We start from the raw sequence: 64,256 nt of genomic DNA, 5'->3' as shown, positions 1-64,256 counted from the left end.
TCCTCTGTGGTCCACTCGGAGGGTAACTCCGTGACACCTGACTCCCGAAGGGTGTCCAACAACCACCTAGGTACTCGAAGAGATCGTGGAGCCTCTTGCGGTTGCGGGGGCTCTACTCCAGCTGCGGGCTCAACCTCCTGTGTTGACTGAGGGTGATCAACTGGAGCAATGGTCTGGGAATCATCATCAGACTCTTCTGGATCTCCAAGAAGTGGCGGCTCCTTGACAGTGGATACGGGAACATGCTCATCAAAGACCACATCCCGGCTGACAACAATCTCATTCCTATCTGTATCATACAATCTGTATCCCTTGGAAAGAGAATTATACCCCACAAATATAAGCTTGCGGGACTTGGAGTCAAGCTTCCCCCTCTGCTTCTTCGGAATACGTACATACGCATCACTCCCAAAAACACGAAAGTGCGAGACATCAAGTTTCTTGCCAAAGTATGCCTCAAACGGAGTCATGTTAGGTACTGAAGTCGTCGGAGATCGGTTGAGGGTATGGACAGCCGTTGCCACAGCCTCTCCCCAAAGTGGACGAGGAAGATCACGATGCTCCAGCATGGTCCTCGCCATCTCCACCACAGTCCTGTTTTTGCGTTCTACAACTCCATTCTCTGAGGGCGATCCGGTATTGGCCAGTTCCCTCTTGATGCCATGGTCTGCACAAAATCTGAGAAATACAGTCGAGGAGAATTCACCTCCTTTGTCAGCCCTGAGAGTCTTTACCTGCAATCCAGACTCTTTCTCCACCATCACGTGCCAATCCTTGAACCGCACAAAAGCTTGGTCCTTCTGTGAAAGAAAGTAGACCCACGTGAATCTGGTATAGTCATCAACAAGCAGCATAAAATAGAGAAATCCTCCCAATGATGGTGTCTGCTGAGGTCCACACAAGTCGGTGTGAATCAACTCCAACGGTTTCGAAGCCCGCCTGGTAGCCTGCTTCGGAACGGATTCCCTGTGCTGCTTCCCATGTATGCAAGAACTGCAACGTCCTTGCCTACTGCCAACATCTGGCAAGCCAACCACCATCTGGTCTCGGAAAGCTCGCCGCAGTGCGTCCACATTTAAGTGGCCAAAACGAAAGTGCCACAGATCTCCGACCTGAGAACCTGTCAACGAGGAGAGTGCAGAGAGCTTGTAGATACCATTCTCCACACCGCCTTCCCAAACAACCTGGCCAGTCTCATGGTCTCGTAGAGCAAATGAATGCTCCTCAAATTCCACACGAAAGCCAGTCTTGCATACTTCATGCACCGACAGAAGATGAAAACCCAGAGCAGGGACATAAAGAACACGGGAAGCATGCTTGCCCCCCTTGCTGTCAGGAATAATCTCCATCCAGCCTTCACTGTGTATCGGAACAGTGGGGTTGTCGCCAATAAAGATGCGACCTGACTACCGTTTCAGATCCAAAAAGAAGTCATAGGACGGAGTCATGTGCCTGGAAGCACCACTGTCAAGAATCCATTCCTGGGTATCCTTCGCACAGTGAAGCCAACTGCCTCCTCGCTCGAAGATGAGGAAGCATCGGAGTCCATCATCTCTAAGTGCACAAATGCAGGAGTCTTTGCCAGCTGAGGCTGAAGAATCAGCACTCTTCCTAGTCCGCTTAGGACACTTCCTCCAATAGTGGCCTTTCTCACCATAATCATTGCAGGATCGTTCGGCCTTCCGCTTCTCTCGTTCTGAGTCGGGCTTCTTCTCAGAAGACTTCTCCGGTGAAGCTTTCCCTTTGCCCTTGTTGTTATTTCGGCCTTTTGAAAGTTGGCCAGTTAAGGCCTCCGAACCACCGCTATGAGGAGGGTTCGTGAAACGTTCCTCCTGGTCCAAGACCATGGGCACAAGCTCCTCCCAAGTAATGGTGCTGAGCCTGCCACTCGTAATCAAAGAGGAGTAGAAAGCGGAATACTGAGCAGGCAAGTGGGACAGCAAAGTAATGGCCATGTCTTCAGATGATATCTCCTTCCTAGCCTGGAGGACTTCCTGTTGAAGAGCCTGCAGCTTGTTAATGTGCTCCCACATCGTCGATGACTTTGCAGGGTTCATAACCCGCATCTGAACTTCCAAGGAGATCCTCTTCATGGGTGATACCTTGTTATAAAGAGAAGCCAAGTGCTGCCATATGCCTCTGGCCAGCGTCATGTGCTTTACGTGATTGATCACTTGTGGTGTGCAATTGAGGAAAATAAATGACCGGACCCTGGCGTTGACACGATCCCACATCTGTGCCTGTGCCTCTCGGTCCTTCTTCATCGCGACAAGAACTCCCCTTCCTCTACTTCCGGTCGTGGATTCCCGATAACGATGAAATCAGCAAGGTCATATGACTCCAGCACAGACTCCATCATCACCTTCGAGATGCCGTAATTGTTCCCGTCCAACTGACGGTCCACTGGGAACGTGGGGAGAGTCCGGATCTTCACATGCTTCTCAGCCATCTCTAACAAATTAGCCATCGCGGGGATGTAACTGAAAAAGGGTGGGTGGGTGGGAAAAAAAACTCTAAACTTGCAAGTGGTTGTCCAGCACTTTAGCCCGCCTTCCTCTTGCAACTTCTCTTCCCGAACAGTAGTCCAAACAGTCCACCAATCAGCAACGTAACTATCCCCCTCTTGCTCAGAAACCTCCCAAGATCTATCAAGAGCCTAGGGCTCTGATACCATGTCAAAATACGCAGCAGAAATGATAACCAAACTTGAGACCACAAGAGCAAGTAGAGTGCAGAAAATAGACAGCACAAGAGAAGGAGAGAGATAGGTGTATAAATCTTCTCTATACACAAGATCCCGAGAAATAACTGAATGAGTACAATGTGGGGCAATGGGGCCTATTTATATGGCCCCATCATGCAGTTGGCTAACACTAGTGGCCCTCACGACTGGGCACATCCAGTTGGCTAGCAGAGAAAATTACGACGACCCCTCCTGATGAAGTCGGCTAGCTCCTGGTACACATGAGTGCAGTCGGCCAGCATCAGAGGCTCCTGCCAGCCTGTGGCAGCCACCCACATCATGGAAAAAATGGAAAAAATGGGAAAAAAATACGGGGAGTGAGGAAAAATGATAAAAACACCTATACAGGGCGGGCACACCCACAATAGAGGCCCTGGTGTCTGATAAAGACAGGAGATGACTTCTAACAGGGGGGTGGTGGGGGGGTTTTAAAAGAAGTGATAGAAACCCAGTTTAATGGTTCATGTATGAAGATTTGTCCACTAAGGTGACAAATCTTTATACATGAACCTTGTTACGTGCATCCCGCATTGGATGGATGCCACGTGTAATCAATACACATGCACTAAGAACCATCCTTCTTTTGCACTAAGAGTACAGGTGAGCAAAAGGGTGATGAGCTAGGCTGTATCAACCCTTTATTCAAAAGCTCCTGTACTACCTGACTCATAATTTCTTCTTGTTGGGCTGCACTAACATGGTACGGCGGTCTATTTGGTGGAGTACTACCAGGAATTAGATCAATGGCATGATCTTCTGGCCTTTCCGGAGGAAGTTCCCCTGGCAACGACTCGGAAAAACAATCTTGGAACCCACATAAGAAATCAGTCCTGTCCTTATCTAACATAGACAAATTAGACTTAGACTCATCATCTTTTGCATCCTTTACATAAATCAAGTACGCGGAAAGATGCTTTACATAAATCAAGTACGCGGAAAGATGCTTTTTCATTACTGATGAAATTGCCGAAGCTAATACAATAGGAACAAATTCCCCTTTTAACTTTACATCCAAAACATGTTCTTTCCCTCTATGAGTCAAAGTGATTTTCCTATTGTATGTATCCACCCTGTGGCACCATGGCATTCCCAACAAAACATCACATCCATCAAGTGGCATGATAAAAAACTCTTCGCTGTCCACATAACCCTGCAAATGAAGCGTGAGCTTCCCAATAATAGGAATGACGGGTTCTGCATACCCTGGACAAGCCATGTTAGCCTCATATAAAGGCCCCATCTCCTCTGCACGGATCCCCAATCTGCCAGCCAAATCCGGTGAAATAAAGTTGGCTCTAGCACTTGTGTCAAAGAAAATCAAGGCATTTTGATCTCTCACTTTGCCCTATGCCCTGCACAACTCAGTCTCTTCACCACCTGGCTGTTCCCCAACAAGATCAGGAACTAACCCTGCAGAAGGTTTTGGTTTCTTTGACTTGGGCTCTCCTTTGGTGTCAGAGTCCTTTTGGGACTTTCTCTTAGGACAATTAAAAGACATATGTCCCTCCTCTGTATAGTAAAAACATTTTCGAGCATCCATCAAAGCCTGTCTCTCCTCAGGAGTTCTCTTGGGCATTGGTAACTTCTTATACCGCTTCTCGGTAGACCCTTTTGCATCACGCGAAGCATGCCCTGACTTTTCAGATTTCTTGCTTGAGTTCTTACTGCCTTTAAATCCAGATGAGACTCTAGTGAGTAACGCATTAGCTGTCATAGCATTCTCTATCATCTGTGACATATTTGTTACTCGAGTCTTTATGCAATAGTCACGCACTTCCTTGGGCAGCCCACAACAATACTTCTCTACCTGCTCAGACAAAGGCACTGCACGGTAAGAAGTAACTGGGAGTAAAGCTTCCCAAAACTTCTTGTTATAATCCTCAAGATTTTCACACTTTGATGCATCCAACTTGTGCCATGCTGTCATTACATCCACCTCAAAAGTAGATGTGAGCCATACGAAAGAGAACACCTGTTTAAATTGTACCCAAGTAGATGGTGCTATGCCCTGCAGAAGAAGAGTAGACCACCACTGCAATACATTGCCTTTGAGAAAAGTTGCAGCTTTTCTCACCTTAGAGGAATCCGTGTAATTACCACCAGAAAAAGCAGCATCAAGCTACTGTAAAAAGGTAAGTGCTTTTAACTTATCTTTGGCTTCACTGAATGTATCAAATTTCACAGCAGCTCCTCCTTCTCCATTTTCTCAGGGTCATGACAACATTTCTTGCATATCTTGTAAAAAATTACGTGCTGCATCATGCTGAAGTCCTGAGAATCCCACTGTAACAGGTGATCTAGGTTGAAACCCATACATAAGCATGAAAGGACTAAAACCTGTACTCGTATGCTTAGTACTGTTATATGCAAATTCTAACATAGGAAGATAATCCTCCCATGAACTCTGTCTTTTGGATACATATGCTCGAAGCATATCCTCCAAAATCTGATTCACTCTTTCAGTCTGGCCATCAAATTGAGGATGATCTGAGGAACTCAAATTCAAAGTTGTTTCCAACTTCTCAAAAACAAGTTTCCAAAAATCACTCGTAAACTTAGAGTCCCTATCACTGACTATGTCCTGCGGTAACCCGTACAGTCTAAACAATTGCTCAATAAATTGCCTTGCTAATTGCGTAGCTGTAATGGTCTTCTAGGTCGGTAAAAATCTAGCCATTTTTGTTAAGCGATCTACCACAACCCAAATAGAATCGTGGCCTTGATGTGTTCTTGGCTATCCGGTAATAAAATCCATGGAAATACTTTCCCATTTATTACCTGGGATTTGCAAAGGATGCAACAACCCAGTCTGTCTAAAGCATTCAGCTTTATTGCTTGACAAACTTGACACTTGAGAACATAATCTTCTACATACCCTTTCATCTTTGGCCAATAAAAAGTGTGTTTCACTAACGATAATGTCCTGTGTACCCCAGGGTGTCCAAGCAGAAGGGGCGTCGTGACACTCTTCAAGAATCTTGGACCTAATGTCCGGGATCTGTGGTACACAAATTTTGTCATTACGGAATAGTAAACCATTCCGAATCATCTACTGGCCTCCTGCTACCTGAATGGTAGGCTGCTCAGTCATCGAGTCTTGGTCAATCAATGAGCTTCCGTCCTGGATCTTTTGCCAAAATGGACCAAATTAACGATCAGTCCTGCAAAGCCCTCTCAATGACTGAAATAAGTCAGTAGAAATCTTGGTGAACGACAAAGTATTCACCTCTCTAATTCGACTAAGCGCATCTGCAACACTATTCATGGACCCTTTTCGATAACGAATCTCAAAATCAAAATCTTGCATTAACTTAGCCCAACGAGCTTTCCTTCCTCTCAAATCATCCGCATCACACACATACTTGATTGACTGATGTTCAGTCATCAATACCACAAACTTGGAGCCATATAAATAATGTCTCCAAACCTTGAGAACATGAATCACAGCATAAAGCTCCTTCTCAAGGGTTGGCCAACAAGATTGAGTGTCGTCTAGCTTTTTACTTTCAAAAGCAACAAGTCTACCATCTTGAAATAGAGCAGCCTCGATGGCATAGTCATTGGCATCAGTTTCAAGAACATAAGGCCGACTAGGATCGGGTAATGCTAAGATAGGTGCTTCCTTGACTTTATCTTTCAAAAGTCTGAAGGCCATATCCAGATCGTTATTCCAAGTGATAGGCTAATTTGACTTACGTCCACAACCTTTCAACAAGTCGGTCATCGGTGGTGTGAGCTGAGAGTACTCCCGTACAGATTTCCGAAGAAAAACAACAAAACCGAGAAAAGAACGAAGTTGTTTCACTGTTTGTGGTATAGGCCAGTCCAGAACCTTTTGAACTCGGTCATAGTCAATGCTCAATCCATCTCTAGTGATCTTGTGTCCCAAGTAAATGCTGTCTGTCATAAAAAACTCACATTTACTTAACTTAGCATATAGTCGATTCTGTCTTAAAATAGATAAGACAATCGTGAGGTGTCTAACATGATCCTCAAGAGTACGACTATATATCAAAATATCATCCAGGAACACAACCACAAATTTTCCCAAATGTTCACGAAAAAGATCGTTCATCATTTGTTGGAAAGTGGCTGGAGCATTGGTTAACGCAAAAGGTAATACGAGAAACTCATAATGGCCATACCTAGTCTGAAAGGCGGTTCGTTCGACATGCCTTTCATGAATACATATCTGGTGATAGCCATTACGTAAATCTATCTTCGTGAAATATTTCGCTCCTGCTAATCGGTCAATCAGGTCATCTGATCTAGGGAGAGGATAACGGTTCTTAATTGTCAACTTGTTCAGTCTCTTGTAATCTATACACATTCTCCAAGTATTGTCCTTCTTTCTCCTAAGCAACACAGGTGCACCCCAAGGTGATTTACTTGGATGGATCTGGCCCATCCTAATCTTCAAGTTGTTTAGCCAACTCATCTTTCTCAGCTTGGCTCATCCTGTAAGGCGGAATACTAACAGGATGAGCACCAGGGATCAGGTCAATACGATGATCTATTGCCCTTTCAGGTGGTAAGCCCGATGGCAGTTCCTTAGGAAATACATCTTGAAATGAATCAAGTATCTTCTGTAATTCTTTGCTTTCAAATACACTTAATTCATTGACATCCATAGAAGGTATGAGAAACGAAGAAAGTGGAATCAATACACAATGGAAATCGTACAAAGAAGAATCCATTATATTTTCAAAATCAACTATATTTACAAGAGGTCCTTGAGAGGGATGAATACAATCACCTAAGATACTATACTGGGTGTTCCTATGTTGAAAAGAAAAAATATGACTAGATCAATCTATCTGGACTTGAAGAGTCTTAAACCACTCAATCCCTAATAACAAGTCTACATGTTCTAGGTGCATGATATAGCATTCCAGAGTATCTTTGTAGACCTGAATCCGGATTGGTAGCATCTCCACCTTTCGATCCCATACTTGCTGACCCGCAGGTAGGCGTACCTCATAGGTATGATCGCTGGGTGTCGTATCAAGACCCAATTTCTGCACAAGTTTATAGTTAACAAAGTTGTGTGAGCTGCCAGGGTCTAGAAGAATGTGGATTCTATGGCCATTCACTTCTCCATAAACTCGGAGAAGATCATTCAAGTCAAAAACTTTAGAGTTGAACAAACAATTAGAAATTGTACTAGGGCGAGAAAGTAAAGTAACTGACGTACCTGTCAAAGACAACTAGTTAGCTGCCTTTGGCTTGTGTCATGCGTTGGTCTTTGTCCTTTTTCTTCGCAAATGAAACAACGTCCCTCCTTCTTGAGCTTCAAAGCTTTAAGGAGACGTTTCTTCGTCTGGTGTCGAACTTGAATTCTTCGAAGGTTGGTCTGAAGACTTTCCTTCAGTCGAGTTAGCCATTGGTGCAGAGAACTTTCTTTTGTGCTTGTTTCCATGCTCGGTAACGGGTTTAGACTTGGAAGAGACCATTGTATCATCATAGATACGAGCGGAATGAATGGCCTCGTCCAAAGTTTTGCATTTGTTATTTTTAACGTGTAAACGGTATGAGTCGGGTAAACCGGCTACGAAGAACCCCAAAAGAGTTGTGGGATCCATCTTCGTAGCTTTCATCTGTAAATTTCTGGAGGTAGACCTCATAAGTGAGGTTCTGCGAGGTCATGGTCAAAGTAGTAAACCAGGCAACAACATCATAGTCATCCTCTTTCTTGAGGAATTCTTTCTTGAAGACGTCTTCGAACTGTGCCCAAGTCGTTGGCTTAGGGTTGATTTCCTTCCACCAAAGCAAAGCTTTGCCTGAGAGGAAACCAACTGCTAACTGGATCTTTTTCCTATCGTCATATGGATGGAACTGAAAATGGACTTGCCACTTATGTAGCCAAGTGTCCACTATCTCCTTGGTACGCTGCTTTTGCTCGCCTCTGAACTGTTCCGGAGTAATGTTGGGGCCTAAAGCAGATGCCAAGGTATCCATACCCGAAAGAGTAGATAGGGTAGTGGTCAAAAGAGAGATGGAGTTCTGCAAAGCCTGCATCTGCGTGGCGATTTGTGCTTGATGTTCTGAAGAAGAAGCTTCGAGAGTAACCTTAAACTCTTGGAAATCTGATTTTGACACATAATCGTTGAAAAGTTCGGCATCGGTATCTTCCGTAGCCGGCAGGCCTTCACATTCGATAAGGGGCTCCAACTCCGATTCTTGGGTCGACATCGTGAAGAGGGCAAGGGGAGAGAAAATTCGATCTTGCACAAGAAAAGTGCTAGAGAACTTGAGAGCTTGAGAGCTTGAAAACTTGAGAGATGTGTGGCAAGAAGCCCGCTTAAGGGGAATATATAGGCTTCCCCAAAAGCAATCTTGAGCTTTTGCTTTTGTGTTATATATATATATATATATATATTCTGTTTTCTAAAAAAAACACCTTTAAGCATAAGTAGTAGGTTTTTTAAACCTTTTACTAAGGTTTAGGAAAAAAAACGAAAGCATGAGGAAAAAAAAAACTCCACGCTATGTTGCTTTTCGCTAATCCATCGCCTCCTTCCTGCCACCCGTCGGACTGCGAGTATGGGCCTGGAAACTACCGTCGCCTGCGCACGTGTTTTGCCGCCTGCGCATAGGCTTGGCTGCCCGCCTCTCCGCGTACCCCACATGGACTGCACATGTGCGCCGCTTTCAGCGTGCCTGCGCACGAAGGGAACTTGTCGAATGCCCGAGTACTCCTGCATCTGCTTGGCTGGCGCTGTCGCCTGCGCACTGGTCTTGCACACGATTGTGTGCCTATGCGTATACTTGGCCGACTGCACCTCATAGGTACGCCGCCTTTGCCAGCCTGTTATACAGTACCCGCCCGGCTGTGCATATAAGCGTTACACAACACGGCCGACGACCTTCTCTCTCTCTCTCTCTCTCTCTCTCTCTCTCTCTCTCTCTCACAAACAAAAACAGACATGCTTTTTGTTTTCTCTTTCTCTCTCTCAACTGTTCATACGGCTGCAAAAAGCGCATCTAGCCTTCTTCTTGCTAAACAAATCAACCCTACTAGACCACCATCTCCATCATCGCGGGTTTCTTCGATGAAAAAGCAACATACTAATATGAAAAAACAGCAGTATGCATAGAAAAAATAGCAAGCTTCTTGAACTCATACCTTTTCTTCGACCTCATCTTCTCTACCTACCGACTTGCTCGTTCACGAGGCATGCTCTGATACCACTGTCAATCCCCAAAGAATCTCCTCGTAGAACGCTCCTGGTACGCGATTCGAAACCTGCAAACAAAACAAACAAACAAGACGGGGGTGCAGGCCTGACTCACCTCCCAACCTCGACAGCCGTGGGCAAGCCCACAAGACTTGGCTGTCCCCACCGAGCCATGAGCTGATCTAACTAGATTGACGTACCGACCAATCTCTACCTCGTGACGTCCCATACCGCCACGAAGCTACCCTCGCGGGCCTCGAGACTGCTGTCGGCCTCGGCTGCATGAAGCAGGTGCACGTCTGCACTAGATCCAGGCTCCTGACCATAGAGCTCTCACAAATCACGGGAGACTCTATATGACTAATGACTAACCTTGGCCACCCTTTTATAGGCTCTTGGCCGGTCATCAGGCATCCACACTTGGGCGCTCGCCGATCCATACTTAGGTGCCCGCCCGTTAGTCTATCCTTAACTCAGCTCGCCCACCATCAGCCTGCCTAGCTCTAAGCTTCCCCAAACCTCGAAGCTAGTCTTGTGTGCGTGTAGCACACGGTAGATACACACTGTGCACATGACACTTTGTGAGTACACTCATGATGTTTGAGATTGCACTTTGGTTTGTGTTAAGCACCTGAACTTTCTATTAGTTTATTATTATGTGGTGTTAGTGGACATGCAGGTTTATATTGACGTCTTCACTCAAAAGTTGCACTAGTTGGTTTGTATTATTTCTTATCCAAGTGCTGCAATTCGCCCAACTAGTTGCTGCGTGTACGTGTGTCTGCATGGTCTCTTTAGTGTTAGCCTTCACCATGGCTGAGTTTGTTCTTCACCTTCAAAGAAGTGATAGAAATTGGGTTCGATGGATTATGCATGAAGATTTGTCTAGGTGACATATTGTACATAGACTTGTACATACTCTTGGTGGGTGCTAAGGTGACATATCTTTATAGTTTCATAGCATAGAATGTAGTCTATGCTATGCATGATGAAGTTGATGATTTGAAGCTTTGTAGATTCTCATAGAGTTAAGATCGCACTTCGGTTTTGTTAAGTTTGGGAAACAACTTGAACGTTCCATTGGTATTTCTGTTTAGGACTTGGTCACCCCTCCGTTTGGGCATGAGTGCTTCTCCATGGCTTTTCTAAGTGTACAAATGATCATCATCTCAAACCACCGGCTTTTTATGCTTGTCAACTCTTGATTTTTTAGTGGTCTAAATCCATGATGCTATCTATGCATCTTGCATTTTAGCAACTCGTGGTTGGCTGAGATTTAGCATGCAATTACCCATTCTATTCTCACAAGTAGCCACATATGTCAACATTGAAACAAGTCCAACACTATGTGAACTGACTATCCACGGAGTTTAAACTCGTTTTGAAAGGCATTGTTTCTTGGACTTAATAAAAATATTGTAATTGAGCACCAAAAAAAAAGGCAGCTTGAAATGGATCAAGAGCTTTACCAAAAAAATGAGGTAAATGTAAAGAGATGGGATTGCTGATAACCAATAATTACCTAGCAAATTAAATTTTTTTTGGAATAGTAGAAGTGACTTAAAATAACAATAATAGTGGCAAAAAACATATGGCAAAGGATTTCTGTATTGAATTTAGCTATCATTTGAGGTGCTTTTGATTAAAAAACATTTTAAAAATAGTTACTTTATAAAAATTGCTTAAATACATCGACTTAAATTAAACTTTTCTATTAGGTTTATATTTGCAACTACCATCTTGTGTAGAGTATTTTCCTAGAAGAAAATTTCACAAAACCTTTTAGTGAAAGAAACAAATTTTCAACAAAAGTCTCTTTTTTATTAGGACTTTTTTCAACAAGAGGCCAATTTATTACATAGCACGTTGTCTGGTGCAATGAAAAGAGATTGAACCCACAACCTTTATGCCTTGGCACTTTTTTTTTTGGGGTGATTTTTATTTGTACCAAGCAGTGTCCTTAATCAGTAGTGTGGACTTAACCAACAGTGTGGTAGAGCAATTGGTGAAGCGTGTGTGTGTTTGGGGTAAGGTCTCGTGATCGAGTCTTACTTCCAGCCTTGGCACTTCCACCCCTTACCAAATCCACTTCGACAACAATCTTTATAATTTTAACACTAGTTTTGTACAACACTGGTGTTAAACTTATATTACTCACAATTGGTGAGTGTTCTTGTAGGGCTATTGAAGCCTAATGTAAGCCTATGCTTGGGATAAATTGTGAGCAACATTACTCATATACAATTCATATAGGAGCTGAATTCAGTCACCAAAAACCTCCCAAAGATGAGGTCGAATAGCACTCAAAACTTGAGCATATAGGAGCTTTCTTATGTACAGTATCAAGCACGAAATTATGTAACTTGCAGCTCACGTTTATAAGGGGAAAATGCACCTCTTTGAAGCTCACTTGGAGCTCTATTTTACAATCCAACTCCCACATTTTTGCTCAAAGCTATGACATGTTTGGAAACCATGATGTACCACATGTGAAGGCATTTTTGGCATGAATCAAACCATTTCCTTGTGAAAGAGTGGTGAATGTATAATGTGCACATTCTCTTGTGGAAATTGGTTTCTTTGGATTGGTGAAAAAAAAAACAAGTGCAAACGTGTTGATTGATTTGACCTAGAGTAAAATTTGAGATGCCCACTACTTGGATTGGTGAAATATAAAAAAAAGAAGGTGCAAACGTGTTGACTGTTTTGACCTAGAGTCAAATGTGGCATTGGTGTGTTGATTGATTTGAGACATTTTATGTGTTGCCCACTACTTGGATCTACATTTGGGGTCTGGTTTGTGCAGGTATTTGAAGCTTGCAAGTGTTTTGAATTGAGCACAAGCATTGTGCTTGCATTGCCTTAACTCTTTGGCTGCTTTTGCAATTGTGGTTGGATATGGCAGACTCTAGTCTCTAGTTGGATAGAAACAACTTCTAAGATGGACGTTCCGGCTTCTTCATGGATAAAGGCGTGTGAGAGTTGGTCATAGGTGATGAGAAAGAGCACGGTAAGAAGCTATTGTAGCCTACAATCAAGCTTGGCATGAGAGAGCGAGAAATGTCCTTCATTGGATCTCGGTAGGCATAAGTGACAACATGATGCGAAAGATCTCTATATATTGCAAAGTCCCGAAAAAGATAGGTTCTAATTAGCTTAGAACTAACCTTTTCAAAATTATGGAAGATGAAAAAAACTTCTTCAACAATTTCAAGATTGTTATATTTTGGAGAAAATATAAAAAAAAAGTGTGTTCAAAATGATAATTTCTTTCTCAACCATGGGTAAAAAGGATTCGTGTAACTTTAAAAAAAAAGAGTTTCCTGAACATTGGGCTATGGTTGGCTACAAAGCTTGGCACAAGAAAGCAAGAAAGGTCCTTCATTGAATCTCGATAAGCATAAGTGACAACATGATTTATTACATACATGATGTTAAGAATCCCACAAGAAAGTCTCTCATGGGTTTGTCTGATGAGATAAACACTAAGGCACGGAAGATGTAGCTCGATTAAGAAGAGATCTATGTCTATCAATGAGTATGTTCAAAAGGGGAAAAATTTGGTGGATGCATTGGGTACTATTAGTTCTCACGTTGATGATGATCTTATTGCCACTACTATTGGTTTTCACATTGATGATGTTGATCTACATTGATGATGTTGATCTACATTGAGCAAACTTGGTAGAGATTACAAGCCTTTAAAACCTCCATTGAAGTGAGGGAGAATTATCCAGACTTTTTGGAGCTTTTTTCTTCTCAAAAGTGAAGAGATTAGATTGGATGGCTAAGCAAGTGAACATGCTTTTTGCCATCATAGAGGTAGAGGAAGTAGGGGGGGATCCTCGTCTAGAGGACGAGGTGCCGGAAGAGGTGGTGGCCATTATCAAGGCCAACAACAGCAGGCAACAATCAAAACAGCACCAACAACCTAATTATGGCGAGGTGTAGGTGGATATGGTTATAGTGGCATTGGTAGGTCTAGAGAAAGAGGTTCTTGGAAAAACCTACCAAGAGACTCTAAATCAGAATGTTTTTATTGTGAAAAGCATGCTACATGCACACTCATGGCAAAGATGAGCACCATAAGCATTTATTCGCTGCGCAATGACGCATAACATGTGATCGGCCATAGTGGATGCAACTTTGGATGATGTGTAGTATGTTGACCTTTCGGGCTTCTAACCACATGACATGATAGTTTCATGAGATAAAGTGCATAACTAGTGTAGGTTATGTATAGCCACAAGTGATGACGTTTCCAATTCTATTACATATGTTAGGAATGTGTTCTTGTTGAAGTTGTAGGATGGTAAAGTAAAGTACTTGAGTAATGTGTTGCATGTGCCAACAACCATCACAAAGAATCTTGTTTCTAATGCTAGAAAAATTCAAGGCATGCAAGTTAGATTCAAGGAGTATGGTTGCTTTGGAGAACAGTTGTGAGAAACAAAAATGCTTGTAATGAGAAACGAAACTACTATTGTCCCTGAAATCCTCCATCACATCTTGTTCCTTTAGTATCCTCCTTAGTTATATGGATAATAGATACGAAGATTAAGGCTTCTTGGTTAAGCTTCCAACCCTACTAAGATGCATTTGAATTTAGGTTTTTGGCAGAGGACATCAAAGAAATTTTAGAAAGGGAAATGGAGAAACTATAGAAATCCATTTCTTGAAAAATTTTAGCAAGGGAAAAGAATAAGAGCACAGGCTTTGATACCAATGCAAGAGAGAGAAGATGCACTCATTACATGGAGTACCACATGTACAATCTCATATGGGAGAAGGACACCATGGAAGCTTGCATAAAGCAAGAATATGGTTAATCTTGATTAGTAAAGTGATTGATACATCATTAGGCTCATAGTTATCTTTTATACTCGAGCCCCATTACACACTACATTATTGATGTTGACCCTTGTGGCCTTGGCTCTTAGCCTTATGTCCCTACCCATTATTCACGTCCCCTATGTGCACACCCTCCCATGGCCTTTGGTCCATATAAGTATATACAAATCAAGAGTAACCATGCTACATATCTAAACTCATAAATCGTTATAAGGTAAAACATGGTTATTATTATCAGTCCTGGAAGTTTAGCAAGTGCATCACATAAAGGAAAAGAGAAGGTGGATAAGTCTCTTGGTATGCTTGACATTTCACATAAAGGCAACGAGAAGGTGGATGAATCTCTTGGTATGATTGGCATTTCGATAGGGCATTCATATGCTGATGGAGAGTCTAGCCGCTCAGAGCAGAGCCTTGATGAGGAGTTTGAGATTTGAGCTTATTAGGACACATGGTGCAAGGAAGGCTAAGGTAGCCAATTAGTAGGAACTTGTTGAAAGTCTCTAATGGATGGATTAAACATCAGTAAAGGTAATTAGGATTGAGATTGACGCAAACAATAAGAGTAGGTGTAGTTAGATGTGTAGCATTGCCACTATGCTAGTTAATCTACATCGGCGTGGTTTTTTTGTGATGATAGGCAAATGCAACTAGGTAGACACACCTACATTTTTTCCCATAGCTATTTGCTCAAAAAACATATGGCCAAGGGAGGCTGCGCCTTGGAAAAAATGTCGACGTGTCTACCTGGCTGATCCCGCTTGTGTGTTGATTATCCCATATATGTAGAGTTGGCATCGAAAATATTATATATATATATATATATATATATATAATCATCTAAGGTAAAAATATCCCATATATGCGGAGTTGATAACTAAAAATATAGTATTATATATATATATATATATATATATATATATATATTTCTAAAATCATCTAAGGCTTTCCTATATATGTATATATATATATATATATATATATATATATATATATATATGTATATGTACATATATATATATGTACATATACATATATATATATGTACATATACATATATATATATGTACATATACATATATATATATATATATATATATATATATATATATATATGTACATATATATATATGTACATATATGTATATGTACATATATATATATGTACATATATATATATATATATATATATATAATCATCTAAGGCTTACCCTATGCCTCTACCACCTTTTTTGGGTGAAGTAGATGCCGGGATTGGAGGTGAGTGTTGAGAAACATGGGTACTATGTGCATGTGCATGAGTACTAATCCTACATTAATCTAGTGATTAAGCTAATCTAAGGTGGGTGATGCCTAAGCATAAACATGATGATTAACTGCTAAACTAATTAAGCTTAAACTTAAGAAAAATCAGGTTACAAGATTGAGACTTGTACTCATAAAGAGGCTTGAGAGCTTGCTTCATTCCATTGCTTGAAAATGACCCCTTTTATATGGTTGGGTACACATTTAGCTTTGCCTTCTCATGTGGGATAGATCCAACTTGCTCATGTGGCAACTTCCTAGTCTTTTTCTTGTTTGGCTTACTCATACTCACTCCCTACCATATCGCTCCATGGCATCACATTTCTAAACACCCCCCCTTGGTGCCATATTCTTAGGCTACTGCTGCAAGGTGGTTGGATGTGAGGTTTACAATACTTCAGCCCCCCTTAATGTAGGTGGTAGTAGGTGGATAAATATCATCCCCCCTAGGTGCTTGACTAGCTACTCTCAGGTGCTTAGGATTGATTACATTGCATCACTTCCCTTAGGTGTTCTATGGCTACTCAGGTGGTCAAGTGTGCTTTAAAAAAAGCATATAGATTTAGTACCTACTCATTTGGTGGCTTACAACATATGAATTACTTAAGTTAGGGTAGTGGTTGGTAGCTCCTTTGTTGCTCAGTGCTGCTGCTTGCTTGAGATCTTCTTGCTTTCACTTGATGAAGATCCCTTGTTGTTGCTGATGCTTAGCACACCAACGGATGTGGGCCAATAGTGTGGGATGCTCTAAGATGCACTCTATAAAGGAGGCCTCTGCCATGTCGATGTCATGTCCTTCTTTGCATTGTTGGATGATTCTTAGCTCTTGGTCTTTGCTCTTTAGCTTGAGTCTTGGCTCTTTGACAACTCCTTTGGTGTGGACTTTATGCTTCTTGTTGCATAATGCTTTGTACGTGATCTCCTTATCTGCCTTTGGTTGATGCATTATCTGGATGCCATGCTTTTGAATGCAGTCATCTCATGCACTTCTTCTTTAAACATGCTTAGGATAATTTTTTGTGCAACCATGCTATGCTTTGTGAGGTGCTTTGCCCAGGTGTGTGTCCCTTCAACAATGAACTTCCCCTTAATGCTCAATGCCATGAGGGAGGGTTTTACCATGAGCTTGTGAGACAAGTCTCTATGGTAGTGTCTGTTTTCTCTTATAGATCTTAGTGATATGATGCAAAAGAAGAATAAGGATGCAATGTGGATGATGAATAATGTAAAGAGTTTTTTATTTTGATGCGGAAAATGCCAAAATATTAAAAAATATAGTGCGAAATAATTGAAAGTAATGAGAATTGTGAAATACAAGAGGGTGAGTATGATTTTCAATGTAAATGATGATTCCCCAAAGGTTTTACAACCCTAATTTTATGATTTTAACTCTAATTGGGCTGAATTTTAACTAATCATATCTTAATTATAGTGATTAAATGAGAAAACTAGTGATTAGTAGGGCTAAAATTTAGAGGCTTCAATTGAGCTTGTGGAGTGACAGATTCTCATATTCCTGAGTTTTCTCGATCTACACATTTTGAGGAGTTTCAGCACAAAGATAAAGCAAAGTGCACAAGTGAATGGGAAGAAAATTGAAGCTACAAAGAAAACCAAGAATGGAGATTGAAAATCTTGTATGATTACATATTACCGATGCGACAAAGAAGGGCATTATTCATATGAGTGTCTAGAAAAGAAAAAGAATCAAGTTATGGTCTCATGAGCATGATTGAAAACGAAGAAAAAGACAACCAACCTAAGCAAGAGGGTACTCCCAATCATGATTTCTACCACTAGAGAGGTAAAGCCTAAAACAGACAGTGTTTCTAGGCACATTTCCAAGAACCCTGCACTAAGCGCTAGCTCTTTGATACTCTAGTATGACCTGGCAAGTTTTTTTGAGAGCAAGGGAGCATCGCCATCAACTATTTTAGCATCTCAAATAATTCCAAAGCTAGGCCATAAAGGTACATCATGTAAAAATATTCAAGTTTAAGCATTTTCTTGTCTATTCTTGCAAATTAATGGTTTAAATAATTTTCTTTTGAGTTAAATATATAAATGATTAGTTCTATGTTAAATTACTGCATAGTATCCTAGACAAAGGCTAATATCACCTTAGGTTGGTTTGGATGTAGCATGCACTATAGAATCTGAGGCAAAAGAGGCCATCAAAGCAGTAGATGCACAAAGTAACAACTCACACAAGCCACTGTTGAAACTTAAAGGCTTTGAACAAGAGCAATGCAATTGGAAACTATTACATAATGTTCACCCTTTAGTTGTACGGGGACACCCGGACACTAGTGTGCCATCCTAGTCAATTGGTATCATGGGTGACCCCACATTAAATGCTGATCACCTAGTCAATTGGCATAGCTCGAGACCATGCTTGACGGGTGTACATTGTTGAGGTGTAACAAGTAGTGTCATGCTTGACAACTGTATTATGGTCAAGTGAAACATTTGGACTATGCTAGACAATTGCACACGGTCAAAAAGCATAGCTTGAGACCATGCTTGACGGGTGTACGTTGTTGAGGTGTAACAAGTAGTGCCATGCTTGACAACTGTATTATGGTCAAGTGAAACATTTGGACTATGCTAGACAATTGCACACAGTCAAAAAGCATAACAAGTGGTTTATGCAATTGATGTGCCATGCTAATTGAAAGTATAACAAGTGGCAATACACACCATTCTAGATTATGTGTATAATGATACTCTCATCATAGTGAAACAAGTGGTAAGTGTATGTTGTATTTGTGCCTATCAACGTTTCATATTCGGATTAATTGTAGAGAAGGGTAATTAATTGAAACAACTAATGTGTTTACATTTGTGAGATAGGTGATGAGTAGTGTGCGTGTCGCAAATGGAGGATCTTGCCTATATCATCTCGAAATATTATTATTTCATTAGCCACGTGCCAAAAGATTGTACATATTATTTATGCATGCTCATGACATTGCTATATTATTAACACATATTTTAGAAGAGTTTTGATTATCTACACTTAGTGTGTGAACAAGCTCTAGTGTTTAAGCTATTTTTTTAAAAGTGAAAAAGCAAGCCCAATTTTGTACGCACAACTATTAATAGCTCCTTGGGCTATTTATTGAATAGAAATCTCAAAATACTCATGTTGTGGAAGTGGAGCTACATGCATGAGGGGCGAGATTGCACCCATCTTGTCTTCTTTGATTTTATGCTCTAGAGTTATGCTATGGTATCTATGGTTTACTTCTATTATTTATTAATTTATGGATTAATCAATTCTCCATGTACCTTGGTCCTATAAAAGTGCTATTAGAGCAAAGCAAATTCAAGTATTGAATTTGGGTCATGGAGGTTTGAAGAAGAAAAATCAAGAAATTGATTTTTACCCAAAGGTTATTGGCTTGGAGCAAATTTTTGAAGGCTTTTCAACAAATTTAAAATACTTGCACAGGAAGAGGAAATTTGCAAAGCAAGGATACAAAGACTTTGAAAAAAGATAGAGTTCACTCAAAAATCTAGGAGATAAAGGAAGAGAAGGTGTGGAAGAGCTTTGGGCAAAAGAAGGCATGGTTATGTGAATTTTATGCACCATTGATGTGATTGAAGATTAAGGGCTAGGAAGAAAGCCACCTTTTGAAGAAAACCGTCCATCGATTCCCAAAAACCACCCTTCTTCTCCCAAAACCACCTTCCTCTCCCAAAACCACCTTCCTCAATTCTAATCCTCTCCGTAATCCACCCATATGGATGAAATCGGTTCTTTGGGAAGGTTATGGGAATTGCTAAGCTTGCCTTGTGGTCAATTTGCATAATGGAGGGCTCTCAAATTTCCTTCTTCCTTCTCTAATAATCTACGCTACATTGGTGATTTCTTTTTTGAAGAAAAAGAAAATTATTTTTTCCCATTATATATATATTTTCAATTAAATTTTTCCTCCCCACCTTTCCCTCCATGATTCAGCTGATGTGACGACAGCACCTCCTTTTTTCAATTAAATTTTTCCTCCCCACCTTTCCCTCCATGATTCAACTGATGACGACAACACCTCCTTCTCCACGGTGGCAACAATTCTTCTCTCTTCTTCAATTATATTTTTCCTCCCCACCTTTCCCTCCATGATTCAGCTGATGACGACAGCACCTCCTTCTCCACGGTGGCAACAATTCTTCTCTCTTCTTCTACATGGCGGGTTGCGCGGCGTTGTGGAGCTTCCCTTGTGCGCCATTTACAACTGTGGGTAGTGAAGCTTTTAAAAAAGCTTATAGCTTTGGTTCAAAGCTTAGTAAAGCTTTAATTGAAGCTTCTATTCAAAAGTTTTAAAAATTTAAAGCTAAAAGGCTTAATATTAAAAAAGCTTCACTTCAAAGGGTTTCAAGCATTGCAAACTAGGGACACAACTCAAGGGAAATTCAAGAATTTCAGGATTGCAAAAAATTACACATACTTCTTCATATTATTTGTTGGAAGCTTCTTGCAACAAATATTTTTGGTGTTATTTCTCACCAAGTGGGTAAAAACTTTGATGGAGGTTCTTCTACAAAATATAACATCCCTTTTCAACATTTATTCAACCCATTATTGTTGGCATTATTTCGACATCAAGAAATTATTATCTTGGTTATCTTCTTCGACATTTTTCCACTCTTTTGAAGACTTCTTCAATGAGTTATTATTTGGATTTATTGTCAACAGCAAGGCGTTATTGGATTATTATTCTTATTGTTCATTGGACGCCATCGACTTCGAGTGCTTCAACAAGGCTTCTGTCAAATATGCGGGAGTCAAATAAGCTTGTTACTTTTCCATTTTATTTTTGCACTTTCATATTATTTTGCTTCATTTTTTATAAGGACAACCTATCCTTTACCCCCGAACAACTTCAGCCACTTCAAAATTAGATTCTTGTTGAGAAGAAGTTGAGGATGGATTTAGAAGACAGGTTATCCCATAAAAAGAGGCATAGACATGTTAGTGCTACATCTTCAGATTCCGATGGTGATCAAATTCAAAGAACCATACAAGCTACTCTCAAAGCTCAAGAGTCTACAAAAGAAAAGAAGATTAGCCGCAAAGCTTTTACTTTTCCGAATTTTAATAGAAAAAAGGATGCTCACACCATACTTGCTTGGCTCAGTCAACTGGATGATTATTTTTTAGGGAAGAAATTCTTTTAGAAGAACAAAATCAAAGGTGCTACGGTGGAATGTCATTAGAACCAGTAAGCACAAACCAAAATCTTGGAAGAGATTCTAGAAACTCATCAAGAAAGACTTCCTACCTTCATAATATAAAGCTATGGCTCGACAACGATGGTCTATATTCAGACAGCTTGATAAAGAGAATATATTGGCTTATTTGGATAGGTTTTGGAAAACTTTGTTACAAATACAGGTAATCGAGAAGGTTCGCACCAAGAATCAAAGAAGAAAGTTCATGTCAGGTTTAAAACCTATAATTCGATCAGAGGTGAATATGTTTCGGCCGCATTCCCTTAGCTCAGCTATTTCTTTAACCTTGAAGTGTGAAAAGAAAAATGGTTTTCCTAAGAAACCAATGACACCCCAAACCTCAACATCAACATTTTTGAAGCCTAAAATCTCTCCAAAATCATTTGATACATCCCTTAATGACCATAACACATATATTGACACCAAGGTAGATGATTCACAAAGAACTAATAAACATGATTAAAAGAAGTGTTACAGGTATAACGAGATTGGACATATCGCATCAAATTGTCCATGTAAGTCAAAGTTTATTTCACTTGGACTCAATATGATCGATGATGATGAAGAAGAAGAATACCATGACGACCACTCCGACTCTTGAGGTAACAAGTTTATTTCGAGACTTTTTTTATAAATTTCAAGGAGAGTTTTTATGCATCAAAAGTAGAACTTCTTGAAGGAACTGGTGCTTCCATCTTGAACTATACTTTATGAATTTTTCACTATGCATTAGTCTTATGGTATGGGACATGAGATTAATCCTGTGTGAAGGATTCCGATGCATACTTATCTCTAGATCTGTGTGGGATCATTTCTGGTGGTATGAGACACTAGAATTTATTACACATAGAAGTCCTTGATACAATGTCTTTTGTTATAATTAGAAAAGATATTTGAATTTATATATTATATGACAATTGATCTCCTTTGCTTGCAATAAGCAAACACGTAACTGAGGTCAGTTGCTTATCTAAGCAGGAGGGATATTACATAATGTGCACCCTTTAGTTGTACAGGGACACTCGGACATTAGTGTACTATCCTAGTCAATTGGTATCGTGGGTGACCCCACATTAAATACTGATCACCTAGTCAATTGGCATAGCTTGAGGCCATGCTTGACATGTATATGTTGTTGAAGTGTAACAAGTAGTGCCATGCTTGACAACTGTATTGTGGTCAAGTGAAACAAGTGGACTATACTAGACAACTGCACATGGTCAAAAAGCGTAACAAGTGGTTTATGCAATTGATGTGCCATGCTAATTGAAAGTGTAACAAGTGGAAATACACACCATGCTAGATGATGTGTATAATGATACTCTCATCGTAGTGAAACAAGTGGTAAGTGTATGTTGTGTTTGTGCCTATCAACATTTCATATTGGGATTCATTGTAGAGAACGGTAATTAATTGAAACAACTAATGTGTTTACGTTTGTGAGATAGGTGATGAGCAGTGCACGTGTTGAATATGGAGGATCTTGTCTATATCATCTCAAAATATTATTACTTCATATTATTTTATTGGCCACATGCCAAAAGATTGTACATATTATTTATGCACGCTTTTGCATGGCATTGCTATATTGTTAGCACATATTTTAGAAGAGTTTTGATTATTTACACTTAGTGTGTGAACAATCTCTAATGTTTGAGCTATTTTTGTAAAAGTGGAAAAGAAAGCCCAATTTTGTACACACAACTATTAATAGCTCCTTGGACTATTTATTTAATAGAAATCTTAAAATAGTCATGTCGTGGAAGTGGAGCTGCATGCATGAGGGGGGAGATTACACCCTATCTTGTCTTCTTTGATTTTATGCTCGAGTTATGCCATGGTATCTATGGTCTATTTTTGTTATTTATTAATTTGTGGATTAATCAATTCTCCATGTACCTTGGTCCTATAACAGAAACCAATTGGAGGATGAAAATGTATGCAGATCTTCTTGAGGCCCAATGAAAAAGTAAAGAAGCTGGCATCCGTATTAGAAGTTGAAAAGAAATCCATGTTTGTGTAATTTATGTCGATGAATGCATAAGTAAAAGGACTTCAATAAAAAATTCTACGATGTAAGTAGAAATATAGAATGAAAAGGTAAATATAAGCTCAAGGCTAATGTTACACATAAACAATTTAGAGTATGCAGCTTAGTGTCTACTGATAAGGCTAGTAGAAGATTATGACAAAGATAATTTTCCAATGTTGGTCAATACAGATAAGTTATAGAAGTTTCTTTTAATGTATAAACCTTCCAATCCTACACAATAAAGTACATCATCACCAAAAACTCATATGAACAAAGGTAAGTATTTACTCTTGTGAATAGCGTCGAACACTACTTTGGGTGCTAGAGTAGCACTGCTTTGATAACAAAAATAAGGGGATAGTTATATCTCTTGATGGTATGGGACATCAAGGTAAAGGTATGATGTATTTCATTATTATTCATGTGTGCATCCCTTAGGCTCGGGGGTGGTTGGGCGGATGAGTTTATGCCTAATTTATGCATGTTTATGCAGCATAACAATTATCTAGAGAGATCTTAGGGTTTTAACAGCCAATGGGCATGCTAGAGTTGTTAAGCTGTTGATTTGTGGGATACACCCTTAATAGACATGCCATCAAACCTCATGAAGATGGTCGGACCTTTGTTCACTCCTTAATAGATTTTAGCACTCTCGTCTTGCCACATGGCTGATCATAACACCACTATTGGTAGCTATCCATAAACCCACCACCACTTGTACAATACTTTGTAATCATTACTCAGTTAGGATCTTGAATGTAACGAACATGCACAAAGTTATAAGTGACGCGTGTAAGCTTAGCTACATTGAGTTGAGAGAGTAAACAATTAGCAAGTAGAGAATAATAAAATGGTGAGTATTCAGCTAATAGAGAGAAGTCGACACTCACTCACTCACTCCATAGTGTATTCTGATACAGTAATGTGTAACAATCCTCTTATAATCTTATCTTATAGCTCGTGATACATTCATGTGCATCTACCTAATTGTATAATCTTTTATATCTATTTAGTTTCTTCTAGCAATTTGTCAAAGTACTTCTCTATGTGAGTGTGTGGATTGGACTTCACCATCATCCAGCTATGGCGATCCTACACATTAGGCATTTAACCATTATCGGATCAATCCTAATCAATGGGAACATCTATCTTACTATGCTAATTTCCCCCGAGACTTGAATTCAAATAGCATGAAAAAAAAGGGAAAAGCTCATTGAGTTGAGAGAGTATATAATTAGCGTAGATAATAGTAAATAGTGAGAATTTAGCTAATAGAGAAAATCAACACTCACTCACTCACTCCATAGTGTATTGTGATAGTAATGTGACCTAGTCTCCTTATAATCTTGTCTTATAGCTAGTGATACGTTCATATGCATCTGCCTAATTGTGTAATCTTTTGAATCTTCTTAGTTTCTTCTAGTAGTCTGTTAGAGTACTTCTATTGTGTGTGTGCATTGTTAACCTATTTTATGTTAACTAGGTTGCCACACCTAATTGTATGCCAAAGCATGAGTAATCTACATCAAATGCTAAGGATGCCAAACTCATTTACAAACAAGCCATGAAGCAATGGTGTCCGAATCTCAAACTTGGACGAGTTCCTATAAAGGTCTGATGGATAATTAATGGCATTTTCCGCTCCAAGAGCATGTGGTAGTGAGCTAGGATGTGCTTCTTAGTGTTATAATGCATCAATGTATTATGAGATGAAACAATGTACAAGTAATAGGCCAAATAGAAGCTTTGGGCACTCGCTCGGCCATAATTTAAGTATGTGACCACTTATGGCCATGTATATAAGGTAATTTCTATTGTAATGCAAAAACACTCCCACATTGTGTAATTAAGCTTTTCCTCTTGTTTGCTAAACCTCTCACTAGTCTTCTCTCTAATGCATTCCAGTGAGTGTGTGTGAGTGATTTGAAGTGAGAGAAGGGAGTAGTGTCCATAGTGCAACGCGATAGTGTGACAACGCTCGAGAGAAGGCGAACTGTAAGCTACCCATGACAGTGTTGAGCTTGGAGACCTCAACAATTATAAGCTTGGCCATCGAAAAGATCCCCACACGACATGTTAAGGTGAGTAGAGGTGAGTGGTTCCCTTGAAATTATCTCTTAGCCTTAACATTTTTAGCGTCATTGCCTGCAGGGGAGCAATCCCTTGAACATTCATGCTAGGTAGCTTAATTATTTTAAAAAAAATCATTAAAAAAATAAAACTCTTATTTTTTTGCTAATTTTCACTAATACACAGGTTATTTTATTGGTGAAGTCAAGAGACAAAAAAATTAGAGTTTGGAGGGTAGATTGGGCTCCATTGAACACATATTCATTATCTTCATGCTTTCGAGACCCATATTGGAAAATTTGGTCAAGCAAAAACATTAAAAACTTTCTAAAAATCATGTTTTTGGGTAAAAACATATAAAATCACGATCATACACCCGTGATTATCTTCTCAAGATTCCTATCAATAATTTTTGAGATTACGAGGCCAAAAATAGGAACACCTTATCTTATGACGTGATTCTGCAATCACGACAGAAATTGGCATGATTCTACAGTCATGGCAATAATCATAGTGTATGAACGAATCACAATGTACAAGCAACGTGATTCTACAGTCACACGAAATTGGCATGATTTTGTAGTCACGGCGGTAAAAAGTGCCATGATCAAGAATCACGGCATACAGACAAATCACAGTGTACAACTAGAATCACGATGTATGAGCAAACATGCAGAATTATGGTCGTGAAAACTTAAACGTGCAAAATCGCAATGCAAGAACAAGGTCAAAAGAAGGTAGATGGAGTCTAACCCGCTTCTTATTGACTAGAACCATTTATCTATGTGGCTTACCTATGTTACTAAACACATTGGTTTCACTTATGCAAGTTACAACATGATTCATTTATTTATTCTTGTGCACAGATTCCTTTATCCCTTAATGAATACATTCTTTTCTAATCTAATCATTCCATAGAAATTCATTATAAGAATAACTATAATTTCAAACCCTCGACGTCCCAAGTTTCATCCATCTCCAATCCCTTGGTTCACTGAGTCACAAAATAGTCTAGTGCTTACAACCATCGTGGCGAGAAATCACCAGATCACATTGGAAGGGTTGCCCCAAACTGATCTCATCGGAATGGTTACCCTAGGGGAAGCTCCCTAGTTCACAAATTCTTCATCATCATCATTCGCACTTTGAGACCATGTTGGCCATATAAGACAATCTCCTTTCTATAATAAGAATAGTCACTTATCTATAATATACAGTAACAATCCTAATCTTAATCGATGAGACTAACAATTAAGATCTTATCCTAGTACTCAAAATAACAATGGTATCCCCAGCCAATTCATAGGCCTTGGGAAATCATATAGGCCTCAGTACAAATTAACCACATCACTGAATGGAATCAAGTTCTATCTTGTGATGGCCAAGCCAACTAGGGATAATGTAGTCACAACCCAAGATGATTAATGAAGTTGAAAACCTCATTTTATGTCATTTCATCAATCAACTTAAGTCCTTACTTTTCAAAAAAAAATAAGTTTACTATGATCTCAAGCAGTGAACTAAAAAGGTTTTGAGTTAAGATTGACTTACTTACCGTTCCAAATAGAAATGAAGACGGCTAACCTAGAAGCAAGTAGCAGTAGCTGACAATCTACATTTTCCTTTATACATTGCCTTGGTGTGGTCTATCTTTTCCCTCATCTTTTCACATTATCCCACCTCGTACTTGTAATATAAATTCATTTGAAGCTCCTTAGATTTTCATAACATACCTTTGGCTTGGTCATACACTTGGGTCTCGTTGGTCTTGGATAAGAGAAAGTTGTACATGGTGTTGTTGTCAATGAGGTCATCATGGTGGTGTGTGAAGGTTCTAGATGCATAGCAATTATGGTAGAGGTCAAAGGTGTCACCCCAGCATTGTGGGAGGATGTGTGCTCATCCCAACAAGTCTTACAAGTGTAGCCCAACATCATGATGGGGGCATTTCAAGAGTCACACACATAGAGGTCGACATCAAGCAAGTAGTGGAGGGTGATGCACTCATCAACCTCTAAGAAGCCACTAGAGTCCACATCCAAGAATCTAAAAATCTTGGGGACAAGGCCCACTTGACTAGCATCATATTTATCATTTGCTTGTATAAACTCTCGAAGAGAGATCCAACCATCTTGGATCTCATCCAACCCGAATCAAGCAAGTAGTGGAGGGTGATGCACTCATCAACCTCTAAGAAGCCACTAGAGTCCACATCCAAGAATCTAAAAAGCTTGGGGACAAGGCCCACTTGACTAGCATCGTATTTATCATTTGCTTGTATAAACTCTCGAAGAGAGATCCAACCATCTTGGATCTCATCCAACCTGAATCAACCCACCCGTATGGTTGTCTTAGTACTCAAGGCTAGTCTGCTGTAGTGGACGTGGGCGGTAAATGGCTACATTAACTACAATAGTGGAAGCCATTATTATTCAGTGTTACCTATTGCCAAGCTAGTAGAAGGACTAAAGAAGAACAACACCCAAAATATACAGAAACTAAGGTGACCTCTCTCTCTCTCTCTCTCTCTCTCTCTCTCTCTCTAGAAAGGCCGAATGAGAATAAGCAAAGAGTACCCAAACAACACCTAAGGTGGCATGTGTGTGTGTGTAACCTACTGAGAGAAGAGGGGGTGATGAGAAGGTGCATGAGGGAGAGGGAGTCGCAGAGGGCAAGGCTAGCGAGGGGTTCACTAGAGGGGGAGTGTAAGATTCCTCCTCAGCTTGAATAATGAAAAAGCTTTTACCTCAATCCCCTGTAATCATTCCCTATTTCAGAATGCAAGAAAATATTGTTTTTCCTTGTTTTTTCCTAGAGAAGAAAAATTCTAGAGAGAGGTAGTTCAATATTGATATATTTTTAGATATAAAAATTCTCCTAATATCTAAAATATATTTCCTTGAAACAGAAGTTCAAAATAAATTCTCCAATGTGCATTATTAGGAATCAATTAAAAATGATATAAGGGACCTTAGCCTAAGGGTCTAGATTTTCAGAAATTTTTGGGATTATGGTCGAATTAAGGTTCCTATGGGCCAATAGGCCTCCAATGTGTAGGAACAATCCCTAGTGCATAGAAAATGATGTAGATGAAGTACCTTATGGGTACCTTATGAACTAGGACTTGTACAAAACCTAGTTTGCGCACTAATTTTGATGCAAAATGTACACTCTCCAACCCTAAAGAAAAACTTGTTAGGAAAATGAAGGGGAGAGGCCTTTTTATAGCTCCATAATAACTAACAATACACCTTATTGTGCATACAACCCTTAAAATCTAATGCAACTAGACCTTATTGTGTATGCAACCAACCAATTTTCATGCAACTAACCCTTACTCTTAGTGAACTAGCCCTTCTCATGCGCATGATTCACTCCAACTAATAGTTGCCACACTTATCTTCTCATTTAAATTATATTCTTTGGCTCCATGATCTACCTAAAAAAAGTCATGGGAATAGTTACATCAAATGACTAGAAGCAAAGTACTAACACTCAAAACCAACAAACCTGGTCAAGAAGGGGAAGGGGCTAGCCAGTCACAATTGGACATAGCTAAGGTACCAAGAAAAGGATCTTAAACAAAGAAGGAGTTACTTCCTTGAGTGAGTAACTCGTTGGCAAAAAGTTTAAAGTTGCTATCAACAAAATTAAATACATTCCTTACTTTTTGGGGAAAAGAAGGTGAACCCAAGGATCTAATTTAAGAGATAGGTAAGTCTAAAGAAAATGTATGAAGTTGAATTGGCTAACTCTTTTCCTCTGTCGTTGAAGGCTAAAGTTCATAAGTGGTACTATGAGTACTCTTCCCAATCACAAACTTAAAAATAGAGCCTTTGCAAAGTTCAAAGGCGAGTAATATATACCTATGCACTTATTTCCTAAAGTTCAAAGCGAGTAATATATACCTAATTTACTTGCTACCTAAAATCAAGCAAGGGAAGAGCATGGTCATGGAGTTTATGAAGAACATTAAAGAATTATGTGGCAAATTGTAAGCTCCACCAATGGTTAAATACTAGAAATCTTGTTACCTAATTGGTATAAAGAATCAAAGGGTGAAAAAAGTATTTTTTGTCAAAATCAAGACATTACTTGTTGAGAGAGAATTATAGATGGAAAATTCCTACAACAGAAGTGTAAAAGCCAAGAGAAGTGATGAAGTAGATAGTGAAGGGAGCTGAAAAAAGCACGCCAAAAAAAGAGGAAAGGATAAAAGAAGGAAAAATAAAGAAGAGAAAGAAAATATGAAACTCAAACTTATGAAGAAGCAAAAGACTTTGAAGGGAAAGAGAAACAACATAAACGACAGAGAAGAAAGGATTTGAGAAGAACAGTGCAAAACTTGTAAGAAAATAGGGAAATTAAGCCAAAGAAAAGAAGTTTCAAGAAAAGAGGATTGATGTGCCCAATGTGAAATGGCAGTAGTAGGGGGCTTGGGAGGTCCCCAAAAGGGCCATGCAACGAAAATGCTAGAAAGTTTTTTGTGATTTTTGTTCTACACTAAGACCTGTTCATTTCATTTTGCACTAAGGTTTATATTTCTTGAGATATGTATAAATGCAGTTGAAGGCCTATATTTCTTTAGATATATATAAATAGATTTGAAGAAAGTGTGTGTATAAATATGAATTTTCATTTAACAATTAGTTAGTAGCTAATGTTGGTTGAGTGGAAAATTCTATATCTTTTTTCTTGAGAAATGGTTTTGTTTATTATGTCCAACTATTTGTTTAATTTATGACTTTGTTGTTGGTGCATGAATGAGGGAGCAAGTAACATATACTTTATTGAAGAGATGGAAGCTAGATATGGCTCTCTATCTCTTGTTCAAACCAATGTAGAACTCAGTACATAATTGTGTAAAATTAAATTTGAAACATCATATTGTTGTAATTACGAGAAGTACCATATATTAATAAAATGTATTATAATAACATATTTGTAAGAGTCTCAATATACGCTTTGTTTACTTTCATTTTATGTGTTGAAATGTTCTTATTGAATTATCTTCTTTTTTCAAACAGCGTAGCATTCAATACATAATTTTGTAAATTTAATTTGAAACATATTGTTGTAATTTCTAGAAGTACAATATATAAATCAAAGATATATTGTTGTAATTTCTAGAAGTATAATATACCGATCAAAGATATATTGTTGTAATTTCTAGAAGAACCATATATTGATCAAAGATATTATAATAATATATTTGTAAGATTGAGATAGATTGAATTATCTCATTCTTTATTACATCTTGAATAGAAAATTGTTTGTTATCTAGAGCATGTCAAAACAACATCACTTGTGTAACATCCTATAAATGTATTGGTGGTGTAACAAGAATCAAAGAGCATTTGTGCAGGATAGGCACAAATGTGTATCATTGTGAAATGTCTCCTCCAAACCTGCCAATCACTAAAAAAAAAAAAAAACTTAGATCAATAGGGTATGAAAGTAAAGTCAAGTAAAAGGTTGTTAATTTCCTCCATGTAAATGATATATCAAGGGGTGAAGACAGATAAAAAATTGCAAAATGAAGAGACATTATAGTGAGTAAGGGTCACTAAATGTGGCTTTTGAGAAGAAAAACATGCATGTGACATTCCTTTCAATACAATTCATTTTCCTATATTTCAAGATTCATTGATGAGCACTATGAAAGTTCACTCACTACAATTAGATATGCACATAGTACGTGAATAAAATTAAATATTATATATAAAATAGTTTAAATCTCATTGTGTTTGACTTTGTGCCCACTTTTGGATGATGTTGTACAGCTACTATGGATGGATAAAATAGTTTAAAGTGCATTGTGCATGAATTTGTGTCCACATTTGGATGATGTATTGTTACTATAGATGGATGGATGGACAAAATGTATTGTTACTATGTACTTTTGTATAAAAGAGTTAAAAGCACATTGTGTTTGCCTTTGTGTCCACTTTTGGATGATGTATTGTTACTATGGATGGACAAGTTGTTAGTGTAAGAGCCTTTAATTAATTATTCTACGTGCATGATTTTTTTTTTTTGGAGGCAATCAATACATCTTTGAAAGAGAAGACATCATGGTATTGAGAAGATATGCGAAAGAGAAATTGCACTGTAGTGGGCCTAAAATTGTAATAGTTATTGTATCATAAACTACTTCAAGTTATTAATGTTGCAAGGCTAACCTTCAACTAAAGCATTATAAGATTATAGGGGCTCTTAAATATACAATACACACACACATTGAACATATTGCTTACGGATATTGGAAATATAGATTTCATTCAGCTAACATTGATGGATGAAGACAACGTTGTCAAGCTTATTAGAGAGCATCTTTACAAAAGCACTACCTTTTATATATTTAGATCGATACCTAAAAAAATTTCTGTACATTTTATTATGAATCAAAGTGGCAAATAATGATAAACATGGTGTTGGTGCTGCAAAGAGCATAAACTTGATTCACTTAGCAATATTTTGGTAGAATGTTAAGCCGTTTGTGATGTTGTTGCAATTGAGGATATAAATAAGTTCATTTTGGTGTGGTATATTGGAAAATGTTAAAAGCTATTTGTCAAGTAAGAGAGTTTGATAAATTATATAGGAAAGGGGAAAGTGTGTGTACACACAAAAGATATGTTGGGATCAAGTACATACTCTTTTGTATGCAGTTAGAAAGGTTTGCTAATAGAAAAGGTTAGCTCAATACCTCCAAAGATTTATTTTAAAAATGAAAAAAAGGAGGTGGAAGAAAAGAAAGTGACAAAAGAAGTAAAAAAATCTTCTCAAAGCAAATGAGTATTAGCGAGGCATGTTCATTTTGTTTTGCACTAAGGCAAGGCCTACACCTTTGTAGATTAACTTGTGAGGAGTTTCTCAGTTGAGCTCTACTAACCCCTTGTCATACTAACTTCTTTTCTTCATTTTACTAACATCCCAACCCCATCTCGTCTAGAGGGACATAGACCAATTGTGTGCCACATTGCAACATTTGCATCAACTCCCCTTTGTCAAACTGTCAAGCTGATTCTAAGATTGTGTCTAGTAAGGGGCTATGTTAACACACGAAGCGCTTATAGCTTCATTTGAACAATGTCTAGCTTGAATCCACCAAAAGATATATTCTCCACATCATTAGTGTGTTGTAAAAAAGTGTCTTTGTTGTATTATAAACTTCTAGAGGATGTATATACATATTGGGCATCAAGCTTGTAACATGAGAAAACCAAATATTAAGGCCAAATATATGTAATTGAGCTAGAACTAGAAAACATGCGCCCTCATGTCACTTATTCCTTGGATGGCCTAGTGAGAAAAGGCTTACAAAGTATAAAAGCCAATTTTTGATCTTTGTAAAAGACTCTACGATTTGCAATAGATTGAGCTTCCCATGTGCTTTTAAGACAATTATCTTCTTGGCTTCTTACATCCTTGTGTGATGGGTGTGGACCATTTGCATTACTAGTATGGTAGAGTGCATATATGGGAAGGAGAGACTACTCGTTGCATTAATAAGTTGCTGTGGAACAAAGTCCCCATAATAATTTAAGGTAAGAGCTCAACTATGAAGTGAAGGCACCATGTGTTAGAGTTTTTGAGCAAATATTATACATTGGTTATTACCCTTGCTATTCTAGATTTTTTTTCTCAATTGGTGCCAATGTGCTCCCAGACATTGTAACGATCAAACAAGAGTGGATCAATGCCATATCAAATGGATAATTTTGGTCCACTCTCGAGCATCTTTCTCTGGCCACTCTGGGGATATCACATCCAAGGGTGTAAAGACCCACAAGATGAGTGGCTGTTGTGTAAGGGGGGGTGAGGGATCTCGTCACCAAAAAAAAAAGGGGGAAGAAAATTGACTCACTTTAGACCTACGTTAAGCATAAGGGTTGCTTGAACATTAAAACTTGGAAACCTATAAAGGTGTCCCAACTCATGTGGTTTTTGGTCGCACAGCGCAACGTGGTCTTTGGCCTCACCACGCCTTACCCAAGAGCTTGAGCTGTACATGGGTGTGGAGTAGTTGAAATCACCGACAAAACAAGCTAAACAGGAATCATCAGAAAGACAAATGAGGTTTGAAGGGATCCAGATCGGCTCAGTTCTTGCTACCGAATGGGAAACTTCCTGCGCATCATAAGAGAAGAAGAAGGTGGTTTCCATCATCATCATCATCATCAGCGCAGGTGTGTCGCCTTTCTTTTCTGTTTGTTTGGATTAACTGTAGGAGAAGAAACAGTTGCTTGCAGGCCTTGTTGGGGTTTTCCTATCATATGGTGATTATTTTGACCTAGCAATGGCATGCATGGTAAGCATGCCATGGCTGAGTTTTCCTTTTTACTAAACCAAGGTTACCGCACATGCATTCATGCTTGAGTGGCTCATTAAGGAAAAGGAAGTTGAACTTCAGGAGGTTTAAAGAAGATAAGGTATAGTTGGGTTTTGAAAATCACATTTCTGTTGTTCCATCAACCTGGTAAGTGCAATTTAAGGGCATGTACCACCTGCCATTGCCAATTTTCACATGGATATAACATGGACCAGATGGTTTTTTGTGAGGAAAGAGGGATCGTGTGCTGAAGAAGTGTAGAATCTCACACGTCTTATTGCAATTCGCCTTTGAGTGGAGTGGAGATGCCAACCAAGCAGGCAAGATGGATCGAGAGCCTATGTGGTCGATGACGCTCAAAGTGTGGGTATGGTTTTCCATTCAAACACGGTGCATAGAAGGTCGAGAGGTAGACTTAGAGCAAACTCTGATGCTTGCGGTTAATGGCATCCAAAGATAGGGTATGGTGACCACCTGTTCCACCTGCAAGCCCATCCCCTCCCCCCCTCTCACCCCCCCATTGTAAGGGGAAGCTGTCTAAACAGGATCTGAATTAGCAACCTTCTAGATTCAGGGTGGGTTCTAACCATTTTTGCCAAGGCCTTGGTGGCAGGTTACATATGTTTGTGCAAGAGTACTTGTTAAACGGTGCATTCATTTGTTTGTCCTCGGCATCTCAAGAGCCGTATGACACAGTTGTTTTGTGGTTTTATGCCTGCTATTAGACCTGAGTGTATATCATACACAGATATTATCTGAGGCAAAGTTAGGAGAATTGGAAGATTTGAAGGTTGGGTGTACAGGTGTTGCAGAACAGACGACGACGACTACTACACATGCTACACAAGTCACTTGCAAGCCTGGTTTCCTTGTAGATGGCTATCCAACAACAGGGAATTGCACCTTTTATTAGTTGCACTTAGATGTCCTGAATGCACATCCATAGTGTCACGTGCACACACGTGGACATGGCCAGTCCTAGCTAATTCCTGATTAAGCAGCAGACTGGTGCTGGCAGGTAAAGAAGAAGCCCCCAAAGTCAGCCATCAGTTGGCCAGTTCTGCACAGACAGCAGTTGGCCTGTAGTAGGGATATTTACCAAAGCCTATAAATAGAAAGTCACAGTTTCAGTTATAACCATCTGATCCCCAGTTAGGGGCAGGTTATAGTTCATCATTAGGCAGTCAAGAATTCAGTCCTCTTTTGGAAGGCCAAAGGCCAGCATACCATTGGCTCTGAGATCACTTCCAAGGGTGGAGCATCAGGCATGACCATTCTCAGCAGGAGACCATAGCTATGTTAAGGGAAAGGGATTGCAAGCATGGGGATAAAGTTGAATAGATGTAGAGTTCCCAAACCAGACTTGGAGTGGAATGAGAGGAGTGACAGGTTTTCAATTAAGGTTTCAAGAGTCAAAGTACAGAGTCCCTAGTCTAGGGAGGAAGGATGACAGGTTTCCAACCCATCAAGTTTAGCAAGAGGGAATGTCACGTGCACACATGTGGACTGTACAGATAAAGACTTCTTTTTGTATCATAGTAATATATTGAAAATACAGTTTATCTTTCTCTTCTCTCTATTGTCTATTCATCGCTATTGCATTAGTGCTCCTAATCAGTAGGCTTAGGGCTGGATCAAGTACAGCAAGGCTTTCGCACGTGGAACACATAGCCAGGTCAACTCTTGCAAAATGTGTTTGCATTATATGTTTAAGTACTTGTCTACACATGAGTCATATGTACTTCACGATGAAGAATTGTCAACCAACAATTGCTACGGAGGGGTATGGACATGACTACAAGTGACAGGTGAGACCAGTGAGATCATAAAGGCCATTTGTTTCCCCGAATAGCCTTAGGTCCAAGATCCTCTTGTAGTTATCGTTTTTCACTGCCTGTAGGCGGCTTTTATTCGCTCGTAGGCGATGCCGAGCAAAGAGGCTATGAGAGTGTGAGTTGGGAACGCACAAGGATAGCTCCAGGTTACACTGTTAAGGACGGAGATATACCACATTCAGGCAACAGCACTAGCCTGCAAGAGTATGGGACCAGGGAAAGCTGAAGCAAGCAGGCCAGAAGTGATTTAATCAGGCTGAGTGGGCAAATGGTCCAAGCAGTTGGCCCCAATGTGGGGCTGGTTATGGGGCTCAAAAAATTACATTTTGTTAATGACATTTTGTCATGCTGTGGGTTAACATTTCCTTGTTCTGCTTATGCGAGTCTAATTCTACTTGTTTTTTTTAATCAATGCTGTGCATTTGTAGGCAAGGAGTCTGCATCGTCTGAAGTTTTGTCCGAGCCCTCAGTTCTACGTCCTCTATGTGGGGAGCTAAATATTCAGCAAAATAAAGTGTTCAACCAGATCAAAGGAGTTGGGAGTTATTCTGCAAGTATTCATGCAAGTCAAATGCTCTTTTCTGGCCATGTCATCAAATGGCCCAATACAGGTTGCGGCCCGTCCTGAACGAGGGTCTTTCTGGATTAATGAGCAGAAAAGGAGTAGAGTGTATTTAGATACAAAAGAAACCGACTCCGAAAAGGTCTTTGTTTGGGCTTTGATTTTTATATGTTGTTCCTTGTCTGCCCTTAGAAGTGTTGTTAACAGGAAGCGTATCTCGTGATTTCAGACCGAGTCAGGAGTGGCTGTGTGTGGAGAGCGTTCTAAATATGCTCCAGTAGTTGTGCCCATCAAGAAGCGCAGAATACAATTGAATGAAGTATTATGCCCTCCATCACCACCACCATGTCAGGAAACAGGTTCCCCATCACCAAGATCTGATTCTCCCTTGTCTCCATCACTACCCCTGAGATCCTTTTCTCCTGTGTCCCCATCTCCAACTCCACCATTTAGATTCCCTTCCTCTGCATCACCAACGGTTGCATTGCAATCTCCCACTCTTGGATCTGCATCACCATCTTCAAAATCAAGTGAATCACCATCTAAATTAGGCAGTGCTACTGATGGTCATGTGACCATTGTTGGCTCTCCTTGTAACGATGAAACAGTGAAGAAAAACGAGAATGGGCCTGGTTTGGCTCAACCGCCAAACCCATCTCTCTGCATTAAAGATGACGATCACAGAGCAGAAGATGAAGAACAGGGGGATAAGAGCGAGAAAGATTATCTTGATTCTAATATGGTCGGTGCATGCTTTGAACAATGTGCAAGAGAGATCAGTATGATGAGCAGCACACTGGATGACATGCACACAGATGCTGCTTTAGAAACACTTCAAGCAGTGTCACCCACATCCAGCTCTGACCATTTTCAAAATCGTTTACATTGGGACCTAAACATGGAAATGGAGGCTTGGGAGAGGCCAACTGGCCAGGCCGCAGGCAGTAAAGATGAAGCCATTGTGGAATCGTCTTGCATATCAACGAGTGCTCATATGCATGGGAGGAAAGGTCATTTAGAAACTAGGGACTCTGTGGGGGGTGTGAAAATGCAATTGGATGAACCTGAAACTGCTGAACATGCTGGTTCTGTGGTATCAGAGTCTAGAGATCTGGATTATAACAGGGTAGAATCAAAGGACGGGATGTCAAGTGTGTTGCAAGATGAACACATTGAAGAGGCCAAGGTCACTGCAGTAAGTGACAACCATCCCGCCACAGGTTGGCATCAGTTGCCTGACAAATTGGAAGCAGAGGAGCATTTCAACCATGAGGAATCAAATTCTGAAGATTTAGAAGGTGGAAGAGCAACGCCCACATTTGAAGTTGATAGTGATCTGAATTCTGAGAAGGCCATTGAAGCTGTTGGTGGAGCAGCAGAAGTGGATGGAATGCAGAAGAGAGATGTCAAAGGATCTCGTTGCAGTACTCAGATGCTGGAATCAATTTCAGAGAAGCATGTCAATGCTAGAACAGCCAGGTTGGCTAGTCGGGATCAGACGCAAAAAGGTTCTGACTACGTTGAAGAGGCATGCAAAGCTGCAAAGGAGAACTTTTTTTATTACAGAAATGGTGAGCCCTGCATCAACCCAACCGAACAAGGCTCTTTATCTATTTCTCCAAGCGTGCCAGGTGGGAGCCTTTCGGGGTCTGGTAGAGGACCATATGAAGACAGTGTTGACTTGGTGACAGAAAATAGTTTTGTTAGAAGGAGACGGTGAGTATTGTTACTTATGGTAAGCAGTGATGTCGTGTATTTTGCATATTGCATTCATATCTAATGCTTTGTTTCCACTGCAGAATGAAGGATGGTGTTGACACAAGGTCAGCTTATGATTTTTCACATGACAAAGCTCGCTCTGGACATTTTCAAAGAGGGTCAGCTATGAATTTTTCAGGTAGAGGTAGTGCTCATTTGTGGACTGGCATTCAGGCAGATGCTCTGGATCGTCAGGTTCATTGGTGGCACCGAGCTACTAGAGGCTTTAGCTTGCATGATCCTGTTGCCATTACTGCAGGGATGGGAGCTGGAAAGGTGGAGAGCAGTGCTATTATTGTAGCTCCTGATGGCACTGATACAAAATATGGAAGCGAAGTAATTGCGAAGCATGACACCATTCGGTCTATGCTTGGATTTTATCACAGTGCTAATGGACATCTTGAAAGGGGTTCATTGTTTGATGTTGAGGCTGGGGTGAACATGCCATTAAGGGCAGGTGTGGGAACTGGCAGAAAGATGAGTGCTACCTTCAATACTCGTATGAATGTTGGAGGAGATGCACGACAAAGGGTTGCTGGAGGCAGTCTGCAAGGGCCTTATTATGGCAGTGAAGGGTTGAGATTGAAGAGAGGAGAGTTTCATTCAAATGGGAACAGTCGTCCATCGCGTAGTTTCAGACCTGACTTCAGAGTTGAGAGGCCAAACATGGCGCCGGCTGACTCCATCCAAGTGTGGCGTGAGCCGGCTCCCTCCAAATGGTCCCGTGATGAAAGGGAAGCGCACAGTGGAAGTAGGTGCTTTCAGCAGCAGCCACTATCTTGTTCTCGCTACCCCCGGACATCACCTAATGTTGTTCATGGCTCCTCATTGATGGATGAACGGGACAAACAAATTTTGGCAGGCGCCCGGCATTCGTCCTCTGCAATGGCCACCAAGAGCAGGGAAAGAAGCTCCGAGTTTGGGCGGTCAAAAAAAGACGCAGAGGACATCAGGACATCTGCCTCACAGCCAAAACAAAAGGATCACTGCAAAACCGATCCTAGAGACGCTGATAATCATAGAGACAGAGGAAGTGACCTTGGTTAAACGGGAGTGGGGTTGATGATAGAAGGCAAGGCATTGATTGCATGCCAGGTCTCTTATATATGTGTTTTTTTTTGTTGGGGGGAGAGGGGGGGGGAGGGGATTTGCACACAGCTTGTTGCACCCCAAACAGGCAATGCCTACCTTTGTTGGTAGAGCAAAGCCAAAAGCATTAGGTGTGGAAAAGCTAGCAACTCTGTTGTAGTACTTCTTGTAGGATTTATTATAGTTTCCTAGTGCTGACAGTTTTTGCTGCTCGTTCCTGATTTCTTGCACTCTTCAAATGGTCTTTTATGTCTTAACTTGCAAGCGCAGTGCTACGCACACGCACGCGCACGCGCATACATATACATATATGTGTACACATGCACACGTGTTGTGTGTGTATGTATGTATGTATATATATGTATACATACATACATACATAACACGTATGTATATGTATGTATGTATGTATGTATGTCATACATACACGTATGTGTATGTATGTATGTATGTATGTACACACACACACACACACACACACACACACGTACAATACATACATACAATTGTATGTATGTGTGTGTATGCACACACACACACACACACACACAAAATACATACATACAAATCTATGTATGTAAGTATGCATATATATATATATATATATGTGTTTGTATGTATATAAGTGCACACACGCAGATGTTGAAAAGCCAAAAGATGCATACATACATTCAACCACTTATATACATAGAAACATACAAACGTACGTAATATATATATATATATATATATACATATATGTCCGTGTATATGTATGTGTACATATACATATATACAAGTAGTATATGTCCGTGTACATGTGTGCATATGAAGTCATATATGTATATGTATATTGTAGAACTCTTGATCCTATATGCTAGGGTTTACAGAAATAGAAAGAAGAGAGCATCAAAATTCAAACATAGCGCACACAATAGATTGAACTACGATAGTGTATTTTGTACAAGAAAAATGTTACAATTGAATTTACCAAGAACAAATGATATGAAATATGTTAACCACAATACTTAGGCCAACGCTCTGTTGTGATTTCTCCTTAACTACTCTGTGCACTACAGAATTGCTGTAGCTCTCGAGGAATGCAAATAGAAAATGATAAATTCCCAAGCATGTACTTTTCCTATTGCTCACTAGTGTCCAGGCTAGTTGTCCCGTGGTAGTGCCATGTGGCACATGCGCTTATGCCTAGCTGTTCCAAATGGTTGCGTCATATTGTTCGACTCCTATAGGCCAACCATGGGTGCCATGTGTGTCCTAAAGGCACGCATATATGGAGAGGTGTCACATTCTTCCTCACTCACATTATATAGTTGTATTGTATTTATATAAAGTGCTTGTCCATAGAAGGATCTAAGGCAGGCTCATCCAAGGGACCCGAGATCCTAAACACCACGAGACCACTTTGCATTTGATATGTAGGCTTACATTCAGTCCTTGACACATCAGCACAGAAAACATGTAGAGACACTTATAGATGACCAACTATTGCACTTTAGCACTTTCCATGTATCCAGCTATCCATGAAAAAACATGGCAGTCCAGCGAGTATCCTCTTGTAATGCATGAACTTTGCAATTTGAACCCCATCCACCAATGCATTGGCTCAAATAAATCATGTTACTTGCTTGCACCAACTCTAATGCACTCCTACAGAGAAGAATGCATAGGGGCTCGAGGTGTTTGATCGATCCTATTAAGGCTCATGGACATCTCTCCTTCAACCGAGTCACCATTCTCTCTATGCAAGCTTGCCCAAACTCGATCTTGTGTACACTAGAATCTAGGGGCTCTACCCTAACCAAGCAATCAACACACCCATGGAATAAAGAGAAGGAAACATTTGCAAGTTTTCTAGGCTGGCTCTAAGCTTTTAACCTAACTTGCAGTGGTGCCCAACTGTATATAGCGTCCACGTATCACATAGATTGATCTATCAGGTTGAGATTGGTGCAAGCTCATATAATGTCCACGTATTCCCCGCTGGTTAAGCTCAATGGTGGTGGTGAGCTAACCGCCTATAGTATATATACCTTGTACCACTTCCATCATTGGGCTATTGAGGACCTGTCTAGACAACAACTAGTGGCCATACAGGTTTGACTGTCAAGTGGTAATGCCATGTTGCACATGTGCTTCTGTGCGACTATCCCAGACACTGTTGCTCAGACTCCTATAAGCTAGCTACAGTGCCATGTGTGCCTTAGAGGCACACAGATATAGAGGTGTGTCACATATATGTATAAGTAAATGTATTTTGTACATATACATCTACATAATACACCTACAGCTACAGATACATATATATGTACATATACATATACATATTCATATATATGTATGTATATGTATATATACATACATAATAAATATATGCATAGATACATATACATACATACATATATGTACATGTACATAGATACATATACATATATATGTATATATGTATATATATATATGTATATGAACATATACATATACATATACATATTCATATATATATATATATATATATATATGTGTGTGTGTGTGTGTGTGTGTGTGTGTGTGTGTGAGATAAATCTGTGCATACATGCATACATACATACATACATACATACATTACATTACATTCCTCTTGAGGAAGAGCTCGGCAAACCGGTAGTGCCCCAACATCGAGATGACAAAGGAAAATGGGAACTATCCGAAGAAATTGGCGGAGATGGACTCCAAGAAGGATATTATTGACAACATGATTGATGTTTGTGTTGTTGTACGACCGCTCGTAGGCTCAGAATGATGATTGGAAGCAAGCTCATCGTGTTCACCTATACTTACATCTAGGGATGTAAGAATCCTCCTTCGGGGTGTTGCACCACTTTGTCCTTGGAATCATCCAGCTCCCCTTGCTCAGAAGCCTCAATGATAAATGCTAAGTTTGGATAATTCATTTTTGAGGTTTTTGGTATGTCCTATATTGAGATGCATGGTCATGTCCTTCAAATGATCCACCTATGTCTCCATGCGAGCTCGTTGTGCCTCCATGGTTGCCTTCATGCTAAGGAGCAAATTTGTGAATCCATGACGAGTAGCTAGGAACTAGTAGGAAGAAAACCCAACTAGAGAATTTTCCCCAAACCCAACCTTGTGCACTCTGAAAAATAGTGAGAACTAGAGATGTTTCCCCAAAAAAATTTGCAAGTTTTCTAGGCTAGCTTTAGGCTTTCAAACTAACTTGTAGTGGTGCCCATTTTGTATAGTGTCCACGTATCTTGCAAGTCGATTTCGGTGGTAGCTTGTATAGTGTCCATGTATCCCCATAGGTTGAGCTCGGCAGTGAAGCTATTATATAACCCGTCTTTAAGCCATCCAAGATTGACTAGTGGTTGCTGAAGGAATTAAGGTGGTTCATAATGATCAAGAAACATCATAGGGAAACATAATGAATCACTTAGGATTAAGATATTGATTAACATAAGCATAGGTGTGATTAGTATAATCATGCACACTTTGTATTAGATGAGTGGCCTCTTAAATAAGCATAGGTACAATGATTCTAAGAGAAAACTCATGGGCATGAATCAAGAGGGCAATTCCTACATCATCTCCTAAACCTCCTCCATAAAGCCAAGATTCTCTCCACCTCTCCATAACTCATGGGCTCTAACTTTTAACTCAACTACTGATGCTTTTACATGGATAAAATCATAATGAACCTTAGTCTCTTGTTCTCTATTGTTATAAAGGATATTTTGGAGTATTAATCCAACACCCCCCCCCCCCCCCCGCCGCGACAAAATATCCATGACTAAAGTTGATGACAATGCTAGTCATAGTTGCTCTTTACAATGATGGATATGATGACCATGTTGGTGCTCGTAGGTCTTACTCTAGTTCGGTTTACAATGCTGTTTATGATGCCAGATGCTAGATCCTAGTTATGTTTACAACTAGTTTAGAATATGGGGATGAGTGTGGAAAGGGTAAGTTCTCTTTTAGAAAGCCCAACTATCTCGAAGAAAATTGGCCTCATGTGAGGCTCCTGCTTCTTCCTTTGCTTCAACTCCACTTGAATTTGCTTCCTCAGCAAGTAAGGCTTTTTGAGCCTTTTTTTCTGAAAAAAACAATCTTTCTCTTCATTGGTTAGCTTTCCCATAGAAGTTACAAGACTTCTTAGGAAACTCCTTTCTTTGAAAAGATCCTTTGAAAGATGTCTTTGATCCATGTTTCTTGTAGCCTCCTTGGTTAAAGTAAGCATCCTCATTGTAAATGTGCCCTTGCCTTTGCTTGATCTTCTTCCCTTCTTCAAGTAGAGAAGTCTCTACATCCCATAGTGAAGGAGAAGGGAGGTTGGTAAGTCTGGTAACAATGTTACCATACTCATCTTGTGGTAGACTCTTTTTAGAAGCACTGCAGCAACTTCATCATCTTTAATGTGTTTGTTGATTCTTGCAAGTTGGGATCTTCATATAGTTTAGATGAGTGGGAAGAGAATCCGCCACATTCATTTTTAATTCAAAGAACTTTATTAGAAGAGAGATTTTAGAGTTCTTGGCTTGTGCTCCAAAAAGTATATCAAGTGTCTCCCAAGCTTCATTTAAGGTTTCTTTCCCATCAATATGGTGGATGAGATTATGAATTAATCCTAAGGCTATAATGGCAAGTGATTTTTCATCTTTGGTTAGCCATGTAGCCTCTGCATCCCTTGTGCTTGGTTTCTTATCTTTACCATTTGCAACACTCCACAAACCTTTTCTTTATCAAAGTAAATTTAAGTTTAGTTTGCCATCTATGGAAATTCTTCCCTTCAAACTTATATGTCTTCAGTGAATAAGCCATTGTAGGGAAGGTCTTACCTTTGGGATGAATACCCAACAAGCAATGTCTAATCCCTTTACAAATTTGAATGGCAAGACAATTCGATAGCAGGACAATCTAGAATTCACCCTTACCATACACATGCATGTTGTTTCTAAAAAAAACAATTAGACCCATAACCCTTGCATAAGAATAGTAGTGTGGCTTTTTTTTGATCTTTGTAATCTTCTTTTTAATGTGGTTTCTATTAGATGATTCACTTGATCTTGGCATAATGAGAGTTCAAAAGAAGCGTGAGCTTGAGCTTCCACTACTAATGAGTAATGAACTTCTAATGATCAATGAACTTCCAAAACTAATGGGCAACCACAATGTGAGTTAATAGAACTTTGAAACACCTTCCATCCAATAACATGAATGAACCCAATTGCAAATAAATTCAGAGATTAAGCCCAATTAACCTCTAATTAGTAGAGCTCTCTTACTGGTTTCTGTGTAGAAAACAGTGCACTAGTAGAGGATGATTATGACCAAGTTATGCTTTCTTGTTGTCAAAATGCTTCAAGACAACTATATAGTAGTGAGTCTAGATGAGGTTGAAAGCATTAATCATAAGATTAGCCAAAGAGTGAAGTGTGTTGAAATATGCAAGTGAATGGGTGTGTGCGGGAACAAGCCCTTGGCTAGAGACTGTAAAAGGGGGTAGCGATGAAAAGGTGAGAAGAATCTACTGAATGAGAGAATCAAGGGTAGCATGAGTGAATATAGGGGTGTGGAAAGATTCTAGAAAAAGGTGCCCCCACAGATGTAGGGGAGGTGGCACAAATCAAGGAGAAATTAGTGGGATTAGATGCTTGGCACCTTGTGGATGTAAAAGCTATAAATTGGGGCATTGGCCTAATGAGAAATTGCTAGTTTTTGAGTATCCATGCCTACATTATACTATTAGATTAGTTGTGCACTAATCTTATCTTAATTATCATGTAATTACTTTCTAATCATGTTGATTCTTGCATTTGATCCACCATAGCTCATCACATTGTTGCAAATTCAATTAATTTTGATTTTACCTGAATGCCTTTCTGAGAAGTGCCCATGCTTTGTCTGAATGTCAAGGTAGATGGCCTCCATTGCAAAAATTGGCATCACAAGCATGTCAGGCGTTCCAAAAACCTTTGTAACTCTGAGGAATTAGATGAATTTTCTGCGGCGAAGAAGAGGCCTTCATTTCCCTTAGAAAAAAAGGCACCGGTTGTTGTAGACGACAATTCCGACGATTTTGCAAGCTCGATGGAGAGGGGTTTTTTGATGAAACCCGAGCGTGGTAACATGTGTTTTCACCTCAAGTGTTCACATTAGTAGACACACTAATAGACTCCGAAAATATCCAACAAACCCATGTTTGGAGTGATGCTTGGATAGCCTTCAATAGTCCATGTACTCCAACACTAGCAAAGAAACAAGACATGTTCCTCCTCACTGTGAACTCAAAGGCTAGTAATCATGGCTCATAGGCCATTGAGAATGGTTCAAAAAGACTCACAGGCTTAACAAGCATGGCTTAGAGGCTTAACAAGCATGGTGTTTGTGAAATACTCAGAGAGGTCTTGCCTCTTGGAGATAAAAGACAGCCTACATCGGCCAACCAAAAACAAACCACCCCCCTTGCCACACTAAGCAGGGGTAAAACAAGACCGAGCCAAGCCTTTTATAGAAATATTTACTCAGATTTTGGTGTGGACATAGAGAACCCTTGACACAAAAAAAGGAGCCCATTCATAATCTTATTCATTAAGAGAAAGTTAATGTAGATTCCTCATTAAGAGAAAGCGAGGTCTTTTCTTTGGTTAATGTAGATGCTTCAGCTTCATCTTTGTCATCTTCTAGTTCTTGCACAGCATGGTGAGGGGTTTTTCTTTGTTTAATGAAAATGCTTTAGCTTCATATTTTTCATCTTCTAGTTCCTTCACCATATTAGCATGGCCCTTTGATTTCTCTTTGGCCATCTTTGATTGATGTAGATGCTTCAGCTTTATCTTCGTCATCTTCTAGTTCCTGCACCACCAGGTTAGCATGGTCCTTTTGAGTTCTCTTTGGTCACATGTCTTTTGTATGTCTAAGCCTTTTTCAATAGGTGGACTTGATGATCCTTTTTTCATGTTTTCCTTTCATTTACATGCACGGAAAGCTTGATGTAGTTGATCAAATTCCTAAGCCTACTGATTAGGCACATTACTACACACACAATGAATAGCTAGCAAAGTTAAGAGAGAGATGAGATGTGTTTTTAGTATATTGATATGGTACAAAAAGATGTATATATTGTTGTACAACTTTCATGTCCTTTTGCATTCTAAAAGAGGACTAATTCTAGACCTGGGACTATATAAGGACATGACCTGACCCATGGTAGGGGATCTGATGATGTAATGATTGCTTGAATTTTCCATTTATAGGCTTCTTGGTTGCCCCTGCCCCTACTTAAAATTGCTATTTATAGGTTTTTAGGTTGCCCCTGCCCCTACTCGACTGCTCGCTACCACAACAGACACTAGAGGACAAGCTTAAATAATCTTTAATGGTCATTAAATGATGTCGGCTCAGTTTGTATGATGCCATATGTCAAACCTATAGCTAAACTAGATTTGTTACCTAATGACAACTCGTTTCCACGTGTGTGCACATGACAAGAAGGCTTTCTTGGACTCAAGTAGTACTTTAGCCAACTCTTTAAGACGATGATCTTCATCAAGAAGAATTGCTACCAACTCATCATATTCAATCTCAAGAGAGATGTTCTTAGTATTGGTATGACCTCATTGCACTTTGAAATCCCTTCTTTGCTAGTGAATAAGATAACTTTTATATCATCTTCATCAACTTGTGCTTTGATAGGGAAGCAAGTTGTTGAACGATGCATCCTAGGTTGCTCGGATGTTCACCCAAGGTTTAACAGTTGTTCATTTTGAAGAATTTTTTTTAAACTTAAGGAATACCTTTGAGTTGTTGATTTTGTTGCCAACAGGTAGGTTCTCCATGTTTTCCCATACTCTTTAATTGTTTTGTCGAAGTCCACAATAGTAGGTTGTGGGCAAGTCCCAAGCCAATCATCAGTGCCATTACTTTGTCATTCTTGTCACCCCATACAAGGATTTTCTAGACACCTATTGCAGGCCTCTTCTCAGTTCCTTTGTTGATGTTCCACAACCTTCTCACATCAAAAGGAGTCTGATCGTAGTCTACCATGTAGGAAAGTTTACCCTAGTAAATTTCTCAATGGCCATGTTATTTTGCTCCTATGTGTCTCCATGATTAATAGGATTAATGCAGCTTCATGTGAAGAGTTGAGGGAGAAAAAAAATGTAGCTCATATAGCAAAAAAAATGCAGCCATATGTGATCTTATGGTGGCTACGCATGGAGGTAGTAGAACGCTTGATAATAAATAGCATGTTGTAGCATGTTTGGTGCTACATGCTGGGTAGAAGAGGTGACTGTTTATGTGGGGGACAACATAGCTAGCATGTCAACAACAGTGGGTAGAAGAGATGATTGTTTATGTGGGACAATGTAGGCAATATGTTAGCCACACTAGGGTATAGAAAGGCATAATAAGTGCACATAAGCAATGTGGATAGAAAAATGTAGGCATGTGAGAGGCTCTTGACAGTATACAACTACATTAAAGCGAGTAGAGGCGGCTGCCATTAGGTAAGTAAAGGGAAAACACATTCATGTGGGCGATGAGAAGAAGAAAAAATGTAGGGAGAAGATCACCCAAGATCTAATACCATGGGTTTTTTTGAGCAAGCGCTTTTTGGTGTGAGGCGAGCAGTTTCTCTCTCTACACTTATTGTATCTGTCTAATCCTCTCCCTCTAATGTCACACCTACGAAATGTTGAGCACTACACACCATGGCCACTAGACACCATATTATGATCTAAAACTTCCATTATATTCCAAAGAAAATTTACAAGACCACAACATACATGACAAACACCTACGAGATGTTGAACACAGGAAACAATACATGAAAGCATGTGTGTATACAATGTTCTTTACTTCCCCATGGGCCACTATCATTGTTGCAACTCATTTAAAAAGACACCATATTATAATCTAAAACTTGCATTGTATTCCAAAGCAAATTTACAAATCACAACATTACATGGCAAACTCTGGCCAAGATATTGAACACACGCAACAATACATGAAATCAAGTGCGTACACATTGTTCTTTACTTCCATGGGCCACTATCATTGCTACTTCTTCACAAAGACACCATAGTGAGATGAAACTTCCGTTATATTTCAAAGAAAAATAGCAATACTGTAGCATATTATGACAAACACATATGAATATGTTGAACACATGTAACATATATGAAAGAATTTCGGGCCTCAACTATCATCTTGGCCTTTTTCGTCTACCCTAAATTTGCAATGAGGTGGCAACTTCAGCTCAAAGAGGAGCCTCCTTTGCCTCTTCAATGATGCCAAAAGCTCTCCATATCCCAATGGGCTTCTGCTTTCACCTTTAGCATGTAAGATTGTCTGCAAGGTCTACTAGAGCTCCTACACTTCAGACGTTGTTGTCCATGCTTCTATAAGAGCATCCAATCTAGGTTCCTTTTCTTTGAGGTGCATGATAGATTGAAGAGATTTAAGATATTTACTTAAGATGCAAACGTAATAGTATTAGAGGGATTGCTAGATGAAGCCATGATAAAAGAATTTACAAAGAGCCTATTGCAATATGAAGATATAAGGGAGGGTGGGTGGGATGTGTGCCTAGAAGGAACATAACAATAAGGGAGGGTGGGTGGGATGTGTGCCTATAAGGGAGGGTGGGTGGGATGTGTGCCTAGAAGGAACATAACAATATATCTATTGTATTTATAGCTTCTCAAAAATAAAAATTACTATTTTAAGCATAAAAATAACTATTATAAGCATAAAAATAATTATTTTAAGCTCTCACTCAAACTCTCTTTCTCTCTTTCACTCACACACTCTCTCGTGTCCTTGAGATCTCTAGCCATCTTGCTCCATCTCTCTCAATTGTCAATTTAATTACTACCTAAATGGTCACAGAAGAAGCTAAAAACAATGCCATTGACATAATTTGACTGTACAACAATAACGTCTAAAATAATATATTTCTTTCATTACAAGCAAGTGAAATACATCTGTATAAGGATGCCGCATGTGTTGGTGGAAGAAGGAAGGTGGTATGGGGGGTAGGGAGCTCTACCAAATGGTGCAGGTGTGGGTGGGAATAGTGGCCTTGAAGTTTGAGACATGGTGCTCATGATGAGGGCATTGTAAAAGATGGCATGACATGTCGATATTGGGGCTCCCTCTTGGAACACCAGGTGGCCATGTGACGAGGCACTTGATTGTGTTGGGCTCATGGTGGGTACTAGGGCGGGTGGAGGATATGGGTGAGGAACGTGTGGAGACGATGCCCCCATGTCCCTCTTCTGTTCTCGTCGAGCATACTCACTAATCTCACTCTTGAAAAATTATTGACCCAAATCATCATGACATACACAAGTGGTTGTAGACATGAACTAAGGCACACCTTCTCGGGGGGAGGGTGGAGGATATGGGTGAGGAACCTGTGGAGACGATGCCCCCACGTCCCTCTGCTGCTCACGTCGAGCATACTCACTAACCTCATCCTTGAAACATTATTGAACCAAATCATCATGAACGTACACAAGTGGTTGTAGACATGAACTAAGGCACACCTCATCGCTCTCCATGTTGATGCAATGTCGTTGCAGTATCCTGCATGCTTTAGCCATGGTCCCAGTATTGGTAAAGTAATCAAGGATCACATCCCCATGATCGGTGAAGATCTCGAGTAACCACCTGCCATAGTACAAGCTCACAATCGGCATATATATAAATGGACGACATTATAAAAGACAATGACAATATAATGATTACACTACTCGAATCCAGTAGTGTAATGAAGTGAGTGCTGTAATTACCTTGCGAAAGGCTCGCTATGCTCAACAACATCTGGGATGGGATTCCTGTCCGCATCCAACTAGTATGGCGAGGTACCCTCTTGCGGTTTTGGCTCCAGTAAGATATTGTTGTCCACCTCGAAACTTGAACAATATGTAGCTACCTCACGTCCCCGCCGCCAGTCATACTTTGGACGACTAAACGTACTCTGACTGGGCTGCGTGAATATGGCGATGACCAAAACAGTGACCTATGTGCACACACTAGTAAGTACGCTATAGAAATGATTGAGCTTCACTTTAATAAAAATCACTCACTGCTTTAGTTACCTCTTCCTAGCCATCTTTTGACATGACATACGAGTATCACGGGAAGCGCAAGAACAAAGTCCTTTGCAATGTAAAGTTCCAAGTCCCTGCCTCTCGCACAACAATCCCTAGGTGCTTGGAACATAGAGTGCACACCATAGTGCCGTCGGCCTATAGGAACTTTGTAGCAAAGCACAAAAGCCAACTCCACAAGTACCTCCTTAAAAACATTCCATCGAGAAACCAGAATCTCGTCCTTGTAGTAGAGAGAGATTTGTTGGAAAATCGGCCCACACCAAGCATAGGCCTCCAAGGCTATCGAGGGCATCCATGCTTCCCCATTTCACCAGAGATCCCATGAATTGTTGCAATACTCCAAGATTCTTAGAACAACAAAGCATATAAGTAGACTGTAAACTATATAATGATGACGAATGGAAAGAGTCAATAGCACTGGTTAGAGATCATACTTGTGTTTTCACTTCCCCAAAAGTGTGACGGAGGCGATCAATGTTGGAGCTCAGAACTAAGTGCAGAGGGTCCACCACATGTGGATGGTAGTATTCATTTAGACAAGACCAAATATATGTTATTACTGTTGTTCAATAAATGAACTACAAAGATGTTAAGTTCACTTACTGACTCCCAAGAGGGCTGCATCGTCTTCTTTTGAACTCTCTGACCCTTGCCCTTTCCTCTCACCATGTGGGGTCACCTTCTCATTGCCCTGTGCATAGGACTGCTTCTCATTATCATGCTCATCATCCTCAGAGTGGCTATTCCCTTAGCATCCTCATCAATGTCATCCCCTTGCCACTCTGGTGGTAGCCTCTTTTTGGGTGTTCCTGTCATGCTTGTGGATGATGGAGGCTCCTCGTTTGTTGATTTCTTGTGCTTTTCTTCTCGGGGGCTAATTGTTGTTGGTTGGTGCTAGGCTTCTTTCCCTTCTTTGCTCCAGAATTTAACCAACATAGGAAATTTATACTCCCAAAAAACAAGCTTCATAGTTCATACAAATATTCTATCCTACACAATGAAACGTACTCTGAAACTACTTAGCCTCCTTTGGAGGAGACTCCCCCTCTGGGCAGTCTATCCACCATGGGCATAGTGTCCAAGTGTTTGCCCCCCGGAGCTTGTCGATCCACTCCTCGGGGTACAATCACGTCTCCTCTATCTTCGACTACACCCATGCGTCTAAAGGGTGCTTGGGAATATATATATACCCGGTCACACACAACACTTCTCCATCACCTAATACAAAAACATTAAAATTCTCTGAGAAACCAACATAATAACAATAACAACTTCTCCACCACGTAATGCGATAAAATAACAATAATGGTATTGTGGCATGCTATTACATACTTGTACAAGAGGCGTTGTGCCGTGCATGACAGGTGTGGTTACTGGTCAAGATCCAAGGTGGCATGCATTTTCCCTTTCAACTTTACAAATGCCTTCTCAAAGTGAGTCTTCCTGTAACATTTGAGGGCATCCGTGATACCTACCCTAGAGTCCTCTGTGGCTCTCTCGTGCATGCTGGCTTATGGTAGGTGATCTCATCTCCAACTTCGATGATGGATCCGCATGAAGAATGCTCTGTCGGATGGCGAAATTTGGACGTCCCTCATAGAAAACTCGGCACCCACCAATATGTCAAAGGAGCCTACATTTCCTGCAATGTGAACGAGCATTATGTTTCTACCTACGTATAACAAATATTTTAATGCGTCAAGGGAGTTAGAGATCTTACTCTCCATTTGAAATATGTACTCGAGCGATCTCTACTAGCTTGGGAGTAGTGAATTTACTAGCCTTTTCACCCAAGCCCTGGTAGGAGATCACTTTCTTGAAAACTCTTTTGCACAGTCGGGGTTGACAATTTGTGCTAGCTCATGTCCCTTCTTAGTAAATAGTGCCTCCGTCTCCTTTAGGGCATCTCTATAATTCTTGTCGAACATCTCTACATTCAAAAAGTATTCCCTACTCCCTCGCTCAGGCAAGCCATTGATCTTGGCTTTGTACGTGGCATATCATCAAACTCCCGAGTGCAATGCATTTATATTTAAGAAACATATTTTGAAATCAAAATATGGCTTTATTGTGGTTTGAGAATGAGGCACACACATACCTTGAAAACCTATTGTGAGAGGAGTGCCATGGGAAGTAGACACTTTGATCTGTTAGGTCCCCGATGAGTAATAGCTTTCTCGGCCCATGCATAATCAGCGTCCTTGAACTTTGACAACAAGGATTGTGGATTGGCACATGAAGAAGCAGGCCCTAAAAGAGCCAATTGCAATTGAGCGGTATTGGTCACCTTGCTTGATGTGGCCACTTGTCACATGCTGACTTCTTCGATACTACGATCTCATCTTGATTTTTGATGAAGCTGTTCGATTGCAATTGTGTCCGAGGAGGAATTTTGCATTGAAAGTTTCCACGTCGACCGCATTGAAATAGAGGCCTAGAAAAAAGAGGGTGCATTGATGGGGAGGCGCGTGAAGGCAAGTGTTCTTTTTGAAAGGGGGGGGTGCTTTGAGGGAAGAGGGCACGGTCAGGGAGGCGCGTGAGGGCGAGATCTCCTTGGAGAGGGGGAGCATTAAGGGGGGGGACGTGAGTGTGAGAGCTCTTTGGAGGGGGGCGTGTTAAGGGGGGGAGGGCTATTATGATCCCTCCTATCATTGTTCAATGGCTTAAAAAGCTGTTGGACAATGATAGGTCATGATGCGTGGCATTTTCCACATGCATGGCATGCACAGGCCATGTGGTGCTTCTATGTGTAATGCCCATGGTGGCTGGGCATTACATGTGGCGCTAATGATTTGGCACCATGTGTAATGCCCTAGCTTTGGCATTACATGTGGCAGCTACCACATGTTAGGCAATGTCTACCATCCTAGAACATTTAGAATCTCCATTTGTGGCTGGTCCTTCTTGGAAGGTGCCACACTTATTGGTGGATGCACTAGTGAGGCTAGAAATTCCAATGACGATTCACAAGTGATGTAATTATGCTTGTGGATCCCATTCATGATTCACTTGTCATTGATGTAAAGAAGTGAATCAATCAGCTCCTCTACCATCATGGTATTCCATCTTTATATTCTTTATGGCATTCTAAGCCTGGCATTTCATCCCATCATGCCTCTTGTTGCATTCCATCTTTATTTTCTTGTGTTTCCCTAGATAAGGAAGATATCTATGAGTTTCCATTGGCACATCTACTAAGCTTTAATTGATGTCATTTTATGCATATTATTATTTAGGAAGATGGCCTATTTATAGCATTTATCAAATAAGAATGAATTCTTTATGAGCAAGGAATCATGTCTTGAGACTTCTTAATCCTTTAAGAGAGAGGAGGGAGGGAGAGGGAGAGAGAAGACGGAGAAGAGGGAGAGAGAGAGAGAATGTTGGGATACTAATATATATATGTATATATATGTATATACATACATATATATATATATATATACATATATATATATATATATATATATATATATATATATATATATATATATATATATATACATATATATATATATATACACATATATATATATACACATATATATATATACACACACACACACATATATATATATATATATATATATATAATAATTTTTTTAAAGATTTTTTAATAATTACTTTAAAATGATCAAATTAAAAACAACCACCTTATTTAAGGGTGTTAAGCACCATTCATTTCGTGTGTACTTGGTACCTGTTGTGTCATTCTTTCTTGTTCTTGTGTACTTCTTTTTTGTTCCTCTTTACAATGAGATGTACAATCACATTTCTATTTTCTAAGAAAAATCTATGCTTTAGGAATGGACGAGTTCTTGTGAGTGCAAAGTTCTTAGAAGAACAAGTAGCTCCCCACTCATTCTATGGATTGCAAGCAATAGTAAATATTGGGTCTCGAGAGTTGCATGTCCCTCTAGAGGCAACCTCTAATCATGAGGGGGAGGAGTTCTATATACTTGAGGACTCTCTTTTAGCGAATTACTCCGCAATAGTTGATGCTTACATTAACTCAAACCTACAACCAATAGCCATCTTAGATAGCCTGCCCAGAGGACTTCCAACTCAAACTAATGTGATAGATTTATGTAGCCCCTTTCAAGATAACAACAAAACCGGTGCACCAGGCTTATCTACTATTGCAAGAGGAGATAGTAAGAGCATTTTGGAATGAAGAAGGGAAACACATTAACAAAGATTTTGTTGAATGTCAAAGAGGTTATCAAGGCTGTGGAAATTCTTAGGCAATATAATGGTGATATTGCATTTGAGTTCCCACCAACCATGGGAACACGTTCAAGAATGGACTCCATGGAGCATAAGTATGATCCCCACTGGTGGTCAAAGTCACAAACCTCTAACATTGTCTTCGCTGGAGTATGTCAAAGAAGCCATTGCCTAGGTAGTTTGAAGTGTGTGAATGAACTTTTTCCACATTTAAAGAAACATAGGGTGTCAAATACATCACATTTTACTAGAAGCATGCTAAAGGCACCAACCACAGGGAGAGGAGTACATCAATGCATCTGGAAAGCTTCTTTACCATTACTACTTAGTGCCGACGATATGCATTGCTACATGTAATTGCTACATCTATTATGTGATGCCCTCTGACAAGACGATGAGTCGAGTAATGATACACGTAGGTTTCCATCAACATAATGTATGGGTAGGCACATCAAAGGCACTAACTGATAGGATAAAGCAAATGGTGTCTAGGGTGCTAGGAGTAAATCGTAATGCAGGGGCAAGGAAGGCACAAATGTGTGTGGCCAAAGAAATTCTAATGGTAGCGCTAGTGCAAGAAGGTGGTTCCTCACATTTCATTGGGGAACAAGAGTTCATCAACATTGTAAACAAGATGGAACCACTGGGTGGAAGATAGTTGGTAGGCTAATCTGGTTGGGCAATTATGTTTATGTAAAAGAGTTATTAAAATCTAGATAAGTAAAGTGTGAAATTTGAACAATTTGATTTTTAGGTTTCGGAGGTCAGTCACACTACTACAGCTCCGTATGGGCTTTCAAAGGAGAGATCTGGCGTGGATGCGCTTCTAAAGTTGAAGTGAGAGTGCACTTACTTCTTCCATGGAAGAAGGTTCCCAGGAAAAGTGTCCTCAGGTGAGAAGTGCACTTACTTCTTCCATGGAAGAAGGTTCCCAGGAAAAGTGTCCTCAGGTGAGAAGTGCTTTGTTTTCAAGATGTCCACCATTGGACCCACTTCAGGGTTGGATTTGGTGAATTGAATACGATGGACTGGCTCTGGCAACCTGCGACATGTGCGGATTCAGTTCGACCACACCCAACGAACATCAGATTGGGTGAACATGGCTTGTCATGTGTATGATCCAAGGTAGCATATTACCAATGTAGAGTATTAAAGTAGTTAGAGCTGGTCAAGTGTATACATCATAAATGACTAGAGTTTTCATGCAACATGTAGGATCTTCTAAAAATTATGACACGTGAAATGAAAGAGGAGGATATAAAGGCCCAATGTCTTTTATGGGAATGCATTAATGAAGTGATGGAAAACATGGTTGTGAAAGGGAAGATTTTTTTGGTTTCATGGGAAAAATAACATCCTAATAGATAGGGAGAGGTCTTGCCTATTTCATTGGAGCAGAGAATGGTTGCCAACACAATAGAGTATGTGTGCGTCACATCTCAAGGAGAGCACAAAGCAGTGTGCGAGAAGTGGTGCATGGCTCCTACCAGTGAAGCTTCATCAGTGGAGGCTCGATTGATATGTCGATATTGGCACAATGGTCATATGATGGATAGAAATATGTCAGCCAATGGACTCTTGGTTGAGCTAGTGGGAGATGCGCATAGCACATTGGGTTTTAGTCATGACAACAATAGAGAGAAGTAATGATGGTCCAAATACCCCAAGAGAACAAACCTAGCAAAAAGCAAGCATGGATATAGACGCAAGATTTCTCTTTATGATGCATGTACTACCGATATGTAAAATGCAATTTTGCAAAGCATTAAGGCAGTAGATAACAAGATGGACATACCTCCATTGCTCTCTTGTTCTTTGATTCTTTTACTCTTTTGTTTCCAAAACTAAATCAATACTATTAATCAACAATTATATTTTACACACTTGTTGCACTTAGAAAATCAGTAAAAATAAACAATCCAAATAGCACATAAATAACATCATTAAACTCAACTATTATCTTCTATTTCACACATGACTAAATCACATTTAGAACAATAAGATTAACATTAACATAATAACTCAGACAAAATTAAACCATAAAAAAATAACATAACAGATAACAAGATGGACATACCTTCATTGCTCTCTTGTTCTTTAATTCTCTTGCAGAGATTGATGAACTTAAAGATGATTGAAGGGGAAGATGAATATGTGGTTCCAACTAAATGGCACCAAATAATCAACCTACCCTTCAATTTCTCAGCTACACAGAAGAGAAGAAACCCCATGATTGAGAATATCTACACTCATTAATGTGATTTAGGAGGGAAAGAAATCTCTTGAGCATAGCTACTAAAGAAAACAAACACAGATTTGAATTTTCCCTGTACCAAAGGAGGGAAAGTGAAAAACATAAAGCAATATCTCATCAAAGCAAACTAAAATTGCCCTAAACTGAAAACCCTACTTTTATTATTCTAAAAAATCTAGAGAAGTCTCTAAATGAAGAAAAAAATTCATAAACCCCTGTATACTTAATGAAAAATGATAAAATTTAACAGTCACACTCTTAGAGCATAGAGGTAGGCGTGGGTAAAAAGAAATTCAAAAATGTGATGTCTACATCAAGTTATTCTATTTTTTTAACTTTTTCCATTTTGAAATACGTGAATGCAATCTATTTGGAAGGATTTAGAAGCTGAAAAGTCAAGTGGGCATTTAAGAGTGTCACATCTTAGATACTTCATGTTTTTAGATCAAATAGAATATTATTATTTTAGATTTGAGAATTTTGAGGACAGGTGGTCCTACAATAAAATAATAGGTGAATCTCTTTTAAAAACAATATAAAGAGATCTCCTTGATTCTACAAGAGCGAATATTATAACATTATTTTAGAATCTTTTTCTAGAGAGAGAGAAGTGAGAGAAACCCCTTAAGGGGAAAAATGGAGAGTCCATATTTCTCCTAATGACACACATAAATATGCTACTACACTCATAAGGAGTGTTCATACACACTATGGCTACATGCTACCCTTTGACTTTGGAACCCGTACAATGATAAATAGTAGGAGAAAGTGTTATCTCCAACACTTTCTCCCCCCTCACTCCCTCTTCTCCCTCTCACTATGGGTTGTGAATTTTCAAGTAGGTCTAGTATTGTATAACGTGGTCATGTATTGATAAATAGTATTCACGTTATGAGCATTCATCGGTTTGAAATCCTATAGAAATGAGAGGGGAATGTTGAGCTAGAGAGAGAAGAGAGAGGGTGAAGGTGCTCCAATACATACTCGCTCTTTCCCAAAAAAGTACAAAAGATGCCTTTATTATTGTGGTGTAGAAATTCAAGGAAAGCTGCATTTATTATTGACATTAAAAAAAGCTAAAAATTATTTTTATTTTGTTTATTACAAAAGTATACACCTCCTCCACTCATATAAATATAGAGGTAAGCTCCAAAGCACTTTGTTAATCACCATTGTCACCAAGCCTCGTTAGTAGAGTACACCACCCTAAACCCTCCTGTATTGTTTGTGATGGCCTCATTAAATATTAACATTGAAGTTGTTGCTGCACATATTCAGAGGGAGGCCACCAATGTGGAGGTCAAGCAGAAGTGCACAAGCATGGAAAGGTCTCACATCCTTTCCACTTCCTGGTAATGATGATGCTATTTCTCAAGTGAAGGCTAAAGTGGTGGGCTTAATTACGATATGGCAAGCCCATGGTTTTATTGATGAATCGCTGATGAGCGTGTCTTACTAGAGGAGGTGTGGAAGGGTACGAACACCGTTCGCTTACTTTGTGCCTTCACGCAGATTCATAATAATGAAGAAACATCATAGTGAAACATAATGAATCACTTAAGCTAGAAGGATTAAGACATTGATTAACATAAGCATACATGTGATTAGTATAATCATGCACACTTTGTATTAGATGAGTGGCCTCTTAAATAGCCATCAAAGGTACATTAATTCTTTGAGAAAACTCATGGGCATGAATCAAGAGGGCAACTCCTACATCATCTTCTAAACCTCCCTCCATAAAGCCTAGATTCTCTCCACCTTTCCATAACTCATGGGCTCCAACTTTTGGCTCAACTACTGATGCTTTTACATGGATAAAATCAATAAATGTTAGTCCCTTGTTCCCTAATGTCATAAAAGATATTTTGGAGTCCCCTTTTTGTCACCAAGGAAGCTACTTCTCCTTCTGCAACAAGGACTCACTCTCCTCTCACTATCTACTCTTTGACACATAAAACATAAATAGGAACATGTACTAAGAGTCAAACTAACCTCTCTCTCTCTCTCTCTCTCTCTCTCTCTCTCTCTCTCCCTCGTAAACAAGAGCAAAGAGTAAGTAGAAGCTTAGATAAATGGTTTAGCAGCATAAAGGAGTATTGTGTCAATTCATTATGAGATAATGCCTTGTATACAATTGGCCCTTATTCACACTTTGGGTAAAACCAAAACTCCTAAGTTAGCTATTTGGTCCCATGTATGGCAGCATGTTGGATATATTAAGAGTCTAGTAGTGTGTTCAGTGGTGTGAACACACTATTGAACACTTTAGGTGTGAACACCCTCTTATTAAAAGATAAAATATAACGGCATTGGTGCCTATATAAGAGTTGTACATGGTGGAAATATTATTATAATTAATTCATCATTATGTTGTACAATCACTCTCTCTCCATTGTGCCTCTCTCTCTCTCTCTCTCTCTCTCTCTCTCTCTCTCTCTCTCTCTCAAATACATTGTAAAATCAACATGGTATTAGGGGAATTTTTTTGGTGATCATTATCTAGCAGGTGCTTTTTGAGAATCAGGCGAGCGGATTCCAAAAAGATACCCTCTATCAAGAGAGAGAGAGGGGTGAAGAGAGTTGGAGATAGTTTCATGACATAATTTGTTGAGATGAAGAGGGTGATAGAGAGCCGGAGGGAGTGAGAATAGAAACACATGACAACATCACATCCTCTACATCAAGGTTATTGCTTCAAACTGAAACCAAGTTCATTCATGTACAACTTCCAAATATAGAAATGTGAAAACCATCATCTTTACTACTATTGGCCTTGCTTGTCCCACCTTAATTCCTTCATTTGGTATCAAAGCCATGTTACTTCTTTCATCAGTGTCATTATCAACTAATTATCTTGATTAATCCTAAATTAATTAAGTTTATGCTATTTTATGCCTCTCCTACAGACCACTGCTCAGTGAAGGATGGAAATCAACCCAAACTCAGCATCATTGAGTGAGCAAGCTTTAGAACCTTTCCATTGTGCTCTCTCTCTCTCAAGCACCATGTAATCTCAACATCATGGTAGAGATAAAAGATAAGGCCCTGGTGCCTATGAATGCGTTCTACATGGTCGAAATATTATTAGAAGTCATTCATCATGGTAGAGATAAAAGATAAGGCCCTGGTGCCTATGAATGCGTTCTACATGGTCGAAATATTATTAGAAGTCATTCATCATTGTGTTGTGCAATCACTTACTTTCCATTGTTCCCTTTGTGTGTGCGTCTCTCTCTGTAATCTCAACTTAGTAGAAAGCATCTCATTAACCCAAAAGGGGTCCATATCCTCCTCCCCTACTTAATGCAGATTCTATGCTCATAATCTTTTTATGGCTTCAATTCTTGATCACCAAGTTTGGAGAGGGAATGATTGAGAGCCTCTTGAGTGCTCCTAAAGTATGGATATGGCTAGAATCATGTATCGACTATGTCTTCAAAATTTTGATGCATACATGATGACCAACATCAGGAAATCATTACTTATTCTGTGTGCACTTGTAGTCGGAAGGCACAATGGCGGTGGTCATTGACGATGGTAGGTTGCAAGAATAGTCGTGTGGGGAATAGCATGCTGTAACATGTCGATGGTGGCTAGGCAAGCAACAATAGATGGTTGGAGATAGATATGGCGCACTTCAAAGAAGAGGAACAAAGAAATTAAAATCAAAGAAGAAGGAAAGGTCTAGATTTACGTATATGATAATATAAACACGGTGGCTAAAAATGCATGGTAGGTGTTTTTAATCGACCAACACGTGTCACTATTTGAAAGCATTAGGAATCATGTATTTTCATAGCATGAGAAAATTGAGTGGTTTATTCCCTTTTGGGGTTTTTCCTTATCCCTGAAGTAGAATGCAATTAATACACACGTGTCAAAAAGATGAGGATTATTAATGTGTACATAGGATCAAAGTCGTAGCTAGTGCATCATATGGCTTCAAACATAGACTCTTATTTGGTCATTTTGGGTGGTGGTCTTCCTCCCTTTCACAACACTCTGACTGTGAAAAGTTAAGTTTGAAATCTACATGTAGTTTTCCTGCCCATGACATTTGATCCTCAATGAACTTGATAAGATGCCACAAGTTATTCTTAGTGACACTGCTCCACAAAGCCAACTTGAAGCGCTGCACCACTGAGAAACTGTATTAGGCTAGGTCTCAACAATGACACAACATGCTGCCCTACTTGATGCTCTTTTCCTTTATGCCAATGTGGTGCCAAATTGTACTAGTTCTTCAACAACACGTCATTTAAGTTAAGGATTATCAACTTCTTCCTCAGCCTCCCTAGTTGTACAAGACCTGCAGACAAGGTTACATAAGAATATACTGGGCTATACATACAAGAAATCATTTATACAAAATAAAAAAAAATGAACCATCAGCATGTAAAATAACTGTTTAAATGTGTGGGTGAGTATGGGGAGATCTCAACAAGTTCAAGCCTATGGTGGATAGGCTTGGGACAATTTCTCTACCCGTATGGGGCATTGCATGGTACCTTAAAACCCTTTGCATTTAATAAAATACAAAATGCAATATCAAAAAAGGGCCACCAAATTCTATTAATTTTGAGATACCAGTTTCGGATATTTTAGAAAGTACAAGGTCCACGAAATCATTTTGCTTTGGATCTTATCCTCCGTAGACGTGTGGGGGTTTTGGAAGTCTCAGATAATGTGGAGCTAGCAGGGGTGAGGAAAAAATTATAAAATGTAATATCAAAAAAGGGCCACCAAATTCTATTAATGTTGAGATATCAGTCTAATATTTCAAAAATTAGAATGTGCAAGAAATCATTTTTCTTTGGATCTTATCCTCCGTGCGGGTGTGGGGGTTTTACAAGTCTCAGGTAATGCGAAGTTAGCTAGGGTGGGGATCTTAGAAGGGAATCCTAACAGTATGATGAGAGAGGAAAGTATTGATTTGAGCATTGTTGTCTCAATGCTATTAGGCGCCATCTCTTCATCATTTATCGAATTTCTCTTCAGCACCCTTGTTCCCTTCATCATTTTGTTGTTGAATATCTCTTCAGCACCTTTGTTCCCTTGCATCATTTTGTTGCTCTTCTTCGTATGCAGTACCCTCTTTTGCACAAGAAATAGAAGCACCCTTTTTGTTGACTTTAGCAGTCTTGTTCTTTTCTTCACTAAAAACATCTCAAGTATTTGTGCCCCCTATATCATATCAGTGTCCAAGAGCAATGTTGTCTCAATAAGAGCATTAGTATTGTAGGTCTCCTACATCATCTCACTATCCAAGTGCTGAGTAATTTCATGATCTTCAGCAATAGCAGCTTCAATATTGTAGGTCTCATGGTCCTGCTCAAGCAAAGAACCTTCCACAGTATCATCTATAATTAGTTGTTCCCTTTCTTCATTACCATGTGCATGAGATGGGTCGGTCTCTTCCTTGCTCTCCATATCCATCTATGGCTCAGGTATTGTATCTTTTGTATAGTCCAGTTCACAAGCCATTGTGCATTCGGCATACAAAAAATGTGTCATGCACAACATCATATATAAGAATACACCATGGCATGCAAAATGTATGCATATGGAAGAAAATACATTTCTTGGACCCTATGTCCTCTTTTTCTTCATTTTCTTGTCCTTTTCCTTCTTGTTCTTACTCTTGTACATTGATCGGACAACATTTATTTTCTTTGCAGATGCCCTCGCTTCATGTCTACAACAGTCTTCTTTGCAGACCACACCTTTTTTTTCTTCAATTCAGTTTTTACTGTGCCAAAAAGCAAGAACAAGTCTTAGTACAACCCTATAGCACTATTTACATGTGCTTTAAATATGAATGGAAAAATGAAATCATCTAGCATTTTCTGTTAAAATTACAGCAATGTGATGAGCTATGGTGGATCAAATACTAGAATCAACATCATTAACAAAGTGATTAGATGATAATTAAGATGTAATTAGTGAGCAATTAACAAATAGCTTAATGTAGGCATGGATAATCAAAAACCAGCAAATTCTCATTAGGCCAATGCCTCAATTTATAGAGTTTACATCCAAGCATCTAATCCCACTGATTTCTCCTTGATTCACTCCACCTCTTTTGCTTGATTCTCTCCACCTCTCCCAGAATATCTCCACACTTCCTAAATCTTCTCATGCTACCCTTTATTCTCTCCCAGTAGATTCTTCTCACCTTTTCATCACAGGTTCTCTACAGATTCTCTTTTATAGCCTCCAGCCAAGAGCTTGTTCCCGCACACACCTTATTCACTTGTATATTTCAACGCCTCCCCTCAAGTGAATACTCCTAGCACACCTGGACCCTATACCAAGTTTTCCTCTTACTTGATAGTCCGCGACCAGTGCCTAGCACACCTCCCCTCAAGTGAACTTAGCACACCTCCCCTCAAGTGAACTTAGCACACCTGGACCCTATACCAAGTTTCTCTCTTACTTGATAGCCCGCGACCAGTGCCCTCAAGTCCCTAAACTCATAGTCCTTGACTCTCTCTCTCTCTCTCTATGTGTCCAAGGCTACTACAAGTGCCCGTGACCTTGACTAAAGTGCTCACACATACATCTACCACATGGCCTACATCATCGGTGGCTCAGAGGTGGTTTTACTTTGTTAGGGCAGGTTACATTGGGTTGTGGGGTCTCTCTCTCTCTCTCTCTCTCTGCGATTTTCACATGGCTCCTCACTCTTTGGAGCCTCACATCTTCTCTTGTCTTCAGTCTTCTTGTCGTGGCAGCTTCTCTTCACGCGTTCGTGTCTTCCTCTTCTCTTAGTCTTCTTGTGGCAGCTTCTCTTCTCGTGTCCATGTCTTCCTTCAATGTTTCCTTTAGCTTTTCTTCTTGGTGTGGATCCTCCTCTTGGAAAGATATGTTCTTCTTCTTTCATGGCTGGGGCCATGAGCTTGTCCGTCGTCAGGTCTTCTTGCTCCATGTGAGCAACATGTTTAAATGTTTTGTTGACAGTTCTTTTGGGCTTTTGATGTTTATCTTGTATCATTATGCAATGCAAACCCAAATCTATGTGAGAGGTCTTACCTCTTACCTTATTCTGGACAAGGGCAGTGTCTGATCCCATTTTTACACTGCTGTAATGTGCCCAATACAGGCTTGGCTCTGATACCATGTTAAAATTACAGCAATGTGATGAGCTATGGTAGATCAAATACTAGAATCAACATCATTAACAAAGTGATTAGATGATAATTAATGAGCAATTAACAAAGTGATTAGACGATAATTAATGAGTAATTAACAAATAGCTTAATGTAGGCATGGATAATAAAAAACCAGCAAATTCTCATTAGGCAAATGCCTCAATTTATAGAGTTTACATCCAAGTATCTAATCCCACTGATTTCTCCTTGATTCACTCCACCTCCTTTGCTTGATTCTCTCCACCTCTCCCAGAATATCTCCACACTTCCTAAATCTTCTCATGCTAACCTTTATTCTCTCCCAGTATATTCTTCTCACCTTTTCACAGGTTCTCTCACATTTACAGATTCTCTTTTACAGCCTCTAGCCAAGGGCTTGTTCCCGCACACACTCTATTCACTTGTATATTTCAACATCTTCATCAGGTATAATGTCCAGTGGAGAACCCATAGTTCTCGAAGACTTGCACGGAGTTGAAAGCTTCATTGCCTTGTCTTTGTTTTTTACAAATTT

The 64,256-nt window shown here is 39.7% G+C and overlaps 1 protein-coding gene across 2 annotated transcripts; it reads left to right on the top strand.

Annotated features, from left to right (window-relative positions):
* The first annotated feature begins 33,296 nt into the window (after positions 1 to 33,296).
* LOC147630015 (uncharacterized) lies at positions 33,297 to 39,190 on the top strand. Of its 2 annotated transcripts, none has more exons than XM_086811588.1 (4): positions 33,297 to 33,603; positions 36,010 to 36,192; positions 36,373 to 37,859; positions 37,943 to 39,190. In XM_086811588.1, the coding sequence occupies exons 2-4, from the start codon at positions 36,142 to 36,144 to the stop codon at positions 38,946 to 38,948; spliced, it is 2,544 nt and encodes an 847-aa protein (XP_086667714.1). In that variant the 5' UTR covers positions 33,297 to 33,603; positions 36,010 to 36,141; the 3' UTR covers positions 38,949 to 39,190. The 2 variants fall into 2 exon arrangements, with proteins under 2 accessions (XP_086667714.1, XP_086667713.1); XM_086811587.1 differs by having other exon boundaries at positions 36,010 to 36,285.
* The last annotated feature ends 25,066 nt before the right edge of the window (positions 39,191 to 64,256 follow it).

Source organism: Cibotium barometz, chromosome 17, assembly GCF_041138505.1.
Source record: "Cibotium barometz isolate CiBa-2024 chromosome 17, ASM4113850v1, whole genome shotgun sequence".
NCBI lineage: Eukaryota > Viridiplantae > Streptophyta > Polypodiopsida > Cyatheales > Cibotiaceae > Cibotium > Cibotium barometz.
Note: the sequence above shows the minus strand (reverse complement) of the source record. Positions and strands in the feature narration are given on the sequence as shown.

Bases quoted from the DNA above. Each gene is read 5' to 3' on its own strand.
- LOC147630015 (XM_086811587.1), top strand. From the start codon at position 36,142: ATGCAAGTCAAATGCTCTTTTCTGGCCATGTCATCAAATGGCCCAATA. The intron at 36,286-36,372 runs GTCTTTGTTTGG...TCGTGATTTCAG, and splicing joins AAGAAACCGACTCCGAAAAG to ACCGAGTCAGGAGTGGCTGT. The intron at 37,860-37,942 runs GTGAGTATTGTT...TTTCCACTGCAG, and splicing joins AGTTTTGTTAGAAGGAGACG to AATGAAGGATGGTGTTGACA.